This window comes from Perognathus longimembris, chromosome 13 (assembly GCF_023159225.1).
Source record: "Perognathus longimembris pacificus isolate PPM17 chromosome 13, ASM2315922v1, whole genome shotgun sequence".
Lineage (NCBI taxonomy): Eukaryota > Metazoa > Chordata > Mammalia > Rodentia > Heteromyidae > Perognathus > Perognathus longimembris.
Window position 1 is genome coordinate 50,353,301 of NC_063173.1, and position 67,406 is coordinate 50,420,706.

Genomic DNA, 67,406 nt, shown 5'->3' on the forward strand with positions numbered 1-67,406 from the left:
TGTGAGACGAGCAAGTGGAGAGAGCTTTCTTCCTCCCTTCTGTACTGTGATTTCGTAGGGAATATAAGATAACAAAATATGAGATTATCAAAATCAAGAAACTGGTTGAACAAATGACTCCACTATTTGACACCAACAACAGGTTGACCACATAAGTGTCCGTGCAAGCAAGTTTCAACAAGGGCTGCAAATCACAGCAATAATGGTCAATTAAATTGGGACCACAGAAGGGCAATCTTATCAGCAAGACAATCTGGGCAGTGGCATGTATGAAGGATCCGATCCAGGAAAACACAGTCAAGATTATGCACACCTGCCTTCTCATGATGATTGGGTAACGCAAGGGCTTACAGATGGCCACATAGCGATCAGCAGCCATGACGATGAGGATAAAGATCTCCATGCAACCAAATAGATGCAGTGCAAAGACTTGGGTCATGCACTCATTGTAGGAAATGGTTTTCTTTGCAGAGAGGGAATCCACAAGGAGTCTGGGAGCTATGGACGTGGAGAAACAGAAATCCACAAGAGACAAATAAAACAGGAAGAAGTACATGGGGCTGCCAAGTGTCCGGCTGAACTTGATGGTCAACATGATGAGCGAATTCCCTACGATTGTGCCTCCATAGAAAATTAAGAAGATGAAAAACACCAGCTTTTGTTTTTGGGGATCCTGTGTCAACCCCAACAATACAAATATAGTTACAGTGCTGTTATTAGGCATCGTTTCTCTTGATGTAGTGTAATCACAGCTTGGAAAAAAATATGCAAAAGAATGAAGGAAGAATATAAAATTACTGAATTTTGGCAATTGAGTCTATGTTCTTTGTCATGAAATTAACTTTCCAGAAGCTGAATAAGACTTTTATTTTTCCAAATTCATCCATTTAATATCAAGTAATACAATTTGCCTTTTGCACATATAGATAATGAAAGAGCAAACAGTTATTATAGAAAGGCAATATTAATTTAGGTGATTTCCTCAGAGGTAATAAATCTTGTTATTTAAAGCAAGGCTCTATTGTTAAGAATAAGTTAGCATGAAGAATACACCGAGAAATATTCTATATATTTTATAGGCTTTGACATAATCTGAACAGTTGCCAAGCATATAAACAAGAAACAAGATGCATACTTTGTATACTGCATTGTAAGTGCTTAATCAGCAAAGATTAATAGTCTTAAAAAAATCTAGATGTGCACTCCCACATACACAGACACAGAGTGAGTAAAAGTCAATATTCTTTTTAGAAATAAAGAACAACCTAGTCTGTCCAGTCCAGAATTCAGGTAAATTGCTAGATTAGCTAAATTTATATGCTTTGATTTTTGCCTCTCCATTTTATTAGTTCTCTATTTTTCAACAAATTTTCATACAAACTAACAGACTATGATGACAACATAAAAGAAAAGTGGAGAAGAAGCAACATAAAATGGAAAAAATCTTCATACAAAATATTTAAAGTGAAGCATCAGGAACTTAGATAACAATATTTATTCAGTCACAAGTGACACTTTCAGCCTCTCATCCTGTATATTTGTAAATATCTGTTTAGAAATCATTTGAAGAGATATATAGAAAGGTAATTGATATTAACTTCTTTTGTTTAGTCCATAAAATGTTTATTTATCACACAATATATTTATTCAAATTTTACATATTTTCATGTATTTTACATATAATTTATTACTTATATTAAATATATTTATGACTACATTTAATAAATATTTATGTACTAATTAGCAGACACATTAAAATATCTAATAGGATTTATTAATAAACAAAATAATAAATATATGTATATAAATAATACATATAAATGTAAATGAATAAAATTATATTTATTAAAATATTCATATACATATCAAATACAAAAATATATTTCACACCAAAAATTTATTAATATAATTGTAGCATATAATTAATATATTTATATTGAATATAAATATTATAAATGATGTTCATTTTAACATTTTATTTAAATATTAAATTGGTATTTAACAAATGGGTTTTTATTTATTAAAGATATTAATACACAGTAAATATACATTATGCATTATATATTTATATATTAGATTTATGTATAAATAAATATATATACACTGTCACAGTTTCAGGATACATTTGGAAAATACACTGGAGATGAAAGCATTGTTTTTTTAAATACAAATATATTTCACAGACAAGCCAAATATTTCCAGAAAGATGAGCAAATAATTGATTTTCAGTGGTGTGCATCTCCTCATTGAAAAGATCAAGCATATAGTAAATATACTTAGTTTCCTTTATAGTTATATACAAATCAATTTTGAATTTTTCTAAGATTTGTACTTTTGATATTTGTGCACAATTTTTCTAGTAAATGTCTTTAAGCAAAGTCACCGAGGAATGTGAGAGAATGTGTTACCCATGCTGCGATGGGTGCTCAGGTGCCTGCAGTCTGTATGGGAGTGATTGTAAAAGAAGCAGTATGAAACTTCCTTAGACAGGGGTTCAGAGACTGAACTTCACATTGATATGGCCATGAGAGGCACTAAATCCATAGCTGTGGCCCTTTCAATGGTAGCCAAAGACAGTAAGGAAGTTCAACTTCCATCAGAGTAAAAAATAAAATAAAATAGAAAAGTATGTTATATTTTCAAAAATGCTCATGTGCAAGTGTGATGAAAATATTACATGCAATTATCTCTAAATAGATTAGATATTGAAAATCAAATTTCAGTATTTTAACATCAGGATGACATTTTCTGTAAAAATGAATTGTGTGGTATATAATAATTTTATATATTAATTCCCTTTGAAAGTTATTTATAAATGAAAATATTTGTAGTAACTGAAAGGTTATTCTACCATCTTGGATTTCTGTATGAAAGATCAATTTTTCTTAAAATAATTCAATTTGTCAACATTTGGGTGTGTTGCACTAAATTAAAAAGAGAGATTTAAAATGTGTTACCTGAGAAGACTGGGACTCACATTCTCATATTACTGAGCTGTTCCAACTCCCTTCTGTGTAGACAGCACTATGCCAGTACTGTTATGCCATTATTTCAGATCCAGAGTATTGAATAAGATGGTGATATACTGTAGATCAATTGGTAGAACTCAATGATCTTTGAATACAGAATGCACCACACCAACAGAAACTACAGGTACAGAGGCTTTATTGAATAGTCCCAGAATAAATTCTTTCAGCATACAAATGTAAATAAAACTTTAAATTTTATGAATAACTGAAAAATAATCAGTTCCAGTATCTACATGTATTCATACGCACATATTACTATGAACAGGTAGATACAAGCAGGTAAAAATAATGACACGTTCTTTAGGAACATGTTATTGACATAGGCAACATGACAGCATTGAGTTGCAGATTTATTCAGATTAAATGTTCCATGGTATTGTGGCTCTAGTTAGCACTGAGGAAGAGGGATGTCTGCATCCTTTTATGTTCATGGCAACACCACCATTGCAGAAGAGCAATTTCTAGACAATTTCAGAGTGGTAACATTTCTATTTAACTTTAAAATAATGTAACTGTATTTAAATAAAATATTTCACAGTGCTTACCTTGCAGTGTCATTAGCATTTGGAAATATCATGCATGTCTTGATTGTCATCTTTTCTATCTGGATTGTAAACCGTTTTAGGACAGTCCCTATTTGTCCACACATGCCTCATATACTATAGCAATTGGCTGTGCTATTACTGTTCTGCAAATGAGATATGCCCACATTAAGAGAAATCTTACCAGTTTGTGTAAGAAATGGTGGGAGTCTTGTGGTGTTCGGTCTCCTTCCTTTCTTCATAAATAACTCGGGAGCTACTTACAAGAGAACTTTAAAAGTGTTTCTAAAATTTCAAAATTGCTTCCAATTAATGTCAAGTTATTCGGAAATTAGGATCTCTTGGATTTCCCTGAGAAAGTTATGTTTTCACTTGTTTGCAAAGTCATTCAATATTTTCTCAAACCACTTTGTGCACAGGATTTTAACTTGAATTTTCTCCCTTTTTTATTCCCAGGTGATGTATTTAGCAAGGATGATGTAAAACATAGGCATTTGAGACACTCATTCCCTTAAGTGTCTCTTCCCTCCCAATTGAGAAACAGGAACCAGATGAGAGTAAGTGCTTAATCTGTAATTTGTGTTCTATTTTACATAAAAGTGGGGTACTATTTCAATTAAAAGTGTCATTTAGGATAATAAATGCCCTTCTTGTCTAGACTAAATAAAAAATTAGCATTCACACTGTGGTTTCTAATATCACTTTAATAAAATGATCATGTTAACAATGTTTATTTCCCAGTAGATCTAGGTTGAGAATGTACAAGAAGAATGTTCTTTGAGGTACAAAGGAAGTGAGTGAAAGAATTCACACAGCACACCGACAGTGGAATGTTTATTTAATGTAAATGTGGTTCAATATAAAATATGATGGCCAAATATATGAAGAATGTAAATATCCAAATAACAACACAGTAGTAAAGGAAACAAAAAGTACAGTAATCTTATAACACACATTTGTCAATATGTCAATGTGTGTGTATGCATATCAAAGACTATACAGTTATCAGTAATTTTAAAAAAAGAAAGCCATCACTCTGCAGCAGTAGTCTGTGACTTTGAAAACTGAAAGTAAGCTGAACTTCTCAGCATGTAGGTTCACCAGCGTGTTGCCACTTCCTACATTTTGACACTGAACGATATTCCAGGTAGTTCATGTCATGCAGTTGATTTATAGATTCATGTGTTGATGAATGTTTCTTTGGAATAGCCATGAAGGCTGAAATGCTTGCTCATATATAAATTCTTCATATATTTTGAGTGCATGTTTAGAAAGGATATTCTCTTTTATATGATGATTATATATTGCACTGTTGAAGCAGTCAACATCATCTTTCTTAGAAGTTGAGCCACATTACAAAGCCATGAGATATGTACCATGAACCTTCTTTAACACTATCAGTTTTGATTGCAAATTTTTTCTTTATATATTTTGTAATTATCATTAAGTAGTGGTAGAAGGAACTGTCTTTTAATAAAAGAGTATATGAATACCATGTATCTTGGTCTGTGTTACCCCCTTAAACCCAGCCTTCCCTTACAGTTATTTCTTAATTTTGTGGTATATGTAATGCATTCTTCATGGCAATCTTTCCCCTTCCCACCTTCACCTTTACCCCTCTCTCCTTGCCCAGCCCTCATTCATTTAGTCTTTCTCAACCTTTGTACTAATTGATCTCTCCATAGCATCTATTATCGTTCAATTAATTCATTTAGAGCTGCTTGCATACCTCCTAGTGTCTTTAAGTTCAGTTTTTATGAGATTAAAAAACTTTGTCTCTCATAATCAGAAAACTGTGATTCAAATGCACAATGAAATGCCACATCACACTTGCTATACTATCTATAATTCACAAAACTTTGCACCTGTTTTAATTTCATAGAAACCTAGCTTCAATTGTGTATGAGTATTATCTACCTTTATGAATAAAAGTATAAATTAGGTATAATGTATTTCATCATCATTGAAATCCCTTTGTAGTTGTTAATATTTTAAAATTTTAATGTGGCTTTTTTTTGGTAGGGAAAAGGGACCTGTTGATTGAATTCAGGGTCTGGATGCTTGTTTTTTTTTTGTTTGTTTTTTTTTCTCAAGGCTAGCAATCTTATCACTTGAGCCACAGATCTACTTCTGGCTTTTTGGTAGTTAATTGAAGATAAGAGATTTATGGGCTTCCCTGAGGTGGTGTCAATCTGATCTCAGATTCCTGAGTAGCTAGGATTAGAGGTATTACCACTCTCACTTGGCCAACTTTTGTATATTTTATATTGCTTTTAGTAGCATATTTATTACTTTAATTATATTTGTATCAGGGTATATCTTGAAGGAATCTCAGCCAGCTATTCTACTAGCACTGCAATTTGTGCTCAATGTCTCCCTTGGCAGGCTGCCAAAATCATATACCCATTCAAATGTCCATTTGAAAGAGGGAAGAGCTAAATGTATGCATCAGAGTTATTTGTCATGTCTTTACCCTCAAGCTAAGTCTGAACAAGTACACTATGATAAATCAGTAATAGCAATCAGATTGTCAAAAAATAAATAAAATCATTCAATCTTCAATCCTGCCAGTCAGTTCAGATGTAACTTGAAACTATCTTGTTACATTTCTCAACTTAATTTGGTTGTAGTATGGATAACAAATATCAAATATATTGAATATTCAGTACGGTGGCTAATATCAATATTTATAATACTAATATACATTCCAAAGTTAAACACAGACATCAGAACAATGCTACTTCTGGCACTAAATCATAAAGAAATAAGCACAGAGAACAAGACAATGAAACATTAAACTAATTTCTTTCTTTCTAGCAGACAGTATCATTTCTTAAAAAAAAATAATGCCTGCTTTCTTTTGCTTCAAACTATATGATTGACCTAGCAGTGTTCTGTGATATTACTCTGTGTACACATACATAAAACTATTTGGGGTTTGTGAATTTTTAAAATATTTATTTATTTGTATTAACTGTTAAAAGTGCTTTCAATTACAGTAGTGAGTTGATGAGTCCAACTTTCACTGCAGTTCAATTTCCAAATACCAAACATTGAATATTATAAGTCAGTATATAGTTAAGATGCTGTCACATCCATGTTCATTGCTATGCTACTCACAGTAGTCAAGATACAGAAACAGCCCAGGTGCTCTATAATGAAGAGATCAAGAAATGTGGTACATAAAAATAATGAAATTTTGCTCATCTTTTGAAACAATAATATTATGTCATAGGTAGGCAAATCAAAACAACATTGAAATTCCACCTCACCACAGTTAGAATGGCCATTATCAAGAAAAATAATAATAACAGATTCTGGTAGGGATGTGGCTAATAGGGAATGCAAGTACACTGCTGGTGCGAGTGCAAACTTGTTCAACCACCTGGGAAAGCAGTATGTAGGTTCCCCAAAAGAGTAAAGGTAGAACTTCCCCAACACAGCAATCCCACTCCTGGCATTTACTGAAAAGACCACAAACAAAGCTATATTAAGCTATCCGCACAAACATGTTCATTAAAGCATTGCTTATGATAACTAAGATATGGAATCATCTCAGATGTTCCTCAGTAGATGAATGGATCAAGAAAATGTAATACACACACACACACAGACACACACAATTGAGTTCTATGTTTCCATCAGAAAGAATCATGAAGTTTTTACACACAGATTTAGTATTTTCTAGTAGACATGATCAGGAGAAGCTAATTTATTGGAAATATATAAATAAATAGAACTACATCATATTTAAGGAGACTTACAGTCTTGAACAAATATGATTGCAAAAACATCTCGCTTATTATCAATCAGGTATGTAAAATAAGCTTTAATATTGAATGTAGGAAGCTATGCCAGAAATAAGCTCTCAGGAAAAACAAGACACTACACCATTCAGGGAAACTACTATTCTATAGCCAGAAGCACATAAAAGGAAAAGAAATTCTGTTAGATTTAATATGAATGAAAAAGTGCAGGCAAGATTACAGTTTTAAAATTGCACAGTAGGTAAAAAATTCAGAGGAGGAAATATTGTTGGGAAAAACTTTCTCAAATTAATCTTGCCTTTCCATGAAATTTAAAGCACTCAGTAACTTTCTATGTTCTATCACAATATTTACAGAAAAATACATTTGATATTCTCACTTAGACATCATTTTAACATTCCATAACTTTCTCATGGCATTTTTCACTTCTGCATTCCTCAGTGTGTAAATCAGTGGGTTGAGAAAGGGTGTTCCAATGGTATAAAATACTGTCACCATCTTGTCCTCTGGGTAAGTGGTTGGAGGACGAGTATACATGAATATACAAGGAACAAACATTAGTATAACTACAAGGATGTGAGACGAGCAAGTGGAGAGAGCTTTCTTCCTCCCTTCTGCACTGTGGTTTCGCAGGGAATATAAGATGACAAAGTATGATATTATCAATATCAAGAAACTGGTTAAGCAAATTGCCCCACTGTTGAATACCATCAATAGGTTGACCACATAAGTGTCCGTGCAAGCAAGTTTCAACAAGGGCTGCAAATCACAGCAATAATGGTCAATTAAATTGGGACCACAGAAGGGCAATCTTACCAGCAAGCCAATCTGAGAAGAGGCATGTATAAAGGACCCAATCCAGGAAAACACAGTCAAGATGACGCACACCTGCCTTCTCATGATGATTGGGTAGCGCAAGGGCTTACAGATGGCCACATAGCGATCAGCAGCCATGACGATGAGAATAGAGACCTCCATACAGCCAAACAGATGCAGTGCAAAGACTTGGGTCATGCATTCATTGTAGGAAATGGTTTTCTTTGCAGAGAGGGAATCCGCAATGAGTTTGGGGGCTATGGATGTGGAAAAACAGAAGTCAACAAGGGACAAATAAAATAGGAAGAAGTACATGGGACTGCTGAGTGTCTGGCTGAACTTGATGGTTACCATGATGAGCGAATTCCCCACAACGGTGCCTCCATAGAAAATTAAGAAGATGAAAAACACCAGTTTTTGTTTTTGGGGATCATGTGTCAACCCCAACAATACAAACATAGTTACAGTGCTGTTATTAGACATCTTTTTAGTTGATGTAGGAAAATCACAGCTTGGAATAAAAATCTGCAAAGGATCAAAGGAAGAATATAAATTGACCACTGAATTTTGGCAATTGAGTCTTTGTTCTCTGGCATGAAATTAACTTTATAGCAGGTTAATATGATTTTCATATTTTTCCAAATTCATCCAGTTAATGTCTTGCAAAACAATTTGGTTTTTGCACATACAGTTAATGAAAGAGGTAACAGTTCTTTAAAGAAAGTCAGCATTATATTAGGTGATTCCCTAGGAGGCAATAAACCTGTTCCTTTTAAGCAAGGATCTATTATTAGTAATACAATATCTGGATGAATACACTAAGAAATTTTTGTATAATGTCAAATACTTTGGCATTATTTTACTTCATTTGTCAATTATGCTGTAAGTATGAAATGAGACGAATACTTTGAACACTGCCAGGCAATTGCTTAAACATCAGAGATTACTGTCCTCAAGAAAATCTGGTTGTACACTCTCAGACACACACATACATACACACACACAATATGAGCAAAAGTGGCAGAGGTTGTGAGAAAAAATAATGAATGCTATTCATTTCTGAAATGAAGAACAACCTGGTCTATCCAGTTCAGAATTATTCTTTGTTGGCTAAATTTATATCATTTATATTTGTCTCTCCATTTAATTAGTTCTATATTCTTCAACAAATTTTCATGGTAATTAAGCAGACAATGATAACAACATGAAAAAAAAGTGGAGAGCCAGTGACATTAACCAGAAAAGAAATATTTATGGGAAAGATTTACAATGAAACATCTAGGACTTAGAAAATAATGTCTGTTTATTCATTCACAACTGATAATTTTAGCCTAATTCTCACTGTGTATATTTGTAAACATCTGCTATCAGATATTACTTGAAGAGAGATACTAAAAGAGACAATATTAATTTCATTTATTTAGTTGATAAAATGTTTTATTTACTGCACAATATACTTGTATATTCATAGATTACATGTTTATATTTAACATATACTTTCTTTATCATAAACATAATTATAAATGCATTAAGTAAACATGTGTTAATTAATATATGTATTACTATAATTAACATATCTATCTGCATTTATTAATAAATAACAATAAACCTACTTATGTTAAAACATATTATTATATAAACAAATATTAATAGATATAAATATGAATAAGTAAAATTACATTTATTAAAATATTTACAGGAATATATTTTAAATCACTAACAGTATACTTTAAACAAAGTATTTATTAATCTAACTTTAATATAGATAATTACCATATTTATGTTTATTGGATATAAGCATTATTAATAATGTTCAATATTAATAGTTTATTTGAAAATCACACTTATATTTAGTAAATGCATTTGTCTTTTAAAAATATATTAATTCATATGTATTATGTACTATATACTATACTATAAAATTACATGTTTATATAATAAACTTCTCTATATAAATAATACACATAGTCAAATTTTCACAATATATTAGGAATACACCTCAGATTAAAGCATTATTTCTTGAATTATAAATATATTTCTCAAATAAGCAAAATATTACCAGAAAGATGAGCAAATAATTGTTTTTCAAAGGTATGCATCTCCTTTTAAAAAATATCAAGCATATACAGATTTGCTTCCTTTCATTTACAGTTACATACAAAGTAATGTTGGAGTTTTCTAAGTTTATCACCTTTAATATTTGTAACATGATTTTTCTAGTAGATGTCTTTAATCAAAGTCACTGAGGAAATTGAGAAATGTCAGTTAGATATGTTTAGATGGGAATTCAGGTGCTTGTATTCTCTAAGGGAGAATCAGTACTAACTGACTGAAGACACTGATTCAGAGATTGAATTGTTCATTGATGTGGCCATGAGAGGCACTAAAACCATTGTGGCAGCCCTTTTTTTTTTTGACGTGTTCACCAAAGTAAAACATTTATTTTGTGATGACACAGCAAATTCTGCCAAATGTTTCTAGTGCTTTGGTAATTCAATTAAGTTGGAATGAGTTCTAACTGATAGTTTGATTCTACTGTAGCATTTATTGGCTTGAAACCACTCACAGAAAATCCACGGAGGAGTCACTATTTTAGGGATTTATTTTCCTGACCTAATCATTGTCAGTAGTGCCTTTCTTTCCATGATGGTCTAGTGAGGCTAGCTTCATCGATATGGGACCTGTATAATCACTGAAGGTTCTGTACTTAGAAATGCCTTGTATTTGACCTTCACTGCTATTTTAAAATCTGACTCTATCAGTGAGTGCACGTGCATGCGTGTGTGTGTGTGTGTGTGTGTGTGTGTGTGTGTGTGCTTTCCCTGAGCTTTTTTCCCCTCAACTTTAGCACTCTACCAATATATGTCACAGATTCATTTCTGGATTTCTGGGGGGTAGTTAATTGGAGATAAGAGTCTCACTGACTTTCATGCTCAGGAGCGGCAGCCCTTTCAATGGCAACAAAGCAGGAAGGAATTTCAACTTCCATCACAGTAAAAAAAAATAAGTAAAGCAAAATATAAAACCATGGTATATTTTCAAAAATGTTCATGTGCAATAATGTATTGAACAAGTTATATGCAATTATCCCTTGGTTCATTAGAAATTGAAATTCAAATTTTGATATTTCATGTTCAGGATGACATTTTCACTAAAATGAAGTATGTGTTCTATAATGATTTAATACATATATTCCATTTGAAAGCTATTCATAAAGGCATAGTATTTGTACTGTCTGCAATCTTGGATTTCCATATGGAAGATCAATTTATTTTAATATTACTCAATTTGTAAACATTTGGGTATGTTACACTAAATTAAAAATGAAGATTTAAAACATCCTACCTTAGAAGACTGGGACTTACATTTTCATATCACTGAGTCATCCCAACTCTTTGTGTGTACACAGGCAGCATGCTGCACTGTTAGGCCATTATTTCAGATCCAGAGGCTTGAATACAATGATGAGTACACTGTAGATAAAGTGGCCGAACTCAGTGATCTTTGAATACAGAATTTACCATACTAACAGAAATCACAGGTACAGTGGCTATATTGAGTATTCTCAATATGAATTTTCTTTCAGCAAATGAAAAAATATTTTAAATTTCAGGAATAAGAAATAGAAGAATGATGTGTTCTGGTATCTACATTTATTTGCATGCATATATTACTATAAACAGGTTGATATATGCAGGTAAAATACTAACAGGTTGGTAGGCAACAAGTCATTATTTGTACTAGTTATTGTTATAAGAAAACATAACAGCATTAAGTGCTTACAGAGAGATTCAGATTAATCCTGATCTATACTACTGTGGCTCTAGCTGGCACTGAGGGAAAGGAATGTCTCAGTCTTGTTATATTCATGGCAACATCATCATTGCTGAAGAGCAATTCTTGGACTATTTCAGACGGTGACATTTCTAGTTAATTAACTTTAACTTTAAATTGATTTAACATTTAACAGGGCTTAAATAAAATACTAACAATGCTTACCTTGTAATGTCATTAGCATTAGGGAATACCATGCATGTCTTGATTGTCATCTTCATTTGGAGTGTAAATCATTTTAGGAAAGTCTGTATTCTTCCACACATGCCTGATATACTGTAGGAACTGGCTGTACTATTACTATTTTTCAAGTATGAGGCATGGTGACATTAATAGATATCTTACCAGCTTTGGTAAGAAATAGAGGAAGACTCGTGTGTTCTGTCTCCTTCCTTTCTTCATAAATAAATTGGGAGTTAACTTAAATGAAAAAATTAAAAGTACTTCTAAAATTTTGAAAGTGTTTCCAGTTAGGATCTCCCTGAGAAATTTGTATTTTCACTTGTTTCCAAAGACATTCAATATTTTCTCAAACCACTCTGTGCACAGGATTTTAACTTGAATTTTCTCCCTCCTCTATTCCCTGGCGATATATTTAGCAAGAATGTTGTAAAAGATAGGCATCTGGGAAATTCATTCCCTAAAGTGTCTCTTCCCTCTCAACTGAGAAACAGGAGCCAAATGAGGTAAAGTATTTAATCTGCAATTGGTCTTCTATTATTCAAACACAAGTAGGATATTACTAAAAATACCATTTAGGATAATAAATGCTGTTTTTCTGTAGAATAAATATAAAGAGTTTAGCACTCACACTTTTGTTTCTAATACCACTATCTAATAAAATGATCACAGAATCAATGTTTATTTCCCAGTAGATCTAGGCTGAGACTGGACAAGAATGTTGTGTGTGGTACAAAGGAAGCGAGTGACAGAATCCACACAACACCCACATCCTCAATGATATGTTTATTTACTGTAGACATTGTTAGTTCCATAGACTGTATGATGGCCAACTACATGAAGAATGTAAGCATCTGAATAAACAACAGCAGTAAAAGTAACCACACACGTATGTCAATGTATGTATATGTGTATCAAGGAATACAGAGTCATCAGTAATTTAATCACAACACAAGAAAACTTTCTGAGGATAAAATTCAATTTTATTTTTATGCATGTCATCTCAAAGATGTGTAATTTATCTCTCTTATTTTTAACTATGTTTGACACAGTATGATATGCAGAACCAATTGACAGCAGGAAAGAAATATGACAAACTCTGCTTCAATCAAGACCTCAAAGATTCCAGCCAGCCTGTTGATGTGAAGTTATCATGTGCTATTGACTTGACAGGAGGAAAATGACACTTTGGTCTTTTGAATTTTTATGGAGTTTTGTCGGGAGCCGAGCTAGCAGCTAAGCGCATCCTGCCTTCTGGCTGTGCCGATGTCGATGTCGCCAGAATGTCGGGAGCCAAACTTGCAGCTAAAATTCATTCTCTCCTCTGGCTGTGCTGTTATTGCCAGGATACACTAGATGCAAGGACATTTGTTCACAGCCACTATCCGGAATTGCCTTGCTATGTCCGCAACGTGCTATGTCCGCTGGAGTAGATTCCTATGTTAATCAAACTTATCCTGTGTTTACTGTAACCAAATGTTGCAAACTTCAAAGCCTCTTTGTGTTCTTGAATTTTAACAACCCTATGCTGTTCCCTGGTTCCAAAACTGCATATAAGCTGGGAGTAAAGAATAAACTTGGCTGCAGTCTTGAGTTTCAATCTTATGGCTGCAGACCTCCCGTACCCCATCTTTGCCTCTTGTCTTTTTTCTCTTGTCTTGAATTTTCCTTTTCTTTAATCCTCGCCGCCCTCAGTCAGGATTCCCTTTTCGCTGCCAGCTGGCTCGGCAGATGTGGCGCCTGTGAACGGCAGAGGACCCCCGCTCAGGTAAGGACATCCGATCACTTGGGAAGGAGAGTGGGAGAGAAAGAGTATTGTCAGGAGTAAGAAATTATGGGGCAAAGTATAGGCTGCATGCTATACGTGCAGGTCCCCAAAGGCATGCTTCATGCCTGGGCAGTGAAAGTTGGCCAAAGTCAGTTAGAACGTCTCTTTCACTTTATTGAGGAAGCATGCCCCCAGTTCCTGGAGGAAGGAACCAATAACTTAGAAACTTGGCAGAAAATTGAAAAAAAGATTCAGGAACATTATGATGCAAATGGCCCTGAGAAAACCCCAGTGGGTGCTATTATTCTTTGGTGTCTGCTCCAAGATTGCTTAGATCCTAGACATGAACAGATTAAATTCAATCAGTCGATTGGAGAAACTAAACAGGGACCTGATGAAAGTTGCCCAGCCCCAGGAGCATATGCAGCTGTCCGGGAAGAGCTGAGAAAATTAAAAGATCTGAACCCAATGGGCTAGATATTAAGGAAGACTCAGATGGCTCAGACTCTGAGGAGAAATTATGCAATGAGCCTACTAAAGATATATTGACCCATGTTGAGAATATGTTTAAATCAGTTATAGCTCTATTATCACAGCTTCATCCAGAACAACAAACTCCTTCAAAGAGAGATTCTGGTGAGCCCCCACCTACAGTCCTGACAGACTTACAGCTCTCCTAGGTACAGGCTGCTTGCAGTGGGGAGGGACCTGAGGCTAGGGAAATGCTAACACCACCAAGGTAACTCCTCCTGACCTGACCAAGCGCTCTATTTCCATCCACCATGACAGATTTGAAACCCCAACCAGGGTGAGTGACCATTAGCCTGGAGCTTGGATTTTCCATAAAGCCACAGGGCTAGGTCTAGGAGATCAGCTATTGTGGGTGTTTGGAGTCAACTGATCTGTAGTTCAGCTCCACTGGTCACTCATCAAGTGGGGGACAGTCTAAATTGCTTCAGGAAAGCTGCTCAAGTTTGAGCCCGATCTTACATATTTGGAGTATTTTGCAGGACTTACCTAACTTCTATGCGCGCTCAGGCAGATGAAGTTCTCTCTGTCTCTTTTTCTGCCTGCCTCTAAACTCTACCTGCCTGCTTGTGACATAGGATGGGTATCGATATTTGTTTAACATCTGCTTTGAAAGACTCAAAGAAAGGTTTTCTATTCTTGTTATTGATGTTAACTTTGGAGACTCAGTTAAATTCTGCTTGTTTGGCTAAATCGTAAGTTTTCCCTAGCATTGAGCATAAGGTTGACAATAGGATTGGTTGGGGTGGAAGCCTGCCCATCCCCCAGGTGACAAGCATGCCAAATTCATGGAGGCTGGGAAGGGACTTGGAGTCCTGTGGCCTTGCATTTCAAAAGTGCCTTGCAATTCAAATGCTGGAAGATGAAGGTGTCTTACTGTGAGCTTGCTCTCTGTGTTCTGTTCATAAGCTCCCCATGGGAGCTAAGCTGGTTTCTCAATATGTGGCTTCTCGATGATCTGAAGTTTTTGGTTTGCTGAAAAGGTTTTTTTGTTTGTTTGTTTGTTTACTATCTAACCACGTGGTTCTAGAATATAGGCAAAATAATATCATTTGCCACTGGAATTCCAGAAAACTTACATGGCCAATTAACGAACAATTCTAAGTGTGCCCCAAAGCTGGTGCACATTGTCTGTATGTGTATGTATGTCTGTCTATGTCTATGTGTTGGTAAAACTTAAAAACAAAACTAAAAACAGATTTCAAACCCAAACTGATATGTTTGGGTGCAAACAAATGTGTCTAAGAAAAACTCCAAAAGGTTCTAATATACAGCACGTGATAGAAGTACAATGATGTAAAACCAGTGTGTTATTCTTTGTGTCTATCTTTGCTAAGAGTCAAGTGTACATCTAATCCTGACAATTCTTTGATATAGACTAAGATTTTGCTTCTCCATTTTTTTTTCTTCTTTTTTCACTGCGCTCTCATAAACTCTTTAAGCTCAAGGGACCAGAGTCATTTTGGAAAAACTGCACAAATGTGTCTATTAACCTAAATTTCCCTGACCCAAAATTAACATTTTGCTTTATAGGATACAGGTTGACATGTGCATTAGCTGAGTGGACCGGGGCAGTCTGTGGCTACAGAAAGCTGCCTCACCAGTCAGCTCCCAAACTGCCTGGTTTGCTCAGGCATCTAGGAGTCCTGTGAGGATTTTGACAGGCCCAGGCTGTCAAAGGCTACTACCCTGGCTCTACCTGCCCCAAGATTAGAGTTGGGTTTATAACAGGCCTATCATGACAGAGTTGCAACCGAGACTTATTCCAAGGTTAAAAGCATCAGAGTTGTGTTTGGCGACCACAGGGTTGCATTGGGGTAGCATTGATGTCTTCTCCCTCCATGACTCACAAACTGTCCTGGCTGCTACAGGGAGCAGACTTGGTTGGCCTTCAATCTGTGTGGATTTTGTGACTAGGAAGATGGTTAAAGGCCCAAGCCTTCTAAAATCTGTTTGAAAATGCCCTTAACCAGTCTGTGTAGAAATTTACAGGTAAAAAGCAGAAAATGTGACAGCCTATCCAGGGAACTCTGAGATGCTAATATAGCCTTATCCAGATGCAAGCCATATCTCCTGCTGGCCTGCTAATTTGGGATGGAAGACACAGCCACTTCAGATCCACTGAAGCTGAGACTTTTTATTCATTTGTTTTCTCTTTCACGTGCCAGTAAGGTAAGGTTAAATAATATGATTTGATTTAATGGCACATGGATCCCATTCAGTCTACTGTTCTTTAAGTGTTACAGCAAAACTCTGGCAACTATTTGTTGGTTAATTCTTAAAAACTTACAAGTAAACTCTACTCCTTTTGTTCTCCTGTTGCTTTAATTGGAAATAAAAAGGGCTTTTATGGCTAAGACTCCTTGGACAGTTCAAAGCCAGCCCAGGCAGAGAAAAATAAAAATCCCTCTTGGTCATATTTTGGGTCCTTATTATTTTACTAGTCAGAAATTACAGGTTAATACTTCTCATTTGCGTACTTTGCATGATTTTCAAAAATTTCTGGGAGATATTAATTGGCTTCGCTTTATCTTAAATTATCCACAGCTGAATTAAAACCCTTATTTGATCTATTAAAGGGGTACCCTCACCCTACATCTCCCATAGAAATGACAACTAAAGCAGCCAAAGCCTTAAGCATAGTAAATTCTTTCATTTCTTCCCAACATGTAAATTACATCAGCCCCTTGGGAAGCATATATTTTAACTACACCTCATTCTCCAACAGTGGTCCTCTGGCAGAAGGGACCCCTTTTATGGCTTTCCTTGCCTGCTACTCCTTCAAAAGTGTTAACTCCCTATTATAAATTGGTGGCCACCTTAGTTCATATGTGCCGTGTGGAATCTTGTAAGTATCTTGGACGAGATCCACAGGTTGTTTATATCCCCTATACTTTACAACAGCAAGAATGGCTTTATATTCATTGTGATTCCTGGGCCATTGCTTGGGACAATTTAATGGGCATAATTTCACATCATTGTCCCTCCAACAAATTACTTCACTTTGCCTCTTCTTACCATTAACTGAGGGCAATGCTATTATGGATGAGGCTACTCAAATTTTTCTCACTCAAATTGACTTAGCAAAGCAATCACATGCTGCCCACCATCAAAACAGTCATGCCTTATGTCAGCAATTTCATATCACATGTGAGGCGGCTCGTCAAATTGTAAAAACTTGTCCCAACTGTACTACCTTCCTTCCTGTGCCCTCCAATGGCAGTAACCCTCGAGGCTTAGTGGCCAACCATGTTTGGCAAATGGATGTTACCCACATCCCCTCTTTTGGACAGCTCTGCTTTGTCCATGTTACCATAGACACTTACTCTAATTTTATTATGGTTACTCCTCTTAGAGGGTAAGCTAGCAAACATTGCATCTCCCATGCCTTATGCTGCTTTGCTACTATGGGACTTCGTAAACAAATTAAAACTGATAATGGTCCAGGCTATGTTGGACGAGCTTTTCAAACTTTTTGCAAATCTTACCAAATTGTTCACTCTACAGGAATTCCCTATAATCCTCAAGGTCAAGGAATTGTTAAACGGACCAACGGTTTGTTAAAACACCAAATTTCTAAATTAAAAGGGGGGGGGGGAATTATACCCCTTCTCTCCTGTTAATATTCTTTCTCACGCTTTATTCGTAATAAATTGTTTAAATTTGGACTGCAATGGCCACTCCGCAGCACAGCAGTTCTGGGAAAAGAGAGAGCAAAGAGCTTTTGCCGAAGTTAACTGGAAAGATCCTTTAACAAGTGCTTGGCACAGGCCCGATCTGGTATTGACATGGGGTCGAGGACATGTCTGTGTTTTTTCACAGGATGAAAATGATGCCCGCTGGCTACCTGAGCATTGGGTTCGGATTGTGGAAACTCATCAGAATGGTACAAGCGCTGACCCACTGGGCTTACGTGCCAGATCCACCGATTGTGCACCCTGCGACTTGGGAAGGAGCTGAGGTGTTCGTCCATGTCAACAGATCAGCGTACAGTACAGCTCCAGACCCTTTTGTCCAACACATTAAAATGGGAAACTTTGCAGCTTCTGGCATTGGAACCCCTTTATGCTTTACAACTGACTCCAACAGTTATATTCCAGGCTGTACTGTAATGCAATCCATACATCATAGAATTTGGATTCCTGATAGTAGTCAAGTATATAATATATGAATGACTTCATTGCCTACTGGGTTTCCTGTACATGCCAATCTACCTTGTCTTTCATGATACCTCACTGCATCAACTCCTCCCAAATTGTCGAATCCACGGGAGAACTGCACCCATAAAGTGCAGACATGATCATCCTTTTATAACCAATATTTCAGTAACTAATTTTCAGCTGATGGACTGGTCTGGAGCCAATCTCATCTCACCAACAAGTACAACCCAGGTCTGTGGTGGATGAATGGACACTCTCAACGTCATGTCTGGATGTTAGTGGCTGCCCTAAAAAATATCTCCTGGCCCACTTCATCTTCTTTAAAAAATATTATGAGTTATTAACACCCCCTTATGCCCTTATGTATGGACCTTTTAACATTTTTATAGGAGCCATGTATTTTAATGTCACTTGTACTAACTGTTCTTTTACAAATTGCTTGTATAGTGGTCTTACTGATTCTGTAATTATTATTAAACAGCCACCTTTTGTCATGCTTCATATGAACATATCTGAAGCTTGGTATGAAGAAACAGGTATTCAAGTGTTAAAACATTTAAAAGAGCTTATGCACCCTAGATGATTTGTAGGGCTGTTATTAGCAGGCATTGTAGCCTTTATTTCCTTAGCTGCCTCTGCTGCAGTGGCTACTGTGGCTTTAACACAAAGTGTGCAGACAGCTAGTGAGCTGTTAATAAGCTCACTATGTTAATCAGCTTGCTCATAATACCACGCAAGCCCTGCACTTTCAAGGCAGGATTGATGATAAGGTAGAACAAAAATTAGAAGCATTGTATGAATCTGTGTTGTCACTGGGAGAGCAAATTCGTGCTTTGCAAACTTTTCATAGAGTTCGCTGTCATGCTGGGTTTGACATTATTTGTGTGACCCTCCATAAATATAATGGGTCCAGCTATCATTGGGAACAAGTTGTAGCACATCTAAGTGGTATTTGGCACCATAATAATTTGTCCTTAGATCTCTTTCAACTCCATAGGCAAAAAGCTGCCCTAGAGCGAGCTCCACCTCTGGACTTTAAAGTGGCAGAAACAGCAAAAGAACTGTTTGAGCAACTTCAACAGTATATCCCTTCCTTGACTAATGTTAAGGGGCTGCTAATGACATTTCTTGGTCTGGGGATACTTTTGCTGATGGCTTTCCTATGCCTTCCTTGCATTGTATGCATATTGCAAAACTCTTTCATGAGTTTAGCCAGTCAGCTGCATAAGATCAAGCTCCCAGTGAATGAATTTTCCCCCTGAGAGGAACCGCAGCCAGAGACGGGTTTGAGGGCGGGGCCAGCTTGACCGACCTAAGACATGGGCCTTCAGCATTGCTCTGAAGTTGACCCCAGGATGGGTAAGGCAGGCTGGGCGACCCACCCCACCTAAGACAGACGGGTTCGCTTCTTTTAATAAAGACGGGGGGGGGGGGGAAATGTTGGGAGCTGAGCTAGCAGCTAAGCTCATCCTGCCCTCTGGCTGTGCCGATGTCGCCAGAATGTCGGGAGCCAAACTTGCAGCTAAAATTCATTCTCTCCTCTGGCTGTGCTTTTATCGCCAGGATACGCTAGATGCAAGGACATTTGTTCACAGCCACTATCCAGAATTGCTTTGCTATGTCCGCACTGTGCTATGTCCGCTGGAGTAGATTCCTATGTTAATCAACCTGTGTTTACTGTAACCAAATGTTGCAAACTTCAAAGCCTCTTTGTGTTCTTGAATTTTAACAACCTTATGCTGTTCCCTGGTTCCAAAACTGCATATAAGCTGGGAGTTAAGAATAAACTTGGCTGCAGTCTTGAGTTTCAATCTTATGGCTGCAGACCTCCCGTACCCCATCTTTGCCTCTTGTCTTTTTTCTCTTGTCTTGTATTTACCTTTTCTTTAATCCTCGCCGCCCTCAGTCAGGATTCCCTTTTCGCTGCCAGCTGGCTCGGCAGAGAGTTTCATGCTACTCTTGAGAAATACATTAAAAAAAAATCAAACACAATTGAAGACTTCAGAGAAGTCTATAGCTTAAACTCCTGAAAGCTGCCTGAGTCATTCAAAATGGGAGACAATCAAGCAATTACCACAGTGTATTAATATTATTTTTGTGGAATTTCAATTGAGGACCAATTTGTAAAAATATAATTTGTTACTCTTCCTGTTTTTATGTGTGTGCTACGTTGCATGCATCCAATCGCATTGTTTAGGAATCATCCCCCTTTCATATCTACAGGGAACTTTTATCTTCAAATTCAGAAAATCTGCATCCACAGATGTACCTCACTCCAGTCCTATAAATTTAATTCTACAGCAGTTGTCCATGAACACTCAAGTCACCTCAAATAAGCTGAGCCATTCAGCAGGTGTGCACTCCAGTTTTGTGTTACTTTGTGATCTGAAAGTTCACCAGCATGACACCACTTCCTGAGTTTTGACACTGAATGATATTCCAGGTAGTTCATGTTATACAGTATATAAATTCATGTGTTGATGAATGTTTCGTTTGAATAGCTATGAGGGCTGAAATATAAAATCTTCATGTATTTTGAGGGCATGTTCAGAAAGGGAAAATCTCTGTTGTATGGTGAGTATATATAGCATGGTTGAAGCAGGAGACAACATCTTTCTTAGAAGTTGAACCATTTTATCAAGCCATAAAATGAATACCACAACCTTTCTTTATCACTATCTGTATTGATTTGCAAATATTTGTATTAATTTATTGTGTTATTATCTAGTAGCAGAAGGGAAGCAGCATTTAGTAGAGAGCATATGAATCTTGTTCTGTGTCACCCGCTTAGATCCATTCCTTCCCACACAGTTTTTAATTTTGTAGTACATGCTATATGTTCTTCATTGCATTCTTACTCTTATCCACCTTCATCTCTACCTCTCTCTCCTTGCCACAGCCTCTATTACTTGGTTGAACTTTCACTTAGTCTTTCTAAGCATCTACGATGCGATTCTAATAGCATCCATTGTAAATCAGTTAATTCATTTGGGGCTGTTTGTATACATCCTCATGTGCACAAGTTAAGGGTCTATGAGATTAAACCATGTTGTCCCTAATAATCAGGAAATTGTGACTCAAATTCACAATGAAATGTCATATCACACCTGCTGTACTATCCACAACTTAGAAGCAGTTTGCCTTTAGTGACAACCTTATTTAATTTCCTAGAAATGTAACTTAAATTGTGGATGAGTATTAGCTACCACATCATTTGAAATATTACATAGGCATTCTGATTTTAAATTTTGTGGGATGAGGTCTTACATTTATACCCTGGCTGACTGAATGTTGATCATACTATTTACATTCCCCATGGGTCTGAGAAGACAGGGACATGCCATTCTGCTCAGCTTGTGTTGATTGGCATGGGGATTCCCTATCTCATGAACTTGTTCAAATAGAGACTTAGTGGCATCTTATTGGGGTGTTACATTGTAATTCCCTAATGGTGCTTAGCCTATGTTCATCTACCTATTATGTCACTCTAGGTTCCTGACCAATGCCATCTCATTTCAGTTTTCAGCATTTTCCTCTCCAATTGCTTTGTAGATGCCATGACCAGCTTGTCTGGTTTGGGATGGGGCCTCATTATCTTTTGATGTATTTGAGGTCTGGCTGGAAATCATGATACTCTCATCTCTGCCTTCCAAGTTTCTAGGATGACAGGATGACAAGTGTAAGCCACCATGTCCAGGAACCTCTATAGTGAGAGGGTATTTTGAGACATTTGGTACAGCTGAATTATACTGTTTGACTTTTTTCCTGTAATTTCTTTCTTACCAGTACAAAATGTAAAAGATCACTGAATAACATATATTGTTATGGAAGTTCATTATGAATATGATAAAAATTATTTCCTCTTTCAAGAAAGACAAAAACAAAAATAAACTTGAAAGGAAAACAATGAATTTTAACTTTTCCCCTGACATTATAAATTGTCTTAAATGTAATAGGCATTACCAATAATATACAGTGGCTAATAAAGAGAACAATCTATTTTCTAATAAAAAGGTCATGTTAAAATTTAATTGTAAAATTTTGTAGTAAGCTGGGACCTGGTGGCTCACCCTTGTAGTTCGAGCTACTCAGAAGGTATCTGAGAATTACAGTTCAAAGCCAGTCCTGCAGGAAAGCAAGTGAGACTCTTATTTCCAATTAGCCACCAGAAAACAGGAAACAATGCTATGCCTGAAAGTGGTATAGCACTAACCTTGAGCAAAAGAGCTCAGGAAACAACAACACTCACGTCCTGAGTTCAAGTGCCACAACTCACCAAATGAAGAAAAACAAAACAAAACCTTCTAATAAACTCTAATAAGCATTATCTTGCTCAGTTTTCATCGTAAGCTACAAATTAGTTCCATTTTCACTTCTGATTAAGCTCTACTACAACCAATATTTCATATACATTGATAATATTACTACTCTATGAAGTGGTAGAGCCCAAATGTAACTTGATATATTAAGATTCTAAACACTTAATTTGTGTGTGTGTGTGTGTGTGTGTGTGTGTGTGTGTGTGAAGTCTAAGCAAAGGTCCTTGGGAATGCTATGTAGGAGCTGTACCACTGAGAAAACTTCTCAGCCCTAGTGCTCAATTTTTAATGATTATTTATGTACCTCCATGCACATTCCAGATAAAATAAATGCAGATCATGGTCATTGCATCAGTTTTCTAAAGTTTCATGAGTATTATGCTACTTGTAAGATTTTTTCTCTTTAACAGATAAACTGAATTTGGGCTTCTTTAAACCTCTCATCTGGTAATTTGTAGCAAATCAACCTTATGAGAATAGTGATTTCTCTAGCTGTAGGTTTTTAAATATAACGTTTTTATAATTTTTCAGTTGAATGCTTCACTTTGTATTATGTAGATCAAGTGAACATATGATTTACAGAAACACTTTCAGCCTATTCTAAAATGGAAGGACAATTGATTATTTTCAGTATTTTCCATTCACCAGTGAAAAATAAAGTTAAAAATGAAACAGAATCTGGCAATATTTACTATAGGTAATATATTTTGCATACACTGTAATCAAAGAATATGAAAACCTCAAAATACAAGCCTTGGGAAATAAAGCACCTAATAATTCGCTATGCTAATTAGGGCATGAAAACTTTATGGGTAATTCAATGAACCCATATGAATATTTTATAAGACAACACCAGTAAAGAAAACATTCGCTGCAGCAGTGTTTGCTTCTCTCTAAACCCAATAACTAGAAACTTTTATATTTTTGTGTGACAAAAATTTATTTATTGTTTTCCTATTATCAGATTTACAGACAATACATCATACAATATTTGACTTGGAAATCTTTTCTACATTTTTCCCTGTAGTCGCAAAAAAAGGCTGAACACTAGATACTTAATATTTTAAATTTAGATTTGTAACATCTGTTAATTTCCTAAGCTTCTACGTAAGGGTTGGAGTTCTGTCCTCAGTATAGCTTGAATGTGCTGACCATATAAATTGTTGAATATTTGAAGTGTACACAAGTATATTAAAACATATCACAAATTTCTCACATTTACAGTAAGTACCAGATATCACCAAATTTGAATATTATAACAGAAGATATTCCTGTAGTTCAGTGCTATGAATCTAAAATCAAATTAATGATAAAATAAATCATGCAGTTTTGATACACAGATTTAATATTTTGTAGTATAAATGGTCAAGAGAAACAATTTCATTGGAAATATGTTATATAAATAAATAAATGTAGAGAACTACATCGTATTTAAGGATGCTCACAATTTTGAACAAATCCTGTCTTTCTTCTTACCAATCAGGTGTGTTGAATAAGCTTTGATACATAATACATGTAGCTATGCCAGAAATAAGCTCTCAGGAAAAATGACAAACTTAACTGTTCAGAGTAACTACTATTTTAAAGCCAGAAGCACATAGAAAGGAAAAGAAAAAGCCTATTAGATTAGATATGAATGAAGAAGTGTAGGCAAGTATATAACTTTCAAATTTCACAATTGGGAAGAGATTCAGAGGAGTAAATATTGGTATAAACTTTTCTGAAGGAATCTTACCTCTTCATGAAAATTTAAGCATTCAGTAACTTTGTGTGTTATATCACAATATATTCTCACTTAGTCATGATTTTAACATTCCATAACTTTCTCATGGCATTTTTCACTTCTGCATTCCTCAGTGTGTAAATCAGTGGGTTGAGAAAGGGCGTTCCAATGGTATAAAACACTGCCACCATTTTGTCCACAGGGAAAGTGGTAGGAGGACGAGTATACATGAATATACAAGGAACAAAGAATATTATAACTACAGTGATGTGAGATGTGCAAGTGGAGAGAGCTTTCTTCCTGGCTTCTGCACTGTGATTTCTCAGTGAATGCAAGATGACAACATATGAGATCATCAAAATCAAGAAACTGCTTGAACAAATTACACCACTGTTGGACACCAACAATAGGTTGATCGTGTACGTGTCCATGCAAGCAAGTTTCAACAAGGGCTGCAAATCACAGCAATAATGGTCAATTAAATTGGGCCCACAGAAGGGTAATTTTAAGAGCAAGACAATCTGGGCAGTGGCATGTATGAAAGACCCGAACCAGGCAAACACAATTAAGATGACGCACACCTGCCTTCGCATGATGGTTGGGTAGCGCAAGGGCTTACAGATGGCTATATAGCGATCAGCAGCCATCAGGATGAGGACAAAGATTTCCATGCAACCAAATAGATGCAGTGCAAAGACTTGGGTCATGCATTCATTGTAGGAAATGATTTTCTTTGCAGAGAGGGAATCCGCAATGAGTCTGGGGGCTATGGACGTGGAAAAGCAGAAATCAGCAAGGGACAAATAAAAGAGGAAGAAGTACATGGGGCTGCCAAGCGTCCGGCTGAACTTGATGGTGACAATGATGAGCGAATTCCCCACAAAAGTGCCTCCATAGAAAATTGAAAAGATGAAAAACACTAATTTTTGTTTCTGAGGATCCTGTGTCAACCCTAACAATACAAACATGGTTACAGTGCTGTTATTAGGCATCATTTTAGTTGATGTGAGGAAATCTCAACTCACAGAAAAAAATCTGCAAAGGAGCAAAGGAAAAGTATTACTCAATTTTTGTATTTGTGTCTGTTTCTGTCATGAAATTAAATGACTAGTGGGTTATTACTTATTAATATTTCATTTTTCTGCATTCATCAATTTAATGTCATGCAATACAATTTGCAGTAATGAAAGAGAAAATGTTTTTTTTTAACAAGGTGATTTCTTAGGAGTCAATAAATGTTTCTTATTAGTTTTAACAAAGATGTATTAACAGTAGGATAGCATGTTGAATCAAAAAACTTTTGCATAATTTAGTTTAATATGTTTTGATGTTATTTGAACTTGACAATTATGCTACTAGTAAAATGTGAGGTTCTTATTTGAATAACGTAGGTAGTAAAATTTCTAAGCCTTAGCGATTACTGTCCTTAATAGAATCTACGTGTGCACTGTCAGATACCCATACACAAATAGTGAGTGAAAGTGGCAGATACCATGGTAAAGGAATTGTGAATATAACATTTCAGAAATGAAGACTAACCTAGTCAGTCAAATTCAGAATTAAAATTAATGTAAACTCACATCATGGCTAAATTTATATCCTTTAAACCTGCCTGTCTGATGGTAAATTACACATATCTCTAGACAGTCAGGCAGTGAGAACAAGAAGGATATTCACAGGAGCAGACCACAAAGGCTCAATAGTTATGTGCATATAATCATATAAAATAATATTTTACAAAATTACCTGCAAGAAATAGAAGCAAGAGATTTTTTGGTGTTATTGCTATTATGGGAGTATAAGAGGAGGCACACAGGGGTTGGGAATATGGCCTAGTGGCAAGAGTGCGTTCCTCGTATACAGGAAGCCCTGGGTTTGATTTCTCAGCCCCACATATATAGAAAAGGCCAGAAGTGGCACTGTGGCTCAGGTGGCAGAATGCTAGCGTTGAGCAAAAAGAAACCAGGGACAGTGCTCAGGCCCTGAGTTCAAGCCTCAAGACTGGTTAAAAAAAAAAGAGGAGGCACATAAAGGAAGGGAAAAAAGGTGAGCAAATGCAGCAGTGGTACTCACTAGACATTAGGTGGAAAATGAACTGTACAACTTGTGAGTTTGGATAGGAGGGAAAAACTAGGAGAGAGTGAGGGACATGGTGACACTCTCCAAAAAGAAATGTACTCTTTACCTGACTTATTTAACAGTAGACTCTCTGTACATTACCTCTCCAATAGTAAAACGATGCATTTATTAAAAATTTTCCTGTCCATTTTGCGAGTTATATATCCTTCAACAAGTTTTCATAAAAATAGAGTAGACAGTAATTTTATATATTACATATAGAATCATATATAAATATATTTTTAAAAATACTTAAATATATTTATCTTCATTTCCAATGTGTTTTCCTATGCAAATATATTTATGAATATCTTAAGGACAAAAGAATATTTGCTCTTCTAACATTTTAATAAACATAAGCTTACCAAGATATACATATCAAACTGGCATAATATGTTTAGAAAACATACTGCAGACCAAAACATTATTTCTAGAAATGTAAATATTTCACAGATAATCTAAATACTAGCCCAAATAATGAACAAACACTTGATTCTTTCATGAAGATCTTTGTCCTTATAAGAAATATCAAGCATATGCAATTACCTCTAAATACAATGGAAATTGAAATTCAAGATTTTGATGCTGTGTATTCACTAAAAATGAATTATGTAATAAAATACATAAACATATATGTATCTGATTTTATACACTAATTCCCTCTAAAAGGGTATTATAAATATTATATATAGTTGTACTATCTGAGAAGGCGAGTTGACTTCTGGCACTTCCATATGGAAGATCTACTTCCTTTAAAATTATCCAATTTGTAAACATTTGCATGTGTGTCACACTAAGTTAAAAATAAAGTTTAAAATCATCTTACCTTAGAAGACTTGGGCTCATTTAGCTATCCCAACTCTTGTCAGTGCAGACAGGCAGTATGCTGGCCCTGTGGAGTCATTAATTCAGATCCAGAGGCTTGAATAACATGGTGAGTACACTTTAAATATATAATTTAACACACTATCAGCAACTACAGGCATGCTGGTTTGAACATCGAATATTTTCCAAATGAATTCTTTCAGCATGCAAATATAAAAAATGTTCTATGAATAAGTAATATAAAATAATCTGTTCCTGTCACCATATGTATTTATATACATATATTACTATGGACTGGTAAAGGCAGATAAAAATCCTGACATGTTTGTATAGAGCAAGTCATTATTAATGTAAGACAACATCACAGGGTTAAGGGATTGGTGATAGATTCAGCTCAATCATGTTCCATACTATTGCGGATCTAGCTGGCATCGAGGAATAGGAATTTCTGAATCCACCTATATTCAAGGCAATATCACCACTGCTGATGAACAATTCCTAGACAAACCCAAATTGGCATTATTTGTATGTAATTAATTTTAAAATGATCATCTCCAGCAGTGCTTACCTTGTAATGTCATTATCATCAGGAACCACCTGAACATATTTGTCATCTTTTCATTGTGGATTGTCACCTCTAATAGAATTATCCCTAAGCATTCTATTCTTCTGCACATGCTGAAGCATTTGAGGCACTGGCTGTGAGATTAATATTCTACAAGTATAAGAAATGGCGACATTAATAGAAATCTTACCAGTTTTGGTAAGAAATTAAGTAAGGATAATGTGCTCAGTCTCCTTTTCTTCATAGATAATTTGTGAGCAATTTCCTCAAGTGAGAACTCTAATGTCAGATTATTCTGAAATCAGAATCTCTTGGATCTCTGAGATAAATTTATGTTTTCACTTGGTTCCAGAGTCATTTGATATTTTCTAAAACCACTCCTCCTACAGAATTTTTAACTTGGATTTTCTCCCTTCCTTATTCCCTGGTGGTATATTTAGTGAGAATGATGTAAAATACAGGCATCTGGGAAATCATTCACTAAAGTGTCTCTTTCCCCTCTCCCCAATTGAGAAACAGGAGCCAGATGAGGTAAAGAACATAATCTATAATTTTGTTCTATTGTATGTAAAAGTGGAATACTATTTCAATTAAAAGTGCCATTTAGGAAAACAAATACCCTCTTTGTCTAGAACAAATAAAAATAATTTAGCACTCATACTGTGGTTTCTAATACCACTCTAATAAAATGATCATGGGAGTAGTGTTTATTTCCTAGTAGATCTACGTTGAGAATGTACAAGAAGAATCTCCTGTGAGGTACAAAGGAAGTGAGTGACAAAATTCACACAGCACACAGACAGTGAAGTGTTTATTTACTGTAGATATGGTTCAATGTAAGACTATATGATGATCAAATATATGAAGAATGTAAGTATCTGAATAACAACATAGCAGTAAAGGTAACCAAACCTACAGTAATTTTAACCCCCCCCCCCACATATGTCAATATGTCAATATATGTGTGTGTGTGTGTGTGTGTGTATGTGTACCAAAGACTACACAGTCATCAGTAACAATAAAAATGAATGGCTCGGGGAGAAGCTTTCTGGGGTTAAAATCCATAATTATTTTATGGATGTGAGCTCAAAGATTTATAAATTTTCTTTCTTTTTTGTAAGTATGTTTTACACAGTATGGTATGCAGGACTGAGTGATAGCAGGAGGGAAATACAACAAACAGTGCTTTAATCAAGACAACAAAGATTCCAGGCAGTCTGTTGTTGTGAGGCTATTGTGTGCCACTGACCTGACAGGAGGAAAATGACACTTGAGTCCTTTGAAGTTTTATGGAGTTTCATGCTAATCTTGAGAGGAACAGCACAACTGAAGACTTCAGAGAAGTCTATAGCTTAAACTCCTGAAAGCTGCCTAAGTCATTTAAAGTGAAAAACTATCAAGCAATTTTCAATTTCCATTCTTACCATTTTTGTTGAAATTCAATTGAGGACCAATTCATAGGAATACCATTTGTTACCATTCCTGTTTTTGTGTGTGTAGTACATTGCATACCTCCATTCACATTGTTTAATAGTCATTGTTCTCTCCTCTCCATTGAAATTCTTTATTATAAAATTCAAAAAATCTTTATCCATTAAACAACACCTCACTATTGCACCTCAATTCAATCCAATAACCATAGTCTATGAAAATTGACCATGATACTGAACTCTGAAGATCAGTCAAACCACTCATCATGTGTGCATTCTAGTTTGTGTCACTTCATGGCCTCAAAGTCCACCAGCATGTCATCACTTCCTGAGTTTTGACACTGAATGATATTCCAGGTAGTTCATTCATATATTGGTTTATAAAATCACCTGTTGATTAATGCTTGGTTTGAATATCCGTGAAGGCAGAAATCCCTACTCAAATACAAATTCTTCATGTATTTTGAATGCATGTGTAGGAATGGAGATTCTCTTTTATATGATGATTGTATATTGTATTTTTTTATTGCCAAGGTGCTGTATAGAGGTGTTACAGTTACATACATCAGGTAGTAAGTACATTTCTTGTCAAACTTGCTACCTCTTTCTTCATTTTTTCCTCCCATCTTCCCTTCTTCCCAGTTCCTGCTGGATGTTGTACAGTTGGTTTACAACATTCTGTCTTCTAAGTGTTGCTGTTGCATTGGTTTGCCTTTTACCCTTTGTCTCATTATTTTTTGTTCCCTTTCACTTCCCTAATTCAGATAAACATATATACAATACCCATGTTACCAAAATAAAACACAGGCTGGTTTGGGATGGGGCCTTACTATCTTTTGAAATATTAGAGGTCTGGCTGGAAATTATGATTCTCTCATCTCTGCCTTCCAAGTTTCTAGGGTGACAGTTATGAGCCACCATGTCCAGGAACCTACTGTGTTGGGAGGGTATTTTGAAATCCTGGGTACAACTGAATTACTCTGTTGGATTCTAGTTTATTTCATACTGGAGCAAAAAGTAAAATATCATTGAGCAACAGCCTTTTGTTGTTACTAAAGTTCATTATATAAAGGATAACAATTCTTTCCTCTTTCAAGAAAGCAGAAAGAATATGAATTAACTTGAAAGAAAAATAATGAATTTAAACTTCATTTCCCTATCTTTATATATTGTCTTAAATGGAAATAGGCATTACTAAAAGCATATGGTGGCTGATAATGTAAAATTTGCAATTTAGTTATTAAACCAACAATCTATTTATTGGTAATAATATCATATTAAATATCCATTGTAAAAACTGGTAATAAGCTGAAGGCTGGTGCTTCATCCCTGTAATCCTAGCTACTCAGAAGATGGATATCTGAGGATCACAGTTCAAGTCAGCCTGTCAGGAAAATCTGTAAGATTCTTATCTCTAATTAGCCACCAGAAAACCAGAAGTGATGGTGTGCCTCAAAGTAGTAGAGCACTAGCCTTGAGGAAAAGACCTCAGGCAGCGCGTAATTCTTGAGTTCAAGTGGCACAACTGACATAAAAGAGCAAAACAAAACAAAAACCTTTTAATAGGCTGTAGTAATCATTACCTTTCTCATTTTTCATAACAAGCAATGAGTTGGGAGGCATTATCACTTCTGATTAAACTCTACTATAACCAAGATTTCATATACTTTGATAATATTACTACTCTATAAATTGGTAGGACTAAAATGTAACCTAAGATTCTAAACATTTAATTAGTTTGTGTGCATGTTTGTGTGTGTGTATGTGTGTTTGTGTTTCTGAAGCCTAAGACAAAGGCCTTGTGCATGCTAGGTAGGAGGTAGCTTTATGACTGGGCAAATTTCTCAGGCTTAAAGCTCATATTTTTAATGATTCTTTTTTTTGTTCTATCCTGCACATTTCACCTACAATACATGTAGGACATGGTCACTATCAATTTTCTAAAATTTGAAAGATTTTTTTTTACTTTAGCATATAAAGTAAACTCAAGCTTGTTTAAACCTAGAATTGGGAAATTGTAGCAAACCAATATTAGGAGAATAAATGATTTCTCTACCTACAAGCATTTTTAAATTTAATTTTATTGTCAAGTTGATGTAAAGAGGGGTTGCAGTTACATACATAAGGTAGTGAGTACATTTCTTGTCAAACTTATTACACCCTCCCTCACTTTTTCTGTTGTCTATTTTCATGTTCCCCTTCCCTAGAAGCCTAACTACAAGTTTCTCAATCTAGCTTTTTATAGTTTTCCACTTGAATACCTTACTTTGTAGTATTTAGATCAAAGGCATATATGAATAAAGAAAACATCTCACCTCTCCTAAAATGGAAAGAAAATTGATCATGTTTAATATTTTCCATTCATCAGTGAAAAGTAAAGTTAGAAATGAAATGGACTCTGCTCATATTTACTACAAATTAAATGTTTTTCATACACTATCAACAATGAATATAAAAACCTCAAAGTGCAAACCAGTGGAAGTAAAGATATAAAATAGCTAATAATTTGCTCTGTGAATTAGAGTATTAAAGTTTTATGGATAATTCATGAATCCATATGAAATTTTTATAAATAATCCATATGAAATTTTTATTAAAAAATAAAGAACACCAGTAGAGAATAGATTTGTTACAGCACTGTTTGTTTCTCTCTAAAGCCAATAACTAGTGACAATTGTATTTTTGAGGGACAAAGATTCATTTATTGTTTTCCTATCACCACATTTGCAGACAACAGGTAATACAATTTTTGATTAGAAAAAAATTCTACATTTTTTCCTCTATGGTATCAGAAAAAAGGCTGAATATTAGTATTGGTAATGTTTTAAATTTAGATTTGGAACATCTGTCGATTTCCTAGCTTTCTTCCTAAAGGTGAGAGTTCTATCCTATTAAACCAGAATGTGCTGATCATATAAGCAGCTAAATATTTGATGAATGTAACAGTATGTTAAAAACATATCACAAATGTATTACATTTATTGTAATCATCTGATACCATAAATTTTGAATACTCTATCACAAGAAATTGCTGTAGTTCAGAACTACAACTCTAGTAAAAAAATCAAACTAATGATAAAAAATAAATCATGGAGTTTTAAAACAATATTATTGTGCAGGTGATGTATAGAGGGGTTACAGTTATATAGCAAGCTAATGAGTACATTTCTATTTGAACAACATTATCCCCTTCTTCATTTTCTCTCGTTTCCTACCCTGGCTCTCCTCACTCCCTTGCAAGTGCTAAAGTTCATTTCCAACATAGTGTATAGTGAATATCATGGTTACATTGGTTCACCCTTTGTCCCACTGTTTCTGTGATTCCCCTAACCTTCCACAAATAAGATAAACTTATATGCAAGATAAAAGAGTACATAAATCACAAACAGTGACAATAAGGATTAAACCAAAGGAAAAAAAATGAAACAAAAAGAAATAACTGCAAACAGTCCATTAAAAAAATCTCTTATTCTATTTTTTGGAGTTCATTTGGATAGGCATCATTTTATATGTCATATGCACATAGCTATTGAGCTATTGTGATCCTCTGCTAAGAATGCCCTAAAAATATTCTAGTTATACTAATGAGGGAAACTTTGCAGCCTATGTCTTTGGGTCTGGCTTATTTCATTCAATATAAGGTTTTCCAAGCCTTTCTATTTCCTTACAGATGGTAAAGAGTTAAAGAGAGATGTCTCTGAAGAAGAAAAAAGAATGTCCAATAAACATATGAAGTAATGTTCAACATTTCTGACCATAAAAGAAATGGAAATCAAAACAATATTGAGATTCCACCTCACTCCAGTTAGAATGGCTATTATCAAGAAAATGAATAATAACAGATGGTGGTGGGAAGGTGGCCCAAATGGAATGCTACTATACTACTGGTGGGAATGTTAACTTGTTCAAGAACTCTAGAAAACAGTATGGAGGTTCCTAAAAGACTAAACAGAGACTTCCTCTGTGATGCAGAAATCCCACTCCTGGGCATTTACCCAGTGACAACAAATGAGGTCACAATAAAGCAACCAGCACAACCATGTTCACTGCAGCTATTTACTGTAGCTAAAATATGGAATCAACCCACATTCCCTTCAGTAGATAAATGGAAGAAGAAAATATGGTACACACACACAATGGAACTCTATGCTTCCATCAGAAAGAACCATGCAATTTTAATACACACATTCACTATTTTCTAGTAGAAATGACAAGGAGAAATTAATTTATTGGAAATATGTTATAAAAAGAAACAGAATTAAAACATATTTACAGCTTTGAAAAAAATTTGAATGCAAGATTATCTTTCCTCCTATCAATAAGGTGTATGGTGGAAGAAGAGTTGATATATAATGTAGGTAGGTAAGTATGTCAGAAATAAGCTATGGAAAAATGAACATGTAACAGTTCAAGGAAACTACTATCATAAAGCCAGAAGCACATAGAAAGGGAAAGAAATCCAATTACAATATATATAAAAGAAAGTATCAGAAAGATTATACCTGTGAAATTCCATAGTTGGGAAAGATTCAGAGGAGGAAATGTTATTGGGAAAAACTCTTATGAATTAATCTTGCCTCTTCATGAAACTTTAAACACTCAGTAACTCTCTGTGTTATATCACAATATTTATAGAAAAACACATTTGATTTTCTCACTTAGACATCATTTTAACATTCCATAACTTTCTCATGGCATTTTTCACTTCTGCATTCCTCAATGTGTAAATCAGTGGGTTGAGAAAGGGTGTTCCAATAGTATAAAACACTGTCACCATCTTGTCCTCTGGGTACGTGGTAGGAGGACGTGTATACACAAATATACAAGGAACAAACATTAGTATAACTACAAGGATGTGAGAGGAGCAAGTGGAGAGAGCTTTCTTCCTCCCTTCTGCACTGTGGTTTCGCAGGGAATATAAGATGACAATGTATGATATTATCAAAATCAAGAAACTGCACAAACAAAGTGCCCCACTGTTGAACACTAACAACAGGTTGACCACGTAAGTATCCATGCAAGCAAGTTCCAACAAGGGCTGCAAATCACAGCAATAATGGTCAATTAAATTGGGCCCACAGAAAGGCAATCTTACCAGCAAGCCAATCTGAGAAGACGCATGTATGAAGGACCCAATCCAGGAAAGCACAGTCAAGATTATGCACACCTGCCTTCGCATGATATTTGGGTAGCGCAAGGGCTTACAGATGGCCACATAGCGATCAACAGCCATGACAATGAGGATAAAGATCTCCATAGATCCAAATAAATGCAGTGCAAAGACTTGGGTCATGCACTCATTGTAGGAAATGATTTTCTTTGCGGACAGGGAATCTGCAATGAGTCTTGGGGCTATGGACGTGGAGAAGCAGAAATCAACAAGGGACAAATAATACAGGAAGAAGTACATGGGGCTTCCAAGTGTCCGGCTGAACTTGATGGTTACCATGATGAGCGAATTCCCTACGATCGTGCCTCCATAGAATATTAAGAAGATGAAAAACACCAGTTTTTGTTTTTGAGGATCCTGTGTCAACCCCAACAATACAAATATAGTTACAGTGCTGTTATTAGGCATTCTTTCACTTTCGCAGCTTAAAAAAATAACACCAAAAAACAAAACAAAAGTCCTGCAAAAGAGCAAAGGAGGAATTTAAAATGACTACTGAATTCTGAATTTTGAGAATTGAGTCTATCTTCTCTGTCATGAAATTAACTTCATGGCAGGTTAATATGATTGTCATATTTTCCCAAATTCATCCGTTTAATATTATGCAATACTATTTACCTGTTGCACATAACAGTAATGATAGAGCAAACATTTCTTTTAACAAAGTATTATTTTAGGTGATTTCCTTGGAGGCAATAAATCTTGTTACTTTAAGGCAAATATATATTATTAATAATAGGATAGCATGATGACTACACTGAGAAATCTTTTGTATAATTTAATTTAATATGCTTTCATATTATTTGAAAAATTGGCAATTATGATATAAGCAGGAAATTAGAGGCACATTTTGAATACAGCAAAATAATTGCTTAAACATCAGAGATTAACGTTCTTAATAAAATCTAGGAGTACACTCTGATTTACACGCACAGAGTGAGTAAAGTGGCAGAAATTGTGAGAAAAAGTAGTGAATACTGTTTTCAGAATTGAAGAACAACCTAGTTTGTCTAGTTCAGAATTAAGGAAAAGTGCTACACTGGGTAAATTATATCCTTTATATTTTCCTCTACATTTCATTAGTTCTATATTCTTCAACAAATTTTCATACAAATTAAGCAGATAGTGATGACAAGATGAAAAATTAATGGAGTACAAGCAACATAAACCAGAAAAAGATCTTCATACAATAGTTTTACAATGAAACACCAGAGACTTAGAAATTAATGTCCCTATTATAAATCACAATTGACACTTTCAGCCTAATTCTCACTGTGTATAATTGTAAATACTTGTTATCAGATATCACTTGAAGAAGAGATATGTAAAATGAGACCTGATATTAATGTCTTTTGTTTAGTTGCTAAAGTTTTCTTTTTGCTAATATACTTATTCATAGTTTACATATTTATATATTCATGCTTTAATATTTATCATAAACATACTTAAAATACATTTAATAAACATGTATATATTAATTAATATATGAACAACCATAAGTAACCTACATTTATTTAGTTATATTTAGTTGTAATTAACCCACATTTATTAATGAATGACCTAATAAACATGCTTCTGTAAATGTTAATAAAAATAAATGTAAATAGGCACATTTATTAAAATTGATACATATATAATCATTAAATAATAGCAAGTTTAATAATATACTTTTAATATAGATAAATACTATATTTATGTTTATTGGATATAAAAATTATAAATAATGTTCAATATATTTTATTGAAAAATTAAATTTAGATGTGTAAATGCATTAATATTTGTTAAATATTTTAATACTTACATAATTGTACATTACACACTATATGTTATATTATATACTGACATACATAATAAGCTCATATATAAATTTTCAGTATGTGCTTAGAAAACACACTGCAGACAAAAGCACTATTTCTTGAAATACAAATATATTTGCACAACAAGACAAATATTACTGGAAAGTTGAGCAAATAATTGATTTTCAGAAGTATGCATCTTTTATTAAAGAGATCAAGCTTATACAGATTTGCTTGGTTTCATTTAGAGTGACATACAAATTAATATGGGAGTTGTATAATTTTGTACTTTTGGTATTTATGGCATAATATTATTGGTAATCATCTTTAAAGACACTACAGAATCTGAGAGAATGTCAGTTACACACATTTCAATGGGTGCTCAGTTGCCTGAAGTCTCTAAGGGAGTGATTGTAAAAGACACAGTTCAAAACTGCCTGAAGACATTGACTCAGAGATTGAATTTCTCTAGATTTGGCCATGACAGGCACCAAAACTATGGCTGCGGCCCTTTCATTGGTAGAAAAGCCAGGAAAGTACTTCAACTTCCTTTACAGTTAAACAAAGTAAAATAAATTATAAAAGTATGGTATATTTTCAAAAATGTTCATCTCTAAATACATTAGATATTAAAATTCAAGTTTTAATATTTTGTGTTTCAGATGACATTTCCACTAAAGATGAAGTCTGTACTATCTATATATTAATTTCCTCTGAAATATATTTATGAATGTATAGTACTTATAGTATCTTAGAGGCTTTTCTGCAGTCCTGGATTTCTATATGGAAGATCCTTTCCCTTAAAATAATTCATTTTGTAAATATTTGAGTGTGTTGCACTAAATTAAAAATAAATATTTAAAACATCTTACCTTAGAAGATTGGAATTCACATAGTTATAACACTGAGACATCCAGACTCTCTCCTGTGAGGTAAAGAAGCATTTTACTGTTGGGCAATTATTTCAGATCCAGAATATTGAGTAAGATGGTGACATACTGTAGATTGAAAGGTAAACTCAGTGATCTTTAAATACAGAATGCACCACACCTTCAGGAACTACAGCTACACTGGCTTTATTGAATATGTCCAGAATAAATTTGTTCAGCATACGAATGTAAAAATTATTTTAAGTTTCATAGTAAATAATTGAAGAATAATATGTTCCAATATATACATGTACCTACATTCATATATCACAATATACAGGTAAAAATACTGACAGGTTTGTAGAGAACAAGTTGACATAGGGCAACATGACAGCATTAAGAGATGGAGGACAGATTCAGGTGAATTCTGTTCCATAGTATTGTGGCTCTAGCTGGCATTGAGGAAGAGGGATTTCTGTGTCTTGTTATTTTCAGGGCAACATCACCATTGCTGAAGAGCAATTCCTAAATTATTACAAAGTGATAATATTTCTATTTAGTTCACTTTAGAATGCACTAATGGTGCTTAAATTAAATATTCAACAGAGCTTACCTTGTAATGTCATTAGCACTAGGAAATACCATGCGTTTCTTGATTGTCATCTTCTCTTTCTGGTTTGTAAACCATTTTAGGGAAGTCCCTATGCGTCCACGCATGCCTGATGTCCGGTAGGAACTGGTTGTGCTATTACTGTTCTGCAAGTGTGAGACATGCCCACATTCCGAGAAATCTAACCAGCTTTGGTAAGAAATGGAGTAAGTTTTGTGTGTTCTCTCTGTCTCCTTCCTTTCTTCATAAATAAGTTGGGAGCCAACTTATTCACACAAGAATTATAAATTTCTTCTAAAATGTTAAAAGTGCTTCCAGTTAATGTCTGATTTTTCTCTTCAATCTCACTAAGAACTTTATGTTTTCACTTGGTTCCAAAGTCATTCAATATTTTCTCTAACCACTCCTCGCACAGAATTTTAACTTGCATGTTCTCTTCCTCATTCCCTGGTGACATATTTATTAAGAATGACGTAAAACATGGGTTTCTAGGAAACACATTTGTTGGGGACAGCTGTGCCTTTAAGAGGCCACAGCTGGCTTTAGCCCGTCAGTCCCCTCTTCTTCCGCCTTTAACAGGAAGAGAAGCCCCCACCCCTGGGGTCGAGGACGTGTCTGATGGCCAGGGACCCTAGAACCCAATCCTTGGGGGGCTGGATCTCTGCCCACAAAGGAAATCCCCTGACATCACTTGAAGGACAGCCCTTGTGGCCAACCTGTAGTCCCTCTCTTGTGCCTGCCCTTGGGGGTATATCTGTTGGCTCCTCATTTAAATAAATCAGAATGCCCCAGAGGTATTCTTCTAGACCACCATGCGCTCGTGGCTTTCCTTGGGCTGGCAGGCATGGGGTCTCACAACCACACAAGAACCGAGGCTGCATTGGGACCCCGCTCCCACGATTAATCCCGATGGACAGGGGACGTGAGAGACCGAGTATGGATCCCACACAGAAGAAGCAGACAAGCCCAGGAACCGCCCCACCACGCAGATGGGGGGCGGTAGAGCGAGGCCCAGCACACATTCCCTAAAGCTTCCCTCCCAATCAAGAAATAAGAGCCAGATGAGGTACAGTATTAATCTGAAATTGATCTTCTATTATTCAAACACAAGTGGGATATTATTTTGCTTCAATGTGTTATTTAGAATAAATGTCATTTTTTTCTAGAACAAATGAGAAGAGTTTATCACTCCTATTGTTGTTTCTAATAACACTCTCTAATAAAATGATCCTGGCAGCAATGTTTGTTTCCCTGTAGATCTAGGCTAAGAATGGACTAGAAGAATATCGTGTGTGGTATAAAGGAAGTGAGTGACAGAAAAAAACACAGCACACACACAATGGTGATATTATTCACTGTACAATTGGCCCAAAATACACAGAATGTAAGCATCTCCATAAACAACAGAAGTAAATTTAATGAAAATAGTGCAATTTTATGACACACACATATGGCAATATCTCAATGTGTACCAAAGATTGTACAGTCATCAGTAATTTAATAAAAATGAATGGCAACTAGAGAAACACAAAACATTTTCCTGGGATAAACTTTAAAATTATTTTATGCATGTAATCTCAGACTTATAATTTATCTTTCTTATTTATAAGTGTGTTTAACACAATATGATATGCAGGACCTGGTGATAGAATGAAGGAAATATGACAAACACTGCTTCAATCAAGACACTAATGATTCCAGCCAGCCTGTGGATGTGAGGTACCATGTCCCACTGACCTGACAGGATGAAAAGGACAGTTCAGTCCTTTGAACTTTTATGGAGTTTCATAGTACTCATGAGAAAAAGTCAAGATAAACAGCACCAATATTTGTAAAATTGCCTTTAGTCTATTGAACACTGAAGAGTATTAAATATATAAACAATGCAACAGAGGTATTTGGAAGATAATATCCCAGAAATTATCTCTACTAGTGGGGTGGGAATGGGAAGAGGGAAAGTGGGAGAAAAATCAAGGAAGGGGTAACAAGATTGAGAAACCTTACTCATTACCTTATGTGTGTAATTGTGAATTCTGTACATCATCTTTACAATGAAGTTAAATTAAAAAATAATTTTATATCTAAGTATTGGGATGCAGAACATTTACAAAAAAAAGTTAGAAAAGAATATTATTCTATTACCAATAATACTTATTCTTGTTGAATTTAAATTGTGGTTCAATTTTCAGGAATGCAATTATTTTTCTTCCCATTTATATGTATAGCACATTGCAGAACATCTTATCACATTGTTTCACAGTTAACATACTTTCCCATCTGCAGAAATCTTGTGTCTTCAAATGATGAAATTCTTGATCCATTAAACAGTACCCCACCTTTGTACCTCGCTTCACTCCCCATTAGGCATAATTCTATAGCAATTCGCTGTGACTTTCAATATATAAAAGTAGCTCAAGTAAGTTGAATCCATCTAACACTCTGGAAGTTTGTATTACTTCATGTCCAATATTCACTGATGTGTTGCCATTTCCTGTGGTTTGACACTTTATATAGTTCATGGGATACATTTAGTTTATAAATTCACCTTTTAATGGACGTTTGGTTTTACTATATGTGTTGTCTATTCTGAATGATAGTATTATAGCCATGACAGTATAAATCCCTGTTTAACATATGTATACATACATATTTGTATTTTGAGTATATATTTGGACATGAATAATCTCTGTAATATGGTGATTTTTATTTCATTTTGGAATCAGGCTATGGCACCTTACATGGCGGTTGAACCGTTTTATAAAGCCATGGATATACACTAATAAATTCAAAATCTGTTTTTATCACCACCTGTTTAATTTGTAAACTTCTTTTTTTTTAAATACGCCAAGGTAGATATATTATTGATTTGATATTTTATTTTGTTTTATTTATTGTCAAAGTCATGTACAGAGAGTTTACAGATTCATACGTTAAGCCTTGGGTACATTTCTTGTACTGTTTGTTACATCCTCCCTCATTCTCCACTCCTCCCTCTCCTTCCCTCTCCCCCAGGAGTTGTTCAGTTGGTTTACACCAAATGGTTTTGCAATTATTGCTTTTGGAGTTGTTTGTCTTTTTATCCTTTGTCTCTTGATTTTGATATTCCCTTTCACTTCCTTAGTTCTAATACCAGTATATACAGTATCCAGTGTACTCAGATGAGATACAGTGATAGTGAGGGTACAACCAAAGGAAGGGGATACATCATTAACAATAGAAGGTATGGTTTCACATGGAATGTTGAAAGTAATTACAACAGTGATATAATACTTATTTCCATAACATGGAGTTCATTTCACTTAGCATCATCTTACATGTTCATAACCAGGGGTAAATGGAGTCTAGAGGTCCTGGAAGTACATCAGGAGGGTAAGTTAGGGGTAGAGAATAGAATAGAATAAAATGTATGGGGCGGGTGATGATTTTGGTTTAGTTTCAGTGAAGTGGAAATGTGGAGAAGAGTAGAATCCATAGAAAGAACGAATTTAAAATGATGGACAATAGAGAGTCAGCAGAAAAGAGTAAAGGTGTTAGTCATAGGAAAGTAATTTTAAGGAAAGAGAATGTGAAGAGAGAAACAGAAAAAATACTGGAAACAAACACACAAAACACAAAAAAATACCAAAAAAACCCAATAAACCTCAATAAAACAAATAAAAATGGAAAATGAAAAATAACCAACATCACAAAAGTGAAAAATAGAAAATAAAAAAGTTTAAAAAATGTTTTTAAAAAATGGAGTCTTCCTTGTTTGGGTGGGCTCATTCCAGTCTCTGGTTTCCTGAGATGGTCTACAGTCTATTTCCTTGTTGCTTGGCTGGTGTGACTTTCAGTTTGCAGGCGGGGTGGATCTTCTCTGACCCTCCTCTCCTGTTAGTTAAATCCTGGGACTCTGAGGTTCACACAGCTTGAAGGTAGGACTTGGGTGTCCTCTGTAGATGGGGCCGCTGAACAGTCTCAGCAATCATGGATCCTCCCCTTTTTTTTTTTTTTTTTTTTTTTTGCCAGTCCTGGGGCTTGGAATCAGGGCCTGAACACTGTCCCTGGCTTCTTTTTGCTCAAGGCTAGAACTCTGCCACTTGAGCCACAGCACCACTTCTGGCCTGGAGGGGCCTTCCAGTTGACATCTATCTTAGTTCAAGAATTTCAATCATGGAGATACTCATGACAAAATTTTCATCCTTGAGATACTGAATTATAGGAAGGTCAGATATATGTGGCTCTTTTTCAAAGAACTCCAGAAGGGGAGCAATTGAAAGTTTTGTAGACAGCAACCCAATGGGACCAGTTGTAAAGAAAGAACATTTAGAAGGCCTAGAAAAGGAGTCCCAGGATATCATGAAAATAAGACATTTTCCTCTTGCTTCAAAGACACCACAAGTACCAATGCCAAGGAAGTTATCCTTGAAAAGTTTGCAGAAGAGTTCCCGAGAGAAAGAAAGTATAAGCATTTTACTTTTTGCCAGGCTCAAAGAGAATCCATCCCTAGATGAACACATCAAGTCAGGTCAGACTTCTCTGTGATTGCAATACGTCTCCTCGTTTGTTCCCACTGATTTTCCTGTTGCTGTTTCTATGTGAGGCCACTAGACCACAGGTAAAGACAAAGGGTCTGGAGAGGTTAACACTTTCGACCACCTGATTTATTTTTTTTAAATTACCATACAGTTTTCTTTAACAGAGAAGAGTGATGGTAGAAGATTACTGGAACAATGCAGATTTTATAGCAGAATTTTTATGAGCAGAAGAGCATAACTCGTGAATCTGTTACCTGAACTGCAGTTTCGTTTTACCAAATGATTTAAAAAATCATCTGTATTAAGTATTTGGAAATAAACAAATGGTTCCTGTCAAGAATATCTACCCCGTACTGCTTAGGATATGTGTAGTAAGAATAGAGAGGGAATGGGTACAGGCTATTTTTGGACTGGGCATGTGACACCTGGGGACTCTGGGCTCTTTGTTTTCTAAAAATCAGAAAATTCATGAATCTTTGTGCATTTATATTCAGATATTCATGCAAAATTCTCACACTATATCACATTTGAGTGATCAGCAAGATACAAGAAGTAGTTCGATGGTTCCTGTGTCCTGTTTACATAACAAGAAATTGCACTTTCATATCATCCTCCTAGAATTAGATTTTAATAATTCTGAGAGCATATACAAAAGACTGGTAGCAAACATTATGTTCATTTGGAATGAGGGTACAGAGATTTACCACTTGCAAGTGTGCGACTGGGAACACTGATAGAATTGCTCTTCAGATGTGAATGCATGCCTTGATTATTCCACGGCCAATTTTGAAATGAGAGGTAAATAACACGATTACATTTTGTGTTTGGTTGATAGATATGCTCACAAGCATAAAAATGTACATCCTAACTATGTTCACACCTGTAATCCTAGCTATTCAGGAAGCTGGGATATGAGCATCCTGGTTGGAAGCTAGACAAAGCAGAAAACTTTGTGGGACTCTTATTTTCATTTAACTACCAAAACAGAGTTGGAAGTGGCTCTGTGGCTCAATGGTAGAGTGTTAAACTTGAGCAAAAGAAGCTCACAGCTAGCAACCCAGGCCATGGGTTGAAGACCTATTACTGGCAACAGTAAAAACAAAAAAATATATCTGGTTCCTTTGCCTTAGTCTTTATTACTTGAAGGAGTATTTCTGAGCTGTCCTGAAAAGCTAATTTGTAGTAAGTCAAGACTGAAAACTCATATTCATTTTGTCAAGTACATATTTGCATGGGAAAAAATCAACAAAATGCACATATGTACAGTTCTTTCTTTTTGCAGGTAATCACCAATTTCTACCACATTCTCCTTCTCATTTTGCTGTGCTCTTCATTCTCACTCTGCCTACTTTACATAAATCTCCCATGCTCTTTTCTCATTCATTTGTAAATAACAATATGAAAGGCTCCAAGATAGCAAACTGCTTTGTGTTCTCTCTAACATCTAAGTAGAAACTCATCCTTCCCATCTTATCCACAAAATTATGAGAGGATTACCAAGAAGGATGCAGGTGTTCTTGGGACTTTCATGTTTTTGTGAAAATTTAAAATTTTCCTACAGTTTTGAGTTCTTTTAGATATCCCTGATGAGACAGGCTGATTTAAAATTAGTAGCCTTTTTATATGCATCATTTTAAACTTTTAAATGGACAACAAATGACTTTTAGTCAACCTTATGGATTCTTTTTAGGATCTCTTACAAAAGACATAGAGTAAAATATGGAAAATAATTAAGAATATGAACAGGGTATAATTCCCAATGTATAATCAATCATTCATTGTGTGTCTAGTCAGGAATAAATGCACATAATAGATGATTGAAATAGAGGATTATAACTAGACATGTATTTCCAGAAACCTGTTTAGAAATTGTTTTTCTATTGCCAAGGAAACTTTATCTTGTCTTCCAGGCAATATAACAAACTTGCTAGGGAATAATACTTGAGAAGCCTCTATTAAAGTCATACTTTTCTACACCATAGTTTTTTCATGGCATTTTTTACTTCTGCATTCCTCAGGGTATAGATCAAAGGATTGAGCAAGGGAGTGCCAATTGTATAAAACACAGCTACCATTTTGTCTACTGGAAAGGTAGTTGGTGGACGTGTGTATATAAATATACAGGGTCCAAAAAATATGACAACCACAATAAAGTGAGAGGTGCAAGTGGACAGGGCTTTGCGCCTTCCTTCGGCACTGTGGTTTCTCAGAGAGTATAAAATGACAACATAGGAGATCAAAAGGATCACAAAACTGACCATGCATATGGCCCCACTATTAGAAACCACTAGTAAATTGATCACATAGGTGTCCATGCAGGCAAGTTTCAGTAAGGGCTGTAAATCACAGAAATAGTGATCAATTACATTTGGGCCACAGAAGGGTAATCTCAAAGCCAGGAAAATCTGTGCAGAAGAATGAATGCATGATCCCACCCATGCCAAGATTACTAAAATCCCACAGACACGCTGGCTCATGATGGTTGTATATCTCAGAGGCCTGCAAATAGCCATATAACGATCAAAGGCCATGAGGATGAGCACAAAGATCTCCATGCACCCAAAGAAATGGGCTGCAAAAACTTGGGTCATGCACTCGTTGTAGGAAATGGTCTTCTTCTGAGAGATGGCATCCACAATCAATCTAGGGGCTGTGGTTGTCGAGAAGCAAGCATCAGCAAAAGAGAGGTAGAAGAGGAAAAAGTACATGGGACTCCCCAGAGTCTTGCTGGTTTTAATGGTTACCACAATGAGAAAATTCCCCATCAGAGTCATGAGGTAAAGAATCAAGAAGATGCCAAATATTGCCTTCTGCTTCTCAGGATCCTGTGTCAACCCAAACAGAATGAATTCAGTCACACTTTTGTTATTCATGGTCCTGTCAGTGTATGTTTATAAAACCCAGGTGACTAATGTACAATCTGCAGAGGAACAAGAGAAAGGACAACTTGGAATGATTGTTGAAATGACCTCATAGTTCCTTGGTTCTTTTCCCAACCTGTCACTTCCACCTGACTCTGTGTTGAATAATTAAAAACAGAACCCACAATGGAATTCTAAGCTTCTATCAGAAAGAATGACATTGCCTTATTGGTAAGGAAATGGAAGGACTAGGAAAAAAATTATACTAAGTGAAGTGAGCAGACCCAAAGAAATGAAGACTCTATGTTTTCCCTCATAGGGAATAATTAGTACATGTTTTGGCTAGTCATAGCAGAAAATCACAATAGTCTAAATGCTATTCCCTTATGAATATAAAAGATGATGCTAAGTGAAATGAACTCCATGCTATGGAAACAAGTGTTATATCATTTTTGTAATTGTTTTCAATATGCCATGTGAAACCGTACCCATTTTTTCCTCTCATATTCACTTCCTGTGTTCTTGCCCACTCTAGTACTCTGTCTCATCTTATTATCCTGGATACTGTATATTTGTGAATTATAGCTAGAGGAGGGAAAGGATATACCAAAATCAAGAGACAAAGAGCAAAAAGACTTTCAAGCAATATTTACAAAACCATTTGCTGTATACCATATGTACAACTTAAAGGGGGGAGAGGGAAAGTTGGGGAAAAATGCGGGATGAGGTAACAAGTTGAACAAGGAATGTACTCACTGCCTTACATATGAAACTGTAACCCCTCTGTATTTCACTTGACAATAAAGATAAAAAAAGGAGAATGCTCAAAAACTGTGAATAGTGTAGTTCTGTGTCATTTAACTGTTGTATCTATCTTACAGTGCAAGGAATTCCTTCCTCCCTCCCTCCCTCCCTCCCTCCTTCCCTCCCTCCCTCCCTCCCTCCTTCCCTTCCTCCCTCCCTCCCTCCCTCCCTCCCTTCCTTCCTTCCTTCCTTCTTTCCTTCCTTCCTTCCTTCCTTCCTTCCTTCCTTCCTTCCTTCCTTCCTTCCTTCCTTCCTTCCTTCCTTCTTTCCTTCTTTTCTTTTCTTCTTTCTTTTTACAGTTTAGTGGAAAATAGGCAAAAATGATTTTTAAATGTTTGTTTTTGTCCCTAGGTTAAGATTAAGAACTATAGAACTTGATGTTTCCTTCTCTAGGAAACCTAATTATGTGGAAACTTACCCTTAATGTATCAAAACTGGTGTGCATAAATACAGCTGACCTTACTTGGAGTGATTTCTAACAAGAAAAACACAACTATCTTTGCTTCAAAACCAAAATTATCCAGCATTGTTGTAAGGAATGGGAAAATATTACCTTGTTCTTAGCAATTTACATGAATTTGAAGATAGATATGGATGAATTTGTGATTATGCAGGGTGATGTGTTTACAAATAAATAATGGTAGGTAGCATTTGAGAAGAGATGAGAATAATTTTCTAAAGTATAAAATAATCAGAGAATAGTTCAAACTAATTTAAGAGACAGTGTGCTTAAGAAACCGTAATTAACAACGTACAGTTCCAAGTAAGCGAATCCTATGTAGAAACAAATGCAGAGTTAAACTTGTGTTAATTTGGTGACAGACTAAAATACCACATAATTTCCCACTGGTGGTCTTGGTATTTATATGAGAAATATATAAAGAAAATTATCTTCCTTTTAGTAATTTTATGAAAATTACAAAGTTTAATATTGGTCAAGTGTATAGAAGACATCGCTATGTATTACACATAATAGCTTTGCTTCTTTTCACTATTTTTAATAGGCACTAACTATTCTAGAGAAATCTTTCATTTCAAAAACAGATTTATATTATGTGTCCACCATACAGTGACAAATTATTTTAGACTATAATAATTTCTTTGCTTACTGTTTAAAATTCTGTTAGTTATTTGGAACATACTGTTTCTTCTATGAGGGTCAGAAGGTAGAAATTATACTTTAAATAAATTTAGTAAGCAGAAAATAAAATGCATTAAAATTGTATAACATCTTGATCATAATCAAAGTGTGAAATTTGGTGAATAATATAATCAAGACCACTCATAAGAGGTTTAAGATGAGAAGATGAGATAAGTCATTTGCTATGAAATTTAAGGATATAAAAATAAAAATTTAGAGACATGAACTGAAGTTTTGAAGGAAATGATATTACAGTTGTTTTTTACCAACTCGTTGAATTAATTTAAAAATTCTCTCCATATACAAAGATACAGTGGAAAACCTTGGAAAAGTTGTGGTTCTAGACCAAGAGACAATGATAAAATGACATAATACGTATCAGTCATGATAAAATTTTAAACTCAAGAAGCATAACATATGACATCAATTTCTATGAATATTGATCCATCAGTAAGAACAAAGGCCACTCGAGTTATGAGTTGGATAATGGAGCTTGATGTGTTTATCATCATGGAAGAGCCTATCTCCTTCAAGGTCCAAGAGTCAGGCCCTCTGACGGTATCTGTGCTTCTATTCCCGGTATTGACAAACTCTGTGGAAGCACATGGGGAAATGCTTGTGGTAACAATTAATTTCAGAGGACTCAATATCCATCTGTGTTATTGGTCCTGATACTATGTTCTTATCAGAAGTGCTCATGATCCACTTCTCTTGGTGAGGGAAACCAGACACAAACATCTTTTGACAGTGTTCATACCATCACTAATATATTCCAAAAGCCTGGGATGTCATTCCTTGGGGTACCATCCTTTTTACTTACTAACTTCCAGTGGCTGTCACAAAATTTAGGGAAGAACTTCTATGGTAGATATGAGAGAAAACCTGGATCACATAACAAGTATGTGACCTAAAACACATTCTAACGTTACAAGCAGCCAATTTTAATATGCTTTTTTGACAGTGAAGCCTCACCAGAACCTCACACTTGCTAGATTAACACTCTTCCATTTGACTCAAGTCTACTGCCTTGTTCTATTCAGGTGAATTTTAGGGTAAGGACTCATGAGCATCATCTAGGCTAACCTCCAAAATAGATCCTCCCATTCTCAGCCTCCCAAGCAGTAGACTCACAGACATAAACTAGTAAGCCTGACTAACAGTCTTCTATGTAATTTTACAAGCCTTCACTGAGATGATTCTCTGTCTCAAAATTCAGAGACACCCACACAATCTGTAGAGAAACAAGAGAAAGGAGAGTTTGGAATGGTTTTTGAACTGACCTCATTGTTTCTTGGATCTATTCCACAACCTGTCACTTCCAACAGCCTCTGTTGTGAATAATTAAAAACAGAAAGTTCAAAAAATGTGCACACTCTAGTTCTTATGAAATTTAACTGTTGAATCACGCTTTCAGTGGACTGAATTTCTTCTTTCCTCCCTCCCTCCCTCCCTTCCTTCTTTCCCTTCCTTCCTTCCTTCCTTCCTTCCTTCCTTCCTTCCTTCCTTCCTTCCTTCCTTCCTTCCTTCCTTCTTTTCTTTATTTTTTACAGTTTAAGGGAAAATGACAAATTCTTTTTCCAAATGTTTGGTTTTATCCCTAGATTAAGATCTATAAGACTTCATATTTCCCTGTCTAGGAAATCTAATTGTGTGGAAACTTAGCCTTAATGTACCAAAACTGGTGTGCATAAGATTAACTGACCTTATTCTGTGTGATTTGAAAGATAAAAAAATATTATTTCTTATGTTAGGATGTGCATAGGCATGTGGCTTTCTGTTCCTTTATGCATCAAAGTGAACTACAGGAAATGGAAACAAGAGGTTTTATTTTTTCTTTTATGCTGTTTTGTTTTCTTTTCTTTTTGTTACATTTGTTTGTTTTTATGTTTTGGGAGCATAAGGGGCAGCACAGAAATGGAGGGACAGAGTGACCAAATGCAGCAGTGATAATCATTGGACAGTATTTTTAAAATGAACTGTACAATTTGGGGGTGGATATGGGAAGAATACTGGAAGAGACAGAGGGAAGGGATGACATTTTTGATGAAGAATTGTAGTCATTACCTGATTTATGTAACTGTAACACCTCTGCATATCACTTTTGTAATAACAATAAAATAAATAAAGAAGAATTGTACATACAAATGTGTACAAATGTATATGTGCTTCATGTATCATTCATTCTACCAGAAAAAAAAATGTTTTTCTAATAAAACTAAGCACTAGTGTTGGGAGTACCATTCTTAATGAAAATGTTCTTAGTTAATTTCAATAAATTAATTTTTTTTCATCCTAGCCCTCCTATTTGTCTATGTAATCATGCTAAACCTCAGTTGGTTTGTTTTTTAAATTGGAAAATAGGGATATGAGAGTCTGCATTGTTAAGGGCTTTCCATGACAAAATAGGTTTAAAGCATTAAACATAGTATTTATTACCCAGTAAATGTTCAGATAGGTCCATACTGGGAAAAAAAGGCTTTCAACAAGTTAATTTTTGTGGTCAGGAGTACAGTCACCTATCATATTTAGGACAGAATACACTTTCCAAATCATTTGTAGATAATATTTTACCTACTAATCTCTTGTATTTAATATCAGTTTAAACATGGTCATGACAGAGGTGTTAAGAGAAATAACATCATATTTCAATAACATATTCATATCATATGAATATGATAAAATTATAATACTCATATGGTTCATCAATTAAATTAACATTTTTACATATTTTTCTGAAAATGTAATCTTCACAATATTCTTTCATCTTTTGTCTGCTCTTTGCAATCTATTTTTTGGATGGCTATTTTTGTGGTAATGTAATATTGATATTTCTAATTAAAAACTTTAATTCCTTTGTCTGTATGCAATGATATATTGTGACATGTTACCAGTTTAAATTGTCCAGTTTACTAATTTATTTCTTCTTTTTGTTCCCTGTTTCAGTGTTACAAAACTGATATTTATTTTTTGTTCTTTCACAACTATCTTTGCTTCAAAATCAAAATTATCCATAATTGTTCTTAGGAATGGGAAAATATCCCTTTGTTCTTAGCAATTTACATGAATTTGAAGATAAAATAGATAAATTTATGATTAGGCAGGGTGATGTGGTTAAAATTAGAAGAATGGTAGGTAGCATTTGCAAAGAGAAGAAACAATTTTCTATAGGATAAAATGATCATAGAATAATTAAAACTTATTTACAAGATAAAGGATATAGACAAAGGATGTAGACAAAGAAGAGACAAAGGATAATTGAGAGCATACAGTTCCCTGTAAACTAATTATAATCAGAACCAAATCCAGAGTTAAACTTGTGTTAACATGGTGACAGACTAAAACACCACGTCATTTCCCATTGGTGGTCTTGATATTTATGTGAGAAGTACATGAAGAAAATTATCTTTCTTTTAGTGTCTGAATTAAAATTATAAAGTTTAATATTGGCCAAGTATATAGAAGACATGGCTATGTATTATATACAATTGCTTTGCTTCTTTTCACTATTCTCAATAAGTACTGACTATTCTAGAGAAATCTGACATTTCAAAAAGTTTCAAATTGCTTATGTGTCCATAATACAGTGGAAAACAGATTAGCGTATAAAATTTCTTTGGTTACTATTTAAAATTCTGTTAATACTTTGGAAAATATTGTTTCTTGCATGCAGAAGGTAGAAATGATAGTTTTAAATAAATTTAGTAAGCAGAAAATAAAATGAATTTAAATTGCATAAAATCTTGATTATAACCAAAATATAACCAATAACATAATCAGGACCACTCATAAGGGGTTTAGGATGAGAAGATGAGATACATCTTTTGCTATGACATTCAGAAATATGAAAATTAAAATTTAGAGATATGAGCTCAAGTTTTAAAAGAAATGAGATTATAGTTGTTTTATACCAACACATTGAGTTGATTAAAAATATCTTTCCATGTGCAAAGATTCGGTGTTAAACTTTGGGAAAGTTGGGGTTCTAGACCAGGAGACAGTGATAAAAACAAAACAAAACAGGGTATGTATCATTCATGATCAAATTGTAAACTCAAGAAGCACAACACTTGACATAAATTTCTATGAATATTTTTCCATTACTAAGAACAAAAGCCACTGAGAGTTATGAGTTGGGATAATGGAGCTTGATGAGTTTATCATCATGGAAAAGCCTATCTCATTCAAGGTCCCAGAGTCAGGACCTCTGAAATTATCTGTGCTTATATTTCTGGTATTGACAAACTCAGTTGAAAAAAACATGGGGAAATGCTTGTGGTAAGAACAAATTATGGAAGACTCATTATCCATCTGTGGTATTGGACCTGCTACTGTGTTCTTATCAGAAGTGTTCATGCTCTACTTCTCTAGGTGAGGGAAAGCAGACACAACCATTTTTCAACAGTTTTCACACCATTACTAATATATTCCAAAAACATGGGATGTCTTTCCTTGGGTACCATCCCTTTTACTACTAACTTCTAACGTGTGTCACAAAATGTAGAGAATAACCTTTATGGTAGATATGAGAGAAAACCTAGATCACATAACATGTATGTGATACAAAACAAATGCTAATATTACAAACAGCCAATGTTAGTATGCTTTTCTTGACACTGGAGTTTGAACTGAAAGCTTCTCACATTTAGTAGACTAACACTGCCATTTGACCCAAGCCTACAGCGTTATTCTATTCAGGTTAATTTTGAGATCAAGACTCATGAGCTTTCTACCTAGGCTAACATCCAAAATAGATGTCCCATTCTCAGCCTCCCAAGCAGTAGACTTACAGACATAAGCCACTAGAGCCTGACTATCAATACTCTATGTAATTTTTAAAACTTTTTTCTTTATTGTCACAGTGTGGTACAGAAGGGTTACAGATTTATATCTAAGGCAGTGAGTATATTTCTTGTTCAACTTGTTACCTCCTCCCTCATTTTCTCCCACCTCCCCACTCCCCCTTTCTAAAAGCCTTCTCTCAGATGTTTCTCTGTTTCTCAATTGAGAGACACCCATACTCTAGTTTTCTTCTCACATTTGGTATCTTTCTCTCTCTCTCTCTCTCTCTCTCTCTCTCTCTCTCTCTCTCTCTCTCTCTCTCTCTCTCTCTCTGGAAATTCCTATGATGATGGATATAGGCATACAATTATTTCTATGGCCTCAAACACAATGGTTGAGATATGTGATATGGTCTTCAGAGTCTCTGATCCTCATTTAACTTATTGCTTCCTTTTATCCTCCTAAAACTTATTCGTAATCCTGCTCCAGCAATGTTTGACATTGTATTCCTAGCATAAATATGCCTGGATGGTGTTTTACCCTGAATATTCTATGTCTCACACTATCTGATGACTTTGTTTTTCTCCTAGAATCTCTACTAGTAAGATAAAAGTTCCACAGTGCTAGTGTTTCTCATTGATGAAAAAGATTTCTGGATACTTTATCTTACACTGGTCTGAACACAGTTAAATACCATCACCTCAGCAAAACCTTTTTAGATTTCCTCAATCAAATAACTTCCTGGCTAAGAGAACTGCAATGCCAAAGTATATCCCATTCTTATCTTTGCTTCAGGTAGGATTTTACTATACCTGGTCAGTTTAGTTTGAGATTCCACTTTGTGTAGAGTAGAATATCCTGGGAGACACAGAGTTTTGGAACAAGTTACCAGAGAAGATATGTGAAAATCAAATGAGGCTCTGTGCTGCATGGGATCTCTCTCTCTCTGATACTTTATTTTCATGGCTATGCACCTTACCACTCTCCACTCACTCTGATGGAGGAGCATAAACCCAAGGAACAATAAGGAGTTAATGAAAGAAGCCATTGTAATGTAGAAGATAGATCCTGGTTGTCAGATGGATCAATCAGAGCACCATTCCATATGTATACTGGAAAAACGAGGATGATGGAGGGGTAGAATATTCAGAGGATGACAGGAAGAATAAAAGCCAAAGGAAAATGTATGCCATTGTAAAAGAAAAAGTCAGAGAAGGAAGCATAATCAAGAGATGGGACTGGGAAATATACGTATGAGTATGAGCATTTCCTTTTAGGATTTAAGCGGGTTTTAAATTCTATCCCACCCTTCAAAACTTATATCATCCTTTACTTAACCCTACAAGGAAAAATAGCAAATAGTGGAAAGGACAGATCCTAGGAATCCAGCAATGGTATGGTCAGTATGAGGACAAAGTTATCATCTGTGTCAGTACAAATTCATTGCATAGAGTTATGGGTCATCCCTATTCTTGACTTGGCCTTAGACTCCTCAGAAGGAAGTCTTCAAGCTTTCAGTTATTGAACCATTACGTCTTTCGTTTCAGACTAGAACTGATTCTGAGAAACACTCACAGGCTAGTGTAAGATGAAGAATCTAGAAATACTGAAATCTTTTTCATCCATGGTGACAGTAGTTCTATGGAATTTTAGGCTCACAAGTTGACAAAAATTAGATGAAAGGAACCATGATCCTGAAGGAGAGGTAACAGTAAGAAAGAAGTTCAATTGGATTTGAAAACTTACCTTTTTTATTCTTGGTGGATGTTGGGGGTGGTGGGAGAGGGGTGGAGAAGCATCAAATATGTTTCACAGTTTTCTCTTCTGCAGTTTTTATTTATTTGGAGGTGATGAGTGTGCTCTCTGTGTATGTGAGGTGTAGGCTGTATTTAAAGGCATTGTCTCTTGCTTTCTGTTTCTACAGCTATGGAGAGCAGAGAGGTTCACAGACACACAGCTCTTTCTGGAGGGCCTTCATTGAACCCTCTACCACAGGGTCTGAAATACTTGCAGAAATTGGTGTATTCCCCTTTCTTGAATTAAAAATTACATCTGTACTCAGCTATACAGAAACATCTTTCAAAATCAGCTCTTTTATCTGAAAGCATTCTTGGAAAAACGTTTGAATCAAACGTGTTTCATTTTTTTAACATCAAATATTTATAGATGCATCATAAAGCTCCCAAATGCTCATCCTTCAAGGGAACAAAATCCACTCCCATTCTGACCCTTGGGGACTGGCAAAGAGAACTGCTTCAGTAAGTTAATTCAGAGCCACTTCAAATCATAATCTGCTCATGTCCAATTAAAGAATCAAATAGATATAATGTATTCAAATATTAATTCCATCATTTGTTCTTCAGTGACTTCATGTATATTTCTTTTTTTAATTTAATTTTATTGTCAAGGTGATGTAAATAAAGGTTACAGTTACATACATGTGATGAGTACATTTCTTGCCATACTTGTTACCCTCTCACTTATTTTCTTCCCAACTTCCCTGCTCCCCCCATCGTCCCCCACTGCAATAGTGATACTGACAAGACAATATGTTGGAAATTCATGCATATTTCTTAATTTCTCCTAGTTTTTTGTCCTTTTATATTGTTATAAATAAGCCTGGAATGTAATTCAGTAGTAGACTACTTGACTATTCTGCGTGTGATAATGAGCTCTAACTTATTCATCTCAAATGCACAAACTCCACATCTCTCTCTCACACACACACACACTCCACACACATCAACACACACATATACAAACACAATCAAATATAATGGTTTAAAATTACTAAGTGAACATAGATAAATAACTAGGTACTCATCTCAATGATAATACAATTTGACAGGGCATTACAATTATAACCACTTGAAATCTCCACAATGTTCACAACGTTGTCATTCTCAGTAAGTCCTTTGTTGAAAGAGGGGAATTTAGTAGTGATACTCACTAGATATTATGTTGGGCATGAACTATCCAATTTGGTGAGAGGGGAGTTGGGAGGCAAAAATCTGGGAGCAAATAAGGGAGGGGATGACACTGTTCAAAAAGAAATGTACACTTTACCTGACTTACATAACTGTAACCCCTCTGTATGTCACCATTACAATAAAAAAGTCAATGTAAAGCAAATAATGAACTAGAAGAAAATTGTTCCAATGCTTACATGAGACAGAGTAAAGCTCTGTTAATTTCATTCATGTGAAATTGCTAAAAAATATTAAAGAGGGGAGCTCAAAACTGTTCCTATACTTTATGCTTTTTAGTATACATGTTAAGGTATAACTTACATATAATAAAAGAGAGCATTTTGAAATACACAATAGATGAATTTTGAAAAAGACACCCATCCCTATAAAAATTTATTCTATTTGGCATTAGACTAGAGAAAATTCACTGTACATTTTTTCAAAGAACCTGTCTACATTTTATTCATGCTCTTAAACTTGATTGGGCCTAATATAAAGGTGACAAGTTAACTATTCTGGCACATGATCTGTCAAGGCAGGACAGCATTTGGTAATATGGGTGTTCCTGTTGGCTTTTTTAGTAGACTGAGGTAAAAATTGGTAGGAAATGAAAGTCTTAAAGATTTGAAAAGCTACAATTCAAATAAAAAATGTTGGGAAAAGAGAGCATGGTTTCTGGGATTGTTAGTGTCATGAATAAGAAATTTGACAATAGGAAGAAATGATTTTTCTCTGATATCCACATGTCTAAATCTACAGTTCCATATTTCTTCTAATATTTGGAAGGCATAGCTTAGGTTAATCAGATTCTCTGAGATTAAGACTATGTTTCCCCATAGTTTGTGTTTTTACAATTCAAGCATTTGTCTTGAGTCTGAGAGTCATTTAGAGGATGCTGCCAAGCAGATGGTGTAGGACCAGGACATGCCTCTAATCTCCAGTAGAGAGTTTTATCATCCAGGTATCTAAAAATCTCACATTCTTCAGAAGAATGGCTCAGTACATGAAAATATTATGTAGAGGAGACAGTAGACATAAGACAATCTGATTGGTGACTTTATTATTGTATTCAATTTTGAAAACTATGTGCTTTGGTGAGGAGTCTCTTCTGAAACAAGAAACACATAGTAATTAGTTACACTTTCAAAGTCAAAAACTTTGTGAAGATCATTCTGGTGAAGGTTAAAGCATCAGTAAGGGATGCCTAATGCAAGTAAATATAGAAGGCAAATGGAAGTATGTAAAAATATGTCTGGAAGGTTCATGCCATGGTACCTGTGAACAAACAGGTTTCCTTCATTATTGTACTTATAGCAGTGAGCTGAGATTAGGACAAAAGGTGACATATGAAGCCAATGCAAAATTTCACACACTTGTTAGTGTATGTATGATATCCATACACATGTATATTGCCCTTCCTTGTTAATGCTTTTCTTTCTTCCAGCAGGCTTCAAAAATACCTTTCTTCATCTGAATTGATTCATTTAGGAAAAGGTGCCATCTGTTGGGGTTAGATGTGCCTTTAAGAGGCCACAGCTGGCCTTGGCCAGTCTCCTTCTCTCCTCTTCCGCCTTTAACAGGAAGAGAAGCCCCTGCTCCTGGGGCAAGCACATGTGCAATGGCGGAGGGTATCCCAGAAAACCAATCCTTGGGGGTGCTGGGCCTCCACCCACAAGGGAGGTCCCCTGACATCACTTGACGGACAGCTCTCGGGGCCAATCTGTTCTCCCTCTCTTGTGCCCACCTTTGGGGCATATCTTTGTGGCTTCTCATTTGAATAAATCAGAATCGTCCCAGAGACAGTCTCCAAGACCTCACGTGCCCGTGTCTTCCTTGGGCTGGCGGGCAAGGGGTTCTCACATGCACACGCGAACCGAGACACCCAGGACCCTGCTCCGCATCTGGTCCCTACTGGCGGGGGGGGGGGGGGGGGACGTGAGAGAATGAGTATGGATCCCACACAGAAGAGGTAGATACCCCAGGACCCCTCCCCACATGGATGGGGAGGGATAGAGGGAAGCCTGGCAATTTAAAGCCCAACACCATCCTTTCATGCATGGTGGGGTACCAGTAAGGAAGACATTTTCTTTGCATTGTATGACTGGGGCATCTATCTTAAAGTTCAAGGAAACCATTTTGGTATCTCAGTCATTCCAGTAGGACCATTTTATCCTTTATTACTTTGAGAGAGTGATGAAACTTGAAGTCATTGCATTTTAGCATGGGTAACTTTTAGGGGCATGATGCTGTGTCAGTGATGCTCTTTCTCAGGTAGTGATTTGCACTCATTTTAAATTTCAGCTTCCCCACCAGGGTGGGAATTATGCAGTTTCTCAAATGAAGACTCAGATGGAAGTGCAAGTTACATTCAATATGATTTTTGTAAACATGCAAAGATTAAATACTAGTACACTTTAGTATACCATAGTGTACTTACCTTGAAAGTTATCATCTAAATGAGACCCTATGCTGGAGGTATGGCTCAGAGGTAGGGTGTCTGCCTAGCGAGCCTGGGGCTGTTAGTTTATATCCCACAACCATCATTAAAGAAAACACCCACATTCTTCCAATAAGTGTGTTGAGGTTTTCTCTTAGCATGCAATATTCATTCCCACAGAACATTCGTGTACTTAAAAAGTACCAGAGTTTTACTCTTAATTTACAAAAAGGTTATTGTTTTATTTATCATCAGAAATACCACCAATCTCTTCAAGACTTTTCTCATAGCATTTTTCATGTCTTTATTCCTAAGTGTGTAAATCAAAGGGTTGAGCAAGGGGGTAAGCATGCTGCACAATATTGCCATGATTTTATCAGCAGAGAAGGCAGAAGGAGTTCTCGCATACATAACAATACGTGGGACAAAGAACAAAACCACCACTGCTACGTGAGACCCACAAGTGGAAAAAGCCTTCTTTCGCCCTTCAGACCTGAGTTCTCAGAGAGAACAAGATGGCCCCGTAGGAAACCAACAACAAGGAGAAGATGATAGTTCAGATAGAGCCACTGTTGGCAATCACGAAAAGCCTGAAGATGTGTGTGTTGGTGCACAGAATGTTCAGTAATGGGTGCAAGTCACACATGATGTGATTGATGACGTTGGTGCCACAGAAAGGCAGCTGCATAGCAAAGAGCACTTGCACAATGGAATGCAAGAAAGCCCCCGTCCAGGCTACCAGCAACAGAGTGCCACAGAGCCTCCAGTTCATGATGGAGGAGTAGTGCAACGGCTTGCAAATGGCCACCTAGCGGTCATAGGCCATTGCAGTGAGGACAATGACTTCTGCACCAGCAAGGAAGTGCTTAGCAAAGCTCTGAATCATGCAGCCATTAAAGGAGATGGTCTTTCTCTCCACAAGGGTATCGGCCATGGCTTTTGGGGCAATCCCAGAGGAGAAGCACGCATCCAGGAAGGACAGAAAGGTCAGGAAGACGTGTGGGGCTGCAGAGGATGGTCACCACAATGAGCATGTTCCCCCACCTCCCCGGTGGTGGAAATGTAGACAAACAAAAAGACAATGAACAGGACTTCCTGAAGTTTTGGATTCTGTGAAAGCCCCAGAAGAACAAATTCAGTTATAGTACAAATTCAGTTATAGTGCTTTGGTTTGGCATGGCTTCGGAGGAAAAGCTGAAAGCTTGGGGGGATGGAGCGCAGGGTGGGAAGGGAGAGGGAAAGGGAGAGGGAGAGGGGGAGGGGGATAGAAAGAGGGAGAGGGAGAGGGAGAGGGAGAGAGATTGAGAAGAGGGGAGGAGGGGATGGGATGGGAGGGGAGAGGAGGAGGGGAGAGGATGGGAGAGGAGTGGAGGAGGGGAGAGAAGAGATGGAAAAAATACTTGTGGTGAATTTACATTATGGTAATCTTCAGCAATTTGGTTTCATGCTATGAAAGTATCCTGTTTGTAGCATCACTGAAAACATAAAATTGGAAGTCAGTAGTGCCAGGAAGAATTCAAGTGTAATGAATTGTTAAAAACTTTAAAATATGAATATTTCTAAAATACTTCTAATCATTTTTATCTCAAGGGTCAGTTTTGATTAATTAACAGTGTCTCCCAGAATTGAATTATTAAGAAGCTTTCTGTGGCACATTCCTATTTGGAGGCAGGATTATATGTTCCTAATCATGTTGGTGGTTGTCAAGAAATTAAAAGCAATGACTTGAATTCTATTCCTGATTAGGAGACTTTAAGCTACAAAGAGAAAGAACATGACTTGCAGTTAAGATTCACACAAAAATCATGGCCACGTCTCAAGCATTTCTCTAAATCTCTGAACTGAACTGGAAAATTCAACAACCATACTATTTCCTTATAGAATTCCAGTGTTAAAATGTGTCCTGTTTAGTAGATGAAGTAATTCAGGAGAAAAGAATTTGTTCTGAATCTTCTTAGTGGTTTGTAGGCTATGGGCTAGAAACCTTTTTCTTTTCTTTTACCAGGAAACCTCTGTGTCCCACTTCAGTTATTTTCACAGATCAAGAGGGAAGGAGACAAGAAGGTTTCTTTTTCAGCAGGGACTTTGTGTGCCTTTTTTAAAATTTACATTTAATATCTAGAGGAGATGTAACTGAAAGAATAATCTTATTCATTTCAATATCTATCTTGCTACAGTTACAACATTATTAAAACTCTATTATTGTAACTTACAATGACATATTTTAGTTACAGAAAAAAGGAGGTGCAGATACTTCATTATCGAATTTAAAGAATTTTGGTAAGGGGAACTAAGACACAGTGACATAACAAATGAAAAGTTTTAAACTTGAAAATATGTCTTTGTGTCTGGCTGTCTTTCGTCCTAGCAGGGGATCACAATAACTCAATAACTATGTACTTATGATCATATAAGATCATGCTAAGTGAAATGAACTCCTAATTATAGTAACAGGAGGTTTTCCATTGATGTTGTCATTTTTAATGTACTATGTGAAATTTTTTTCTTTCTTATGTTTTATCCCCAGTTGACATTGTATTTGATTTTGGTACCCTGTGTATTGTATATATGTTTATCTGAATTAGGGAAGAGAAGGGGACCATCAACGTGGTGAGACAAAGGATAAAGGGTGAACCAATGCAATAGGGACAAATATAAGGCAATACGTTGGAAATTAATTGCACAACTCAGGAGAACAATTGGGAAGGAGGGAAGGTAAGAGAAAAATAAGGGAGGAGGTAACAAGTATGACAAGAAATGTACTCACTGCCTTAATTATGAAACTCTAAACCCTTTGTACATCACCTTGACAATAAAATAAATTATAAAAGGAAGAAAGGATTTCATCGATGAACATATTGTTGGACCAGTTCTGCACGCCTGTGTTTCCTTTAAATCGAGTTTGTTTTTCCCCTTGAACATTAAATGATTTTTATTTTCTTCAGAGCCAGACCCTTGCATATACAGAGGTTGACCTGAGGCTGACTTAGCTTTTCAACTTGTAAGTAAACATATTGGGTGGTATGGAAGTATACATAAGTATATTAACTGAAATATGATAGATTCAAAGGAGATCTGAAATAATGTAATTCTTTAGAAAGGCAAAATCAAAGTTCAGCAAAATACAACATCAGGAAACTGATATTTGAAAAGAGTGGGGTTGAGTCAAAAGAGATTTAATGCAGACAAGAATTCAGTGTATCTCCTGCAAAATTAAGAAAAGTAAGAAACGGGATGAGTAAGGGAGGAATGGGTGAGAATGTTGAAAGGGATGACACTGATCCAGATACATTGTATTCATTAACTGTTCTGTTAAATGCCAACTCTTTTGCATAACTACTTAAAGATAATAAAACTATATAAAATAAAAATACATATATAAAAATAGTAGGAAAAATAGAAAGCAGGAAGCATGTTAACCTGATTTAAATAATATATACATGTATAGAAATAAAAAATTCACAGTTCTTTGTTTTTGAAATTAGTAATGCTAAGAGAACATCACTTCTTTATTGTCTGTATACCATGCATATTCTACCCCTGACAACATGGACATAAGAAAAATGTTTTCAGTTCTTATCCCCTCCCTATATTGTCTATTTCCCCAAATGTCCCCATTTGAAAGCCTTTCTTAGTTATAGAAACTTAAAAATGAATTGCCCTTTGTCTTTCAACATTTTATTCTGACTGATGGATTTCTGAGCCTTCCTTTTTCCTGATGTCCTGATTATTTAACTGACCTAGGAGATATACAAAGCCATCACCACAAACACAAGTATTTCAGAATTTCTGTCATTATTTAACAAATGTGAAGCAAGAAAGGTTGCTATTTATCATTGATACAGGGAAAACCAGATTGATATGATTAAAGTCAGGAACCTTCCTACCATGATGTGGACCCTTTTTTTTTTTTTTTTGTAATTTCTTTATTGTCAAAATAAAGTACAGAGGGGTTACAGTTTCATATGTAAGGCACTGAGCACATTACTTAGTCAACTTGTTACCTCTTCCCTCATTTTTCCCCTGCCTCCCCCTTCCCATTTCCTTTTTCCCCCATAAGTTGAACGTTGGTATACACCATATAGTTTTTTAAGTATTGCTGTTGCATTGGTTTGTGTATTCCCTTTCCCTTTCCTAGTTTTGATACACTTATATATAATATCCAGGGTACTAAAGTCAGGTGCAGTGGTATCATTTTCTTGCCGTTAGTGTCCCTCCATGTGGCATTTTGCACTACCTGGTTGGGGTGGGAAACATTATGTACTATCAGTAATTTTAAAGGACAGAGCAGCATTCAACTTACCATTTTTTGTAGCATTCTTTATACATCTCCTTGATATCCTATGTTTTTATGTAACATATGAGAATATTTTTTGAAGAATAAATGAAACTCCATTGTACTACTATGATAGATGTACACGTCTAATGGATTTGTAACTCATTTGGATAAACTGGACATGAAAAAAACTAAACAGAGCTATTACTTCTTTAGACTTGAAGTAGCTGGGCTCCTCTTACAACAAAAATAAAACATTTGCTTTTTGTTACAGCAACTGATGTCTGTTTACCATATGTCGTATTCTATATATTTCCAAATACATGGAGTGTATCAATTTTATAACTCCTTTAAGGGGAGTCTAGAAATTGAGAAGATTATAGAATTAGCCCAAGTGCACAAATTTATTTATAGACCCTGGCTTACACTTGGCCACAAACAACACCCACACATGCAAAGACATGTCACAATTTTAAACCCTCTAATAGAAAGCATTAAGGAGAATTATCAATCTCACCATTTGTCAATTCCTTTAAACTGCTTGGGAGGGCAATCTCTTCTTAGTACCACTCAGTGGTGGCCAAGCAGGGCAGCTGTGTCCCATCCTTGCTTCTAACTCCAAGAAACAAGAAGAGGAACATCTTTAGCAGAGTAGGTAACCAATATTTCCATTGGTACTCAAGTGCTTTCACCTAGGGCTCAGGACATTCAACTGGCATTTATTTAAGTGGGAAACCATGGACCTGTAGAATCACTTCCTCCCTTCCACAAGGATTGGACATTCTCTATCTATGTGAATTTTCAGAAAGCTTTTTTAATTCTCAATATTTGATTTTCTTGAGAGCTGGAAAAACGTTTATTCCCTAAGGAATTGAGAGTGTTTTGTTTATTTTCATATATTCTGTTTGTTTCCATGCTTAAACTTCTCTGGGATTTGCCTAGGCTTCCATTTTATTTTCTTACTAGGAAGAAACCATGCAGTATATGGGACAAGAATATATTGTCCCTAAGTAGAATTGGAGTTAGCAGTTCATAAACATATAAACTCAATCTATTTCCATCTATAAGGAAAACCAGTATTGTCCAAAAAGTAAAAAATGAGTGCCCTTTGAATATTTCATGTGTAATCTGCAAGGATTTACAGATTAAAAGTGTTATCTTTCTTTCCTACTTTCTTTCTTTTTTCTTTTGGTAAGCAATTCTTTTTTTCATTAATTTGTTTATTGTCAGAATGATGTATCTAGGGGTTACAATTTCATATGTAAGTTATTGAAGACCTTTATTATTAAGCTTCTTACCTCCTCTCTCATTTTTATCCCTCCTTCCCCACTCCCCATTTGCCACTACACCATTAGTTGTACAGTTGGATTATGGTATATAGTTTTGTAAGCATTTTTGTTGCATTGGTTTACCTTTAATGCTTTGTCTCTCCATTTTGATGTTCCCCTTCCCTTCCCCAGTTTGAATAAACATATATATATTACCCGGGGTACTGAAATCATTAACAGTGATATCAGGGTTAAAACCGTGGAGAAAAAAGCAAAAAAGTGGCATAATTCCAGATGATATATTGAACTTAACAATGGTAATGGTAAAGCACTTATTTCCATACTTTGGATCCATTGCTAAGATATGGAACCAACCCAGATGCCCCTCAGTAGATGAATGGATCCAGAAAATGTGGTACATATACACAATGGAATTCTCTGCCTCTATAAGAAAGAATGACACTGCCCCATTTGTACACTATTTAAATAGTGTACCAACACTACTAAAGGGAAATTGCTGGTAAACAGAATAGAAGAGTGAATGCACTTGTGTGTATTTATTTATATTAATTCTACATGCTCATACCTGACATATGTATAAACAAGAATATAAGTATATGCATGTATAATACTATATAATAATATATTTTTGGTACTTGATTTCTGTAATCTATTAATTTTCAGTAACCATTGACTCCTGTCTCAATCTACCATAAGACATGTCACATTGGTTTTCATTTGAATTTGTTTTGGTGATTATTTCCGTTGCTTTGTGTCACACATCAAAGAAAACAGAGGAGGAAATAGCAATTCATTGCTGTGGGTTAGTCATTGCATCTCTGCCTTTTTTAAATTAATGATTCTTAAGAATTATTTTTCTCTTTGAATTTCTTTTCTCCCTCCTCTCAAGAAAGAGAGAGCTGGAGTTCTGGGAAAATGGTGGAGGAGCAGCATATCCTTATCTAAGCTCTCTTCAAGAACCCAGTTTTACTACTCCAGAGAAACTTTTAGTCCTAGAAAGTCAGTCCAAGTAAGTTATAACAGTATAGAGATTCTGGCCAGAAAGGAAAAATGGAGGTAGCTGGCTTGAGAAAAGAGATTTGATCTCCAGGCAGCACTCCACCTCCATGCTGGTGCTGGCAGAGTGCCCAACACTCCATGCACCTACAGTACGTGCCAGTGACCAGGAAGAAATCCTCCAGATGGGTGGCTGACAGACGTGGATCACAGGCTGAGCACAGACTGGCCAATTTTCCAGAGAAAGCATGAGTACCCTACTAAAGACATTCTCACTCACACTGACAGAGCAGCATTTGGAAGGTAGCCCTTCCCCCACCACCGGAGTAAAGTGCCGTCTTTGACTCTAGCAGACTAGAAATAAAGCAGGCCAGGGGAAATCAAGGACAAAGGGGCCATCTTTGAAAAGGGCAAGAGAAACTGAACAGTGAGAGCCAGCTCAGCCCAGGAGAAGGTCTCCCAGCCAGAACTTCTAAAATAAATCCAAAAGCAGTGGCCAGCAGCTGCTGGCAGCAGGGAACAAATAGATGGGGAGAGGCAACTGTTCCAGAGATGATCAATGTCCCTATTACACAGGGCACCCAACTACCAGCAAACTGAGGTGAACCACACAGCCAGCTACACCTAGGAGAAGGTCTCCCTGTAGGGGATGGCTATGCCTTTAAGACCTGGGGTGGCTAGCTGCTGGCCCAGCAGCTAGCCCATCCCACCTCCTTCCGGGTTCAACCAGAAGAGAAGCCAAACCAGCACCCGCCTCTCAGTGGCGAGCACGTGTGTCATGATGGTGCCAGATGAGCGGGAGGCCAAGCCAAGTGGTCTTGCCCATAGAGGAAGTTCTGTGACATCACCGTGATGGACTTACTCATTAGCCTATCGTTAACACCTGGCCAGCCCCTCCCCTTTATGCATCATTACCGCTATCAGCCTGTTAGCTCCTCCCTTGAATAAACAGAATGCCCTTTGAGGCTTCTCCGAGAATCCATGTGTGCCCCTGTCTCCCTTGGCTGGTATAGGGAGGGGGATGATTTCTTGCGACCACACGCTGACCGAGGCTGCACATAGACCTCGCCTGCGCTGTAATTCCTACTGGCCAGAAGACATGCGTTGAGACCAATAGGGGACCACATGGAGAAGGCAGATAGGCCCAGGATCTCTACACAGAACGAGGTAGAGCTTAGCCGGGCAAAATGGTGGCCCAAACGTGGGGCAGGGTGGGAAGCCCACGCAAAGAAAAGTCCAGAGCTATCGGTAGCCTTCGGGAAATTGAAGTGGGTTCTCCGGGGTGTGTTGGTTCCCCCATCAGGAACCTAAGGCGATGGGGCAGAATTGATTTATGTTCTAAGGGACTGGATTGGACTTTTGGGATATTCAGGGCAAGGGCTGAGGGATTTCTGCTGCCCGCGGAGATGGGTGTGCACGTGAGCCCCGGACGCGCAGCTTTGTGGGTCTCCTGGCGCCAGGTGGGGCGGGACGGCATGGCTTTACTCGTCCAGCGGGAAATCCACCATGGCGGCTGCGTGGCAGAGGGGCACGCGGCGCTGCGGAGTAGCACGCAGGGAGGTTACTGCCGTCAGGGCCGGGACCCCTGCCCGGGATTTCTGGGCCCCCGTTTGCGAGTGACAGCGGCTTCACATGCTGGGTCCCGGGGACACTGGGCCCAAGGCAGGCGGTGCGAATTCCGCGACGCCGGGCCCAAGGCAGGCGGTGCGAATTCCACGACAGGGGGCACGGCCCCGGCAATACTTGGGGAATGGCTTGCCCTCACGCTGCCCCCCCCCCCCCCGCTTTCCTTTCTGCTTCTGGGGCCGTTGGAGTGCTGCGGGGTGTGGGGTTTTGGGGCTGAAACTTCCTTTGCACAGGGTCTCTTTCCTTTTCTGCTTCTAAGGCATGGAGTGTGGTGGGCGGCGTGCGCAAGCGCGAGGTTTTAGGGCTGAACCATGCTCTCCCTACCCCTAAAGCCCGCCCCAAGTTACTAGACTGGACTAGATATCTGTTGGAAAAAGAGACAGGGTTTTAGATTTTTGTTATCAATGCTTGATAAGTAGGGATGGTCTCCTTCCCCCCCCCCCCCCCCCGGCTGGTGGGCATGCTGGATTCCTTGAGGCTGAGCAGCCTGCCTGCAGCCCTGCGGATGGTCTGTGAGATTGGATCTGTGAAAGTTTTGCAAGCCACACAACACTAGGATTTAACTAACCAGGAAGGAGGGTCAGAGCAGACCCACCCCCTGCAAACTGAAAGCAAATCAAACCAGCCAAGCTTCAGGAAAACAGACCATAGTCCATCTCAAGGGAACCAGAGGCTGGAGAGAGCCTACCCAAACAAGGAAGACTCCTTTTTCTTCATTTGTTTATTTGTTCTTATTGTTTTTATTCTCTTTTTTATTTTTTCTTATTTTCTTTAAAGTTACTTCTGTTTGATTAATACTTTGCAGTTTTTTGTTGATCCTCTGTCATATATCCTTTGAATCTTGTTCTTTCTTCCTATTCTACTCTTTTCCACCTATCCATTTCACTGAAACTAAATAAAAAAACACCATCCTCCATCCCTTTTACTCCATTCTCTTCACAACTCCTAACTTACCCTCCTAAATTTACTTACAGGACCTCCAGACTCCACTGACCCCTGGTTATTTTTAGGATAGATAGAAGGTATCCTTGTTCAAGCTGAGTGAGTCAAAGGGATTCATAGAGCAATCCCATCAGTCCAAAAAGAACCAAACAAAAGAACAAAGTTGTTCATGGTTATAACTGTATATAATTGACTACCAAATACAGAGCTCAGGGTTGGTTTTTATATTTAAAAAGTATTCTGTGAGGACACCAAAACTGCTTTTATATACAAAAAAGAAATGGAAGTTATCTGTCTATGATTGTGAACCTCTAAGATTTATAACAGGGCTTGATAAAGTTTGCTTTAGGTCAGAGAATTTCCCAAATATCCAGAAGGACAGAACTGTCCAGATACAAGAAGCATTTAGAGCCCCAAACAGACCAGACTAGAATAGGACATCCCACTGACACATGTAATCTGAACAGGATCTATAGAGACCCAACAAAGAAACCTTAAAGCTACTAGGGAGAAGCAAAGAATCACATATAAAGGAAAAACATCAAAATTACTACAGATTTCTCAGTAGGGACTATGAAAGCAAGAAGAGAATGGAATGAGGTATGCCACACCCTAAAGAAAAATAACCAAGAATACTGTACCTAGCTAAAAGCACATTCATAGCTGAAGGTCAAATAAAAGTTTTCCACAGTAAGGAAAAACTGAAACAATATATCTTCA

The 67,406-nt window shown here is 36.2% G+C and overlaps 5 protein-coding genes and 1 pseudogene across 5 annotated transcripts in view; all 6 read right to left on the reverse strand.

Moving 5' to 3' along the window:
• LOC125361861 (olfactory receptor 4C11-like) overlaps positions 1–724 on the reverse strand; it is a 924-nt gene extending 200 nt beyond the window's left edge. Inside the window, exon 1 of the mRNA XM_048360466.1 lies at positions 1–724. This exon is cut by the window's left edge and continues 200 nt beyond it. Coding sequence (XP_048216423.1) covers positions 1–724 — 724 coding nt within the window.
• Positions 725–7,713: 6,989 nt separating this feature from the next.
• LOC125361867 (olfactory receptor 4C11-like) lies at positions 7,714–8,637 on the reverse strand. Its single transcript, XM_048360477.1, has one exon. It carries the CDS (start codon positions 8,635–8,637, stop codon positions 7,714–7,716), a length of 924 nt encoding a protein of 307 aa, XP_048216434.1.
• A 16,097-nt stretch (positions 8,638–24,734) lies between these two features.
• LOC125361943 (olfactory receptor 4C11-like) lies at positions 24,735–25,661 on the reverse strand. Its single transcript, XM_048360577.1, has one exon. It carries the CDS (start codon positions 25,659–25,661, stop codon positions 24,735–24,737), a length of 927 nt encoding a protein of 308 aa, XP_048216534.1.
• Positions 25,662–34,258: 8,597 nt separating this feature from the next.
• On the reverse strand, positions 34,259–35,182 carry LOC125361956 (olfactory receptor 4C11-like). The gene has a single exon (XM_048360602.1). It carries the CDS (start codon positions 35,180–35,182, stop codon positions 34,259–34,261), a length of 924 nt encoding a protein of 307 aa, XP_048216559.1.
• A 9,345-nt stretch (positions 35,183–44,527) lies between these two features.
• Positions 44,528–45,439, reverse strand: LOC125361606 (olfactory receptor 4C11-like). Its single transcript, XM_048360165.1, has one exon. The coding sequence runs from the start codon at positions 45,437–45,439 to the stop codon at positions 44,528–44,530; it is 912 nt and encodes a 303-aa protein (XP_048216122.1).
• Positions 45,440–57,779: 12,340 nt separating this feature from the next.
• Positions 57,780–58,700, reverse strand: LOC125362511 (annotated as a pseudogene).
• Positions 58,701–67,406: the final 8,706 nt, after the last annotated feature.

What these genes read in the sequence shown, in the direction of transcription:
- LOC125361867 (XM_048360477.1), bottom strand. Translation starts at nt 8,637, where the DNA reads ATGTCTAATAACAGCACTGTAACTATGTTTGTATTGTTGGGGTTGACA.
- LOC125361943 (XM_048360577.1), bottom strand. Translation starts at nt 25,661, where the DNA reads ATGATGCCTAATAACAGCACTGTAACCATGTTTGTATTGTTAGGGTTG.
- LOC125361956 (XM_048360602.1), bottom strand. Translation starts at nt 35,182, where the DNA reads ATGCCTAATAACAGCACTGTAACTATATTTGTATTGTTGGGGTTGACA.
- LOC125361606 (XM_048360165.1), bottom strand. Translation starts at nt 45,439, where the DNA reads ATGAATAACAAAAGTGTGACTGAATTCATTCTGTTTGGGTTGACACAG.